This window comes from Solanum lycopersicum, chromosome 1 (genome assembly GCF_036512215.1).
Source record: "Solanum lycopersicum chromosome 1, SLM_r2.1".
NCBI lineage: Eukaryota > Viridiplantae > Streptophyta > Magnoliopsida > Solanales > Solanaceae > Solanum > Solanum lycopersicum.
Window position 1 is genome coordinate 19873890 of NC_090800.1, and position 72089 is coordinate 19945978.

Here is a 72089-nt window from a genome sequence, read left to right on the forward strand (position 1 = left end):
TCTCTCTCTTTCTCTTGTTCTTTCTATTTTCTTTATTCAAACCCTCTTTCTTTTACCCTAATTAGTGTATAATTAAGGATAAAAGATTGCAATAATGCCCCACTAATTAACTTAAGGTTACCTCTTTTAACCCCCAAGTAATTAGACTTATTAACATTAACCCACTAACTTTATAATTAAGGCAAGAATAGTAAAAAACGTCCCTTTAAACGTATCAAGAAATCCGACCCAGACTAGGATTTCGCAGTCTGTGACGGCTCGTCGCGCCTGCGACGGTCCGTCCTGCTTCCCGTCACAGAGTTCAGAGACTCAATTTCTCTGAAGAATCTGTGACGGTCCGTCACACCTGTGACGATCCGTCCTGCCATTCCGTTACGAAGTTCAGAGAGTCGATTTCAATACCCAATTTTCAGTTTTTCTAAGTGTTTTGAAACGAGACCCTGCGACGGTCCGTCGTGCCCATGACGGTCCGTCGTGCGGTCCGTCGCCTCAGCCTATTTTTCCAGAAATAAAATCTGCTGCTCAAAACGACTAAACAGGTTATTACATTAGATACCAATTTACCCATCGTTCGTCCCCGAACGATCACCAGAAGGAGAATAAGAGCGAAAAGGAGTACCTGAATCTGTGAACAGGTGTGGATATCTTTCTCGCATATCAACCTCCTTCTCCCAAGTGGCTTCTTCAACGGGTCGATTCTTCCATTGAACTTTGATGGATGCAATCTCCCTTGATCTCAACTTGCGAATTTCTCTATCTAGAATAGCAACAGGCTCCTCCTCATAGGACAAATTCCCATCAAGCAAAACCGAATCCCAACGGATAACATAGTCTCCATCCCCATGGTATCTTTTCAACATCGACACATGGAATACCGGATGTACTCCGGACAGCCCTGGAGGCAAGGCTAACTCATAAGCCACCTCCCCTACTCGCTTAAGTACTTCAAATGGACCAATATACCTTGGGCTAAGTTTACCTCGCTTACCAAATCGCATCACCCCTTTCATTGGCGAAACCTTCAACAAGACTTGTTCACCCTCCATGAACTCCAAGTCTCTAACCTTTCGATCTGCATACTCTTTCTGTCTACTTTGAGCCGCTAACAACTTTTCTTGAATAGATTTCACTTTATCTAACGATTCTCTCAGAAGGTCAGTACTCCAAGGTCTAACCTCAAATGCATCAAACCACCCAATGGGAGACCTACATCTCCTACCATACAATGCTTCAAATGGAGCCATATCAATGCTCGAGTGATAGCTATTATTGTATGAAAATTCCGCTAAGGGTAAGAAGCTATTCCAATGGCCACCAAATTCTATCACGCACGCACGAAGAATATCCTCCAACACTTGAATTGTTCGCTCAGACTGACCATCGGTCTGAGGATGGAACGCAGTACTAAGGTCCAACCTAGTACCCAATTCCGCATGCAATGTTTTCCAAAACTTAGAAGTAAATTGTGTACCTCTATCTGATATGATGGATATTGGAACCCCATGCAATCGAACGATTTTTGAGATATAGATCTTGGCTAATTTCTCGGCATTGTAAGTCACCTTAACCAGAATAAAATGAGCAAACTTAGTTAACCTATCAACAATCACCCAAATAGAGTCATACCTACCCATTATCTTTGGAAGACCAACCACGAAATCCATTACGATTCTCTCCCATTTCCATTCCAGAATGGGCATTCTCTGAAGTGTTCCTCCGGGCCTTTGGTGTTCATACTTTACTTGTTGTTAGTTTGGACATTTGGCAATAAAATCCAAAATATCACGCTTCATTCTACTCCACCAAAAGTGTTGCTTTAGGTCATGGTACATCTTCGTTGCACCAGGATGTATAGAATATCCAGAACTATGAGCCTCTGTAAGAATGGTGTGGATCAAATCATCAACACGGGGCACACATACCCTTCCCTTGATCCTCAAAACACCTTCCTCATCGATTTGTGCTTACTTAGCCTCTCCTCGCAATACCTTATCTTGGATTCTGTGCAGTTTCTCATCATCAAACTGTCTTCCCTTAATCTTGTCAAGAAAGGAAGATCTTGCCTCCACACAAGCTAAAAATCCTCCCTTCTCATTTACTTCTAATCTCATAAGGTCGTTGGCCAGAATCTGAACTTCTCTAGCCAATGGGCGTCTAGAATCTTGCAAGTGAGCTAGACTTCCCATGCTTCCCGCCTTTCTACTTAAAGCATCTGCTACACCATTCGCCTTCCCCGGATGATACAAAATAGTGATGTCGTAGTCCTTCAGTAGTTCCATCCATCTCCTCTGTCTCAAGTTCAAATCTTTCTGGGTAAAGACATATTGTAGGCTACGATAATCCGTGTATACTTCACACTTAACCCCATATAGATAGTGTCTCCATTGCTTTAAGGCAAACACTACCGCAGCCAATTCCAAATCATGAGTTGGATAGTTACGTTCATGCACTTTTAATTGTCTTGAAGCATAAGCAATCACATTCTTCTCTTGCATTAGTACTGCACCCAAACCCGAATAGGATGCATCACAATAGACAATGAAATTCTTACCTTCCACTGGCAAGGTGAGAATTGGTGCAGTAGTCAATAGAGTCTTGAGCTTCTGGAAGCTTTCCTCACACTCATCCGACCATACAAATGGAATATTTTGCTTAGTCAAGTTTGTCAGTTGGGAAGCAATAGAAGAGAATCCCTTGACAAATCGGCGGTAGTAGCTAGCTAACCCAACAAAGCTCCTTATTTCTGACACATTAGTAGGTCTTACCCAATTCTTCACTGTCTCAATCTTAGAAGGATCCACCATCACTCCATCCTTAGAAACCACGTGCCCCAAGAAGGACACTGCATCTAGCCAAAACTCACACTTAGAGAACTTGGCATAAAGCTTTTTCTCCCTCAACATTTCCAATATCATCCTCAAATGCTCCTCATGTTCCTCCTTACTTTTAGAGTATATCAGTATATCATCAATAAATATGATCACAAAGAGGTCCAAATATGGGTTAAAAATCCCGTTCATCAAGCTCATGAAAGCAGCAGGGGCATTCGTAAGACCAAAAGACATCACTACAAATTCGTAATGCCCATACCTAGTTCGAAAAGCAGTCTTTGGCACATCCGTTGCCCGTATCTTCAATTGATGGTAACCGGATCTCAAGTCAATCTTAGAGAAGACACAAGCACCTTGTAACTTATCAACGAATCATCAATGCGAGGAAGAGGATACTTGTTCTTTATGGTTACCTTGTTTAGTTGTCTGTAGTCTATACACATTCGAAAACTCACATCATTCTTCTTCACAAACAAAACCGGAGCACCCCAAGGAGATTCACTTGGTCTAATGAAGCCTTTGTTCAACAACTCTTGAAGTTGGGATTTTAACTCTCTTAACTCCGCGGGAGCCATTCTATAAGGGGGTATAGAAATGGGGCGAGTACCCGGTTCAAGATCAATATAGAAGTCAATATCCCTATCTGGTGGCATACCAGGAAGATCTGCAGGGAACACATCCAAAAACTCACGAACTATGGAGATCGACTCAATCGAAGGTACTTGGGTAATGTCATCCTTGAGATGTGCCAAGAAAGATAAACACCCTTTACTAACCATTTTCTTAGCACCAAGAAAGGAGATGATACGCACCGGATTGGAAGTGTAGTCACCCTCCCACACTAACGGATCTGCCCAGGCTTGGCTAACGTCACCGTTTTAGCATTACAATCCAAGATCGCAAAATTTGGAGAAAGCCAAGTCATACCCAGAATTACATCAAAATCAACCATTTCTAAGATAACCAAATATACATAAGTGTTGCTCTCCACAAAATTCATCAAACAAGACCTATATACTTTTTCAACTATCACAGACTCGCCCACCGGAGTAGAAACACGAATAGGTATATCAAGTAATTCGCAATGTAAATTTAGACCATTAGCAAATGCGGAAGATACATATGAAAATGTAGAGCCAGGGTCAAACAATACAAAGGCCATGCAATCACAAACCGAAAGATTACCTGTGATGACAGCATCGGATGTCTCCGCCTCCGATCTCCCAGGGAAAGCATAACAATGGGCTCTTTCGTTTGTTTGTCCGTGGCCCCTACCATGTTGTGATGTAGTGGCTCCAGTTTGCCCATCACCCCGGACATTTTGGTGACCACCATTACCTCGACCACCACGTCCTCCAGAATAACGGCCTCTACCATGACCACCTCTACCTCTAGCTATTGGGGGTCTATAACTCTGTTTGGGACAATTCCTCCTAATATGTACAGTCTCCCCACATCCATAACACTCTCTAGAGTCAAGCATGGGTCTCTCCGAGAAGTGTTGACCGGTCTGAGGTGGACCCCCAACTACAGTCTGTAGTGAAGACTGAATGGGTCAAACTGAGTAACCTCCGAAACCCTGTCCTCTCGAGTAAGAACCATTAAACTCACCTCCCTTTCGAAACCTCTTTGATGTTGATGCCATGGTGAATTCATCTGGCTTCACTCCTTCCACCTCTACTATGAAATCTACCACTTCTTGGAAGGATTTTGCCATAGCCACTACCTGTAAGGCTGAAATCCGCAACTCTGACCTCAACCCCTTCACGAAACGGCGAATCCGCTCTTGTGGACTGAAACATAGTTGGGTGGCATACCGGGATAAAGCACGAAACTTAGCCTCATATGCAGTAACTGACATCCTACCTTGCTCTAGGCTCAAAAATTCATCTCTTTTCCTATCCCTCAAAGTCCGGGGGATATACTTCTCCATAAACAAACTAGAGAATGAGGCCTAAGTCATAGGTGGTGCCTCTGTTAGTTGACACTCAACATGTAACCGCCACAACATTTTGGCGTTCCCTTGAAACTGATAACTCAAGAACTCAACACCAAACCGTTCTACTATACCCATCTTGTGTAGTAGCTCATGACAGTCAACCAGAAAATCGTAAGCATCCTCAAATTCTGCACCCTTAAAAACTGGAGGTTTCAATTTCAAGAACTTACTGAAAAGTTCATGTTGATCATTTGTCATTATAGGCCCAGTAGTCAGACGTGGAAACGTGCCTATGTCCAATGGAAGATCCATGCGGGGAGCCGCAGTAGCCGCATGTTGTACATCTGAAACCGGAGGTGTTGGTGCAGAAAACACTGGAGGTGCCTGACCTTGATCAGACAACCCACTGAGATAGGCGAGAACCTGATTGATCATCTCTGGGGTAGGTTGGGGTGGCAATCCCTCATTCTGCACTTGTTCATTTTCCCCATCCTCCCCTTCTCTTATTACTTCCTCAGTCGGTGGAGGAGTCACTGCCCTAGTATCAGATGGGCTAGGTGCTCGTCCTCTCCCCCTAGAGGACTTCCTCCCACGACCTCTACCACGGCTCCTTGCCGCTGTTCTCCCTCGAGCCATAGCCCCAGTGGCTGGCTCAGTTGTTTCTTGTCTGGCCGGTGTTGGTGTTGGCGTAGTCGTTGCTCTAGTTCTAACCATCTGCGAAGGAGAGTGAAGATGGTCAGATACCAATTCGTATCGCCTAGATACCAATTGGACTCAAGTAGTAGCACGAAAGAAAGAATGAAAGAGTGAAATTTTCCTAAAGTCTTATAGCCTCTCAAGGAAAAGTAAAGGCGTCCCCCTACCGTTCCTTAAGACTCTACTAGACCTGTTCTTGTGTGATGAGACCAACGAACCTAATGCTCTGATACCAAGTTTATCACGACCCAAACCGGGTTGCGACTGGCACCCACACTTACCCTCCTATGTGAGCGAACCAACCGATCTAACCTTAACATTTCAATATAATATCAACAGAAAGTAATGCGGAAGACTTAAACTCATTAAATAAAGACCAATTCATTAAATTCTAAAATTCAACATCTATTATTTCCCAAAATCTGGAAGTCATCATCACAAGAACATCTACGATCAAACGACTAAACTAAGAGTATTCTAAAAGCTAAAAATACATAAGAAGCTAGTCCATGCCGGAAGTTCAAGGCATCAAGACTTGAAGAAGAAGATCCAGTCCAAGCTAGAAGCATTAGCTCACCCTGAATTTCCGATGTAGTAAGACTGGCTTGAATTACTGTTGAGTTGAAGACGATGGCACGTTCGCTGCACTCCACAATTAAACAAGAAGAGAACATAAAAGTAGGGGTTAGTACAAAACACGGGTACTGAGTAGATATCATCGGCCAACTAAAAATAGAAATCAATATATACCAAGTAATATCATGAAATCAACTATGATACTCAACATGTAGCAACAAAAAAAATACTATATCATTAACAATTACCGTCAAGTTCACATATGAGGGCTCAAGCCTCAATACCATACTCATGTGGGAATCATGTTCATTAGATTGAGTATATTAACATCTTTCAAGATTCATTATCTTTATTTCTCTTGTGTCGATACGTGACACTCAGCTCCCTCAATATTCATTAATCCTCTTGTGTCGGTACGTGACACTCTGATCTCCTAAATCTATGTGTCGGTTCGTGACACTCGATCCCCTAATACTACGTGTCGGTTCGTGACACCCGATCCCCTAATACTATGTGTCGGTTCATGACACCCGATCCCCTAATACTACGTGTCGGTTCGTGACACCCGATCCCCTAATACTACGTGTCGGTTCGTGACACCCGATCCCCTAATTCTACGTGTCGGTTCGTGAGACCCGATCCCCTAATACTACGTGTCGGTTCGTGACACCCGATCCCCTAATTCTACGTGTCGGTTCGTGACACCCGATCCCCTAATCTCCTTCCATCAATTCATCAAGCCTTCTTTCTTACCAAGGCATCATCAATCTCATTACTTTAGTTCATCAAGCCTTCTCCCTTACCAAGGCATCATCATTAAAAAGAGATTAGGTTTTTATCAAGATTTGGGATTCAATAACTTCATCGTGCTTAATATAATCACAATTATATAATCACGTTCATACATGCATACAATTAAGCACACAGCAGGGTTTACAATACTATCAATACATATCATTCTCTATTAAGAGTTTACTATGAAAGCATGAAAACCATAACCTACCTCCACCGAAGATTAGAAATCAAGCAAGCAAATTCCCAAAGCTTTGTGTCCTCTTCGTTTCTCCTCTTTCTCGTTCAACTTTCTCTCTCTTTCTCTTGTTCTTTCTATTTTCTTTATTCAAACCCTCTTTCTTTTACCCTAATTAGTGTATAATTAAGGATAAAAGATGGCAATAATGCCCCACTAGTTAACTTAAGATTACCTCTTTTAACCCCCAAGTAATTAGACTTATTAACATTAACCCACTAACTTTATAATTAAGACAAGAATAGTCAAAAACGTCCGTTAAAACGTATCAAGAAATCCGACCCAGACTGGGATTTCGCAGTCTGTGACGGCCCGTCGCGCCTGCGACGGTCCGTCCTGCTGCCCGTCACAGAGTTCAGAGACTCAATTTCTCTGAAGAATCTGTGACGGTCCGTCACACCTGTGACGGTCCGTCACACCTGTGACGGTCCGTCACACCTGTGACGGTCCGTCCTGCCATTCCGTTACGAAGTTTAGAGAGTCGATTTCAGTACCCAATTTTCAGTTTTTCTAAGTGTTTTGAAACGAGACCCTGCGACGGTCCGTCGTGCCCATGACGGTCCGTCGTGGGGTCCGTCGCCTCAGCCTATTTTTCCAGAAATAAAATATGCTGCTCAAAACGACTAAACAGGTCGTTACAAAAAAAGTTGCAGGGCTGCAAAGTTATTGTTTTCTAAGATTATTAGGATGGTGGAGGGAAATAATTGGATGTCAATCATTGGGCAATCATATGCCAATGATTGGCAATGGTAGTGATATTTAAGAAAGTTGACATTTTGCAGAATGGTTTGAGAAAAAAAGAATGGCCACATTCCAGAGTTCTGTTCATGGTAGAAATTAGTTCTTATTTTATTCATTTATCAAATTAAGATATTAGTTTTTTTATATATTGAGATAGATAATTAATTATTAGGTGTATATTATATTACCTAATATTGAATTTTAGGGTATTTGGAGAGATTCTTGACTTGAAATTTAGCAAATATGATAATTTGGCATATAAATTATATCAAGAATGGGGTTTGTTTAGAAATATGAATGGGTTATAGGGCCTATGATTGACATATAATAATTTGAATGTCTACAATCTCTCTTACTTATGAATGTTGCATCATTGGTAGATTGGGAACATTCCAAAACTTTGTGTAAAGGGAAGGAACCATGTTGAGCATTCGTGGTAAGATTTCGGCATTTAAGTTATGTTAAGACTTTTTAGACTTGTTGAAGGACGTTTTCTTAATTAAAGATTAAAAAAATGAAAATACAAAGAGGTACGGGTGAAATATGGGGGTCTCGTATCAATGGTGTGACGGGCATTGGTACGAGTACCGGTGTTATAAAAGGAAAAGTTACTACTATAGAATGTGGATTGAAATTTTGAGAATGCCAAAGCATGTGGGCATTAGCTAATATATTATTGACTTGAAATCCTTGTGTGATTGTGTTTTCTTTATTACACCCGTATAGTTGTGATAATTGAGGTGGTTATGTATCACTACTAAAAGACGGTGAATACCGACCTGAAAATACCGACCTCCAGAGGTCAGTATTCCTGAAATACCGATCAAAAACCGATTTCCCAAATTAAGTCAGAAAAAGCTTGGTCGCTATTCAATTCCGACCTTTGGAGGTCGATATTTACTGACCTGCGGAGGTCATCTTTAATTTATGTCGGTAAAATTTTTATTTGATTTTCCGACTTCTGGAGGTCAGTTTAATATATTTATTTATCTTTTATTTTTATTATTTCCGTTTTTCGGAGGTCAGAATTTTTAGTTATCAAATTTTAGAATACCGACCTCCGTAAGTTGGTATTTTTATTTCCTATTTTTTAGATTCCGACCTCCGGAGGTCGGTATTTGTATTTCTTATTTTTGAGATTTCGACCTCCGGAGATTGGTATTTATATTTCTTATTATTTAGATTTCGACCTCCGTAGGTTTGTATTTTTATTTCTTATTTTTTAGATTCTGACCTCCGGATATCGATATTTCTATTTCTTATTTTTTAGATTCCGACCTCCGGAGGTCAGTATTTCTACTGCATATCTGACAGCATTGAGCTGCAATTTGAGTATCCCACTTGTATATTTATATCAAAACAACCCAAAGAATTTCAAATAAGCTATTTCAAAATAAATTTCATCCAACACAAAGAATTCCAAATGAGCTATTTTAAAATAAACTTCATCCAACCAAAACAACACAGTATTTTCAAAATATACATTAAACTATTTCAAAATAAACTTCATCCAACTTCAAATTAAACTAAAATACGATCAAAAAAATTCAAAAATATAGAAGTCTAAAATGTCAAACCAATACAACTACTTGTTATCACCATCGCTCTCCTTATCACCCTTATCATTCTCATCACCCTCCTGATCAGCTCCATCATCACTACTTGCGGGACATGGAGGAAGAATATTTTCTGATACAAAAATAAAAGTTAGTTGGGCCTGAAGCGTTGCATATCTCTTGTACTCTGCCTCCTTTGATGCCACAATCTCCACCTCTCTTTCTCTCTCTGTCGGCTACAACAGCAAGCTCGACATTGAGAAAAGCTATATTATCCTCCATTGCAGATATTGTCTCTTTATCCTCTCCATCGAAGCTAGAGGATGATGAACCACAATACTGACCTTGATTCTTTTGATATGTCATTTTGGATAGCCGTAGACTGAACCTTTAATCGGTTCACCTGCACTTTGTTTCCAAAGATTCTCAGTTTCTTCTTGTGTAAATGATTTGTCTCGGCTCTCAAAAGGTAGAGTACTACGGTATCCTGAGACATTCGTATAAAACTATCCTGTAATTTAAACAAAGAACTCTACAAATAAGAATGTAATATATACAAGAAAAAGAAAAAAGATTAACTTGAATAGAGTTCTTACATATGTCTCTTTTGTACGTGGCTCAATCCATCTTTTTTCTTCTTCGAGGTTCGTGCTCTTGTTGACATGAATAACCTTAAACATCTCTTCTACAACTACCATCCTACCCAACTCTTTTTCCTGCAAATAACACAAGTATAATTTAATCTCCAAAAACTACTTATCATAAAAGAAAAACAAATATTTTACAAAATTAATAAAGTATATCATTCTCTGTTGTATGATATCCCACATTTTCACAATTCACACACTGACACCTAATTAATCTTGAAGTTAAAAAATTATCAAGTGTCTTTGCATGATTTATAAATCTAGTGACACCGTCTGCAAATTCTAGTATCATATCCGCTCGACCAGGATTGTTTTTTTTATACATCAACCTACGATCAGGAACCATCTACACAAATAATAATAATAATTTTAATTTTAGTTTTAAACACTTTCTAAGGCTAATTAGTTAAGTTTTAACTTAATTAAAACATTATATTCATCAACTAAATCACATTAACTTATTTGAAAAACTTTAAGATTTTGCAAGTCTAATTAGTTAAGTTTTAATTTAATTCGAACACTATATTCACCAACTAAATCACATTAACTTATTTGATGAACTTAACAATTTTTTTAAGTCTAATTATTTAAGCTTTAACTTACTTCTACACACTATATTCACCAACGAAATCACATTAGGTATTTGGAAAACTTAAAGACTTTCTAAGTCTAATTAGTTAGGTTTTAACTTACTTCCCAAACACTATATTCACCAACTAAATCACATTAAGTATTTGGAGAATTTAAAGACTTTCTAAGGCTACTTAGATAAGTTTTAACTTAACTAAAATACTATATTCATCAACTAAATCACATTAACTTATTTAGAGAACTTAAAGACTTTCTAAGTCTAATTAGTTAAGTTTTAACTTACTTCCAAACACTATATTCACCAACGAAATCACATTACTTATTTGAAGAACTTAACAGTTTTTCTAAGTCTAATTAGTTAAGTTTAACTTACTTCTAACACTATATTCACTAACTAAATCATATTAAGTATTTGGAGAACTTAAAGACTTTCTAAGGCTAATTAGTTAAGTCTAAACATAACTAAAACACTATATTCATCTACTAAATCACATTTACTTATTTGAAAAGACTTTCTAAATCTAATCAGTTAAGTTTTAACTTAATTCAAACACTATATTTACCAGCTAAATCACATTAACTTATTTGAAGAACTTAGCAATTTTTTTAAGTCTAGTTAGTTAAGTTTTAACTTACTTCTAACACTATTCACCAACGAAATCACATTACTTGTTTGAAAAACTTAACAAATCTTTAAGTCTAATTAGTTAAGTTTTATCTTACTTCTAACACTATATTGGCCAACTAAATCATATTAAGTATTTAAATAACTTAAAGACTTTCTAAGGCTAATTAGTTTAGGTTTAACTTACTTCTAACACTATATTCACCAACTAAATCACATTAAATATTTGGAGTACTTAAAGACTTTCTAAGTCTAATTAGTTAAGTTTTAACTTACTTCCAAACACTATATTCACCAACGAAATCATATTTTTTATTTGAAATTTTTCACAACTTTTTAAGTCTAATTAGTTAAATTTTAACTTACTTCTAACACTATATTCACCAACTAAATCACATTAAGTATTTGGAGAACTTAAAGACTTTCTAAGTCTAATTAGTAAAGTTTTAACTTACTTCCAAACACTATATTAACCAATGAAATTACATTATTTATTTGGAAAACATAACAACTTTATAAGTCTAATTAGCTCAGTTTTAACTTACTTCTAATACTATATTCACCAACTAAATCATATTATGTATTTTAAGAACTTAAAGACTTTCTAAGGCTAATTAGTTTGGTTTTAACTTAAATAAAACACTATATTCATCAACTGAATCACATTGACTTATTTGGAGAACTTAAAGACTATCTAAGTCTGGTTAGTTAAGTTTTAACTTAATTCAAACACTATATTCACCAACTAATTTACATTAACTTATTTAAATAACTTAATAATTTTTCTAAGTCTAATTAGTTAAGTTTTAACTTACTTCTAACACTATTCACCAACAAAATCACATTACTTGTTTGGAAAACTTAACAACTTTCTAAGTGTAATTAGTTAAGTTTTAACTTAATTAAAACACTATATTTATCAACTAAATCACATTAACTTATTTGAAGAACATAAAGACTTTCTAAGTCTTATTAGTTAAGTTTTAACTTAACTCAAACACTATATTCACCAATTAAATCACATTAACTTATTTGAAGAACTTAACAATTTTTCTAAGTCTAACTAGTTAAGTTTTAACTTACTTTTAACACTATTCACCAACGAAATCACATTACTTGTTTGGAAAACTTAACAACTTTCTCTGTCAAAATTAGTTACGTTTGGACTTACTTCTAACACTATATTCACCAACTAAATCACATTAACTATTTGGTGAACTTAAAGACTTTCTAAGTCTAATTAGTTAAGTTTGAACTTACTTCTAACACTATTCACCAACGAAATCACATTACTTGTTTGTAAAACTTAACAACTTTCTAAGTCTAATGAGTTAAGTTTTAACTTACCTCTAACAATATATTCACCAACTAAATCACGTTAAGTATTTGGAGAAGTTAAAAACTTTCTAAGGCTAATTAGTTTAGGTTTAACTTACTCCTAGCACTATATTGATCAACTAAATCACATTAAGTATTTGGAGAACTTAAAGACTTTCTAAAACTAATTAGTTAAATTTTAACTTAACTAAAATACTATATTGACCAAGTAAATTACATTAACTTATTTGAAATACTTAACAACTTATAAGTCTAATTAGTTTAGTTTTAACTTACTTCTAATACTATATTCACCAATACTAGATGGACACAAATCGATCTTGCAAGAAAATCAATTTTGTCATCAACAGGGTCAAATAGTGTTGGTACTTATGCTTAACAAATATATTATATGTAAATTTAAAGCTAAGTGTCAATACTAGATGGACATAAATCTATCTTGCAAGAAAATCGATTTAGTCATCAATAGGATCAACTAGTGTTGATACTTATCGTTAACAAATATATTATTTCTAAATTTAAAGTTAAGTGTCATCACTAGATGGACACAAATCAATCTTGCAAGAAAATCAATTTTTTCATCAATAGGATCAACTAGTTTGGTATTTATGCTTAACAAATATATTATATCTAAATTTAAAGCTAAGTGTCAACACTAGATGGACACAAACCAATCTTGCAAGAAAATTGATTTAGTCATCAATAGGATCAACTAGTGTTGGTACTTATGTTTAACAAATATATTATATCTAAATCTAAAGCTAAGTGTCAACACTAGATGAAAACAAATCGATCTTGTAAGAAAATCAATTTAGTCATCAATAGGATTCAACTAGTATTGATACTTATCCTTAACAAATATTTATTTCTAAATTTAAAGTTAAGTGTCAACACAAGATGGACACAAATCAAGTAGGTGGATACAAACACATTATATAAAATAATTGTACTTAAACTTTAGAGATTTATACTCACCAAACCTTCTCTCCAACTTTGAAAAAAGAAGCAATATAATGTTGTATCAACTTTTTTATATGTTGAGCTTCCTGAGTTGCCTAGCAGAAAAGAGGTAAAAAATTTAACACTAGAAAAATTGAGTTTGAACTTACATGCAGATGTTACATACAAGTACATCAAGTAGGGCATTAAGTCATACTCTTAAGTTATTTGTATTTTTATTTCAAAATAGTTGGATTTGATTCACTAACATCAATAACTCAACTCTCAAGTATGGGTTCCCACCAACCTACTAATTTATCCCAAACACGAGGATGTAAGATTTTTTCTTTATGATAAAACCATTTATTAACAACAAAAATATTACAACTCTACCATAATAATAGTACTTCAAGCACTTCAATAAACAAAATTGGAAATATGTTTTCAACTAGAGATTCTAATTATGCTTCAAGCACTTCAATAAAAATCTTTTAAGGGAGATGTGCATACAAAAACGCAAGCAGAAACTAGCAACACCCAAAGACAGAAAACTAGTTCCTTTAGGTGGTTCTAAAGACTGATGAACATCAATACAAAAAATTATGAGGTAATAATAAAAAAGGGGTAACAAACAGTTTATAACTTATGAACATCATTAAGAAAATTATGAGGTAATAATAAAAAGAGAAAAAAAACCTGGACAGATCCATTTGGTGCGAAATCACAGGCATTTGAGCCGCAGCTTGAGAAGTTGGTGTTGTTGCTATCACCCTCTAGACGAGCTGCTGGCTTGCTGTCGTTGGTTGGAGCTGCTGACCGCCTGGGGTTCTGTTGGAGTTGTGGCTGCTGTTGCTGGTGCCAGATGCTTGCCGATGGGTGGATGTTGATCTTCTCCGGAGTTCGCTGTGAAGAAGAGACGGGAGGGGTATAGAGGAAGAAAGAAGAGAGGAGGGGAAAAGAGAGAGGGGTCAAGGGAAGAGGAGAAAAGGAAGACGAGAGGGAGAGAGAGGAGTCGTCGGGGCTGCTGCTTGCCGGTGAACCGTTCGCAGGAGTAGAGGAAAGCGGGGCGAGGGGAGAAGAGGAAAGCGGGGCGAGGGAGAAGAGATGAGGGAAAGAGAGAGAGGCGGGTGAAGGGGGTGGGTATGAGAGAGAGAGATACATTTGAGTTAGGGTTTTGATATTATCCTTTTTTTTAAGAGAAGTACTTAATTTACTGATCACGGGATGTCAGTATTTTTTAGAATAACTAATTTAATCGATCGCGAAATGTTGATATTTTTTAAAATAATTATCTATATTTAATAAATACCAACATCGTGAATTCAATATTATTTAAATAAAATAATATTTATACTCTAAATATAAATTATAGTTTTTTTTATTTATTCCATAGATTCTAACTTGTTATTTATAAAAGTATATAAAATTGTTACACTTTTTGAAGAATTAATTGTAAGTTTTAAATGAAATATTAATATTATCCTAAATAGCAAAAATTATGATTAATAAAAATATTTTAAACAAACCAATCTCTCTATGTCGCTTTTATTAAAAGTAATTTGATATAATAAAAAAAATATCGACCTCATAAGACCGGTATCACATTAAACTTTAAGAGAAATAGCAAGTGATCATGTTAATTTTATATATATATATATATATATATATATATATATATATATATATATATATATATATATATATATATATATATAGAGAGAGAGAGAGAGAGAGAGAGAGAGAGAGAGAAAAGTTTAATTTTATAATTTTAATTTATTCATCAAGTTGATTTTATAAATCTAAATTATACACCTCCTAATTATATAAATTTAATTTTATCGATCAAGGAAAGTTTATCAATATCAATTCTAATATATAAATCTCTTTAAATTGATCGTCCATATTTATTAAATTGATAATGTATTTTATATATAATTAATTAACGTTTTTCATACTCAGATGAAGTATCATTTACATATCATCATAATTAGAAAATGATAACTACACTTGACATACATTCAAGATCGAAAGTATATAATAATACTATCTCGCATTTCATACTCGATAAATTATATTTAGCTCTTCACCTCTACATCATAACATGAGAGATTAAGTTTACGATTAGACGACGGACTAATTAATTTTGTACATTACTCTAGAAATATAAGTATAATTATATCCTAATTTATATCAACGTCTTTCATACTCTAAATAAGGATTATATATTTTTTAAATTTTTTCACGAAGTCTAAATTTTTATTGATAAAGTATACAAAATTATTACACTTTTTGAACAATTAATTTTAAGTTTCAAATGAAATTTTAGTGTTATGCTAAATAACAATAATTATGATTAAAAGAAATATTTTAACAAATCAACCACCGGATGTCGCTTTTATTAAAATGAATTAGATAACAAAAAAAACTGATCTCATGAGATCGGTATTACATTAAATTTTAAGAAAAATAAAAGGAATCATATTAAATAAATAATATTGACATCGAGAGATCAGTATATTATATTAGTTTATTTTTTAACTTATATAAAACCGTCATCCAGAGTACGATTTATTTAAAGTTAATTGCACGATATGAATACATATATTAAAACTAATTAAATTGCATGGAATTTAATTTTACCGATTTTCGAAAGTCGATATTATAATATTTTTTATTTTTTAATTTACACAAAACCATACTCATGAGGTCTGTATTTAACTGAAAAAACTTCGCCGACCTCATGAGGTCGATATTTAGAAGAAGAAAAGATACCGACTTCATGAGGTCGGTATTTGGATGAAATAAAAATATTGACTTCATGATGTCAGTATTTGGATGAAATAAAAATACTGACCTCATGATGTCGATATTTGGATATGGATGAAATAAAATTCCGACCTCATTAGGTCGATATTAGATGAAAGATAAATATCGATCTCATGAAGTCAGTTTTTAGAAGAAGTAAAAATACTGACCACATAAGGTCGATATTTGGGTGAAGAAAAACTACCGATCTCATGAGGTCGATATTTAGAAGAAGAAAAGATACCGACTTCATGAGGTCGGTATTTGGATGAAATAAAAATATTGACTTCATGATGTCAGTATTTGGATGAAATAAAAATACCGACCTCATGATGTTGGTATTTGGATATAGATGAAATAAAAATACTGACCTCATTAGGTCGGTATTTAGATGAAATGTAAATACCGATCTCATGAAGTCAGTATTTAGATGAAGTAAAAATACCGACCTCATGAGGTCGATATTTGGATGAAGAAAAATTACTGACTTCACGAGATCGGTATTTGGGTGAAATAAAAATATTGATCTTCATGATGTCAGTATTTGGATGAAATTAAAATACCGACCTCATGATGTCAGTATTTATACCAACCTCATTAGGTCGGTATTTAGATGAAAGATAAATATCGATCTCATGAGGTCGGTACTTAGATGAAGTAAAAATACCGACCTCCTGAGGTCGATATTTGGATGAAGAAAAAATACCGATTTCATGAGGTCGGTATTTGGATGAAATAAAAATGCCGACTTCATGTATTTGGATGAAATAAAACTAACGACCTCATATGTCGGTATTTGAAAATGGATGAAATAAAAATACCGACCTTATTAGGTCGGTAATTAGATGAATGATAAATACCGATCTCATGAGGTTGGTATTTAGATGAAGTAAAAATATTGACCTCATTAGGTCGATATTTGGATGAAGAAAAAATACCGACTTCATGAGGTCGGTATTTGGGTGAAATTAATATACCGACTTCATGATGTCAGTATTTGGATGAAATACCGACTTCATGATGTTAGTATTTGGATGAAATAAAAATACTGATCTCATGATGTCGGTATTTGGATATTGATGAAATAAAGTACCGAAAATAAAATATGTTTACTCATTTATTTTATTTAATACCGACGTCAAGAAGTCGATTTTTATTGTAATTAATCTATTCCGCAAAAAATATCGACCGTTTGAGATCGGAATTTTTTTCCATCCTTGTTTTGCCTAAAAACCAACTAGTTTTATTATTTTTAACAATACTGACCTCCGAAGGTCAAAAATTACCGAAATCATTTGAGGTCGGTAATTTTTAGGTCGGTATTCACTGTCTTTTTAACAGTGTATTATGTTGATACTTGACTGATTGAGGTGCATCATCATCCTCTTATTTGAAATGATATTGTGTACATGCATTGACATGAGATTGAGTATAAGTTGGGTACGTGGAGATTGTCCGTGCTGGGGATGGTGTGATGTTAAGATTGTAATATGGGCACGTGGAGATCGTCCGTGCGGAAATTGTTTGATTTTATGAAAGTGCGTTGAGATCATCCGCACAGGCCTGTGAAGATCGTTCGTATCGGTATATAGACCTCGCGAATCCCCCATGAGTCATGAACTCTCGATGTATTTCCGAGGAATATCATGTATATACGGTTGAGTGAGTATTGGGTATTCTGAGACATTTCATTTCATGGTATCATATTGCATTGCATTTCATCACATCTTTCATTTTTTATGATTATGTGTTTATTTGGTGGTTGGAAAGTACTTGATGTTTGATTACCTTTATTTGATGAAACTTGACTAGTAAGTGTAATATATACTTGTATAATTTAAAATTTTATTTTTCTTATATAAACTCCCTACACTACTTCTTCATTGTCGGTCAATGAGACACACTGGGTACACGTGATTTCATACTCATACCACACTTGTTGCACTCTTTGTGGTGCAGATTCGATTCGAGTAGGAGCACGTCTTGTGGAGCAATTTGAGTCCGATTTTGGAGTGTCATGGAGTTGTGGTGAGCTGTTTGGTTGTTCTGTGGCCCACACCTCCCCCTATTTTTTATTCATTTTGTCATTTATTATTCAGATAGGGTATCACTTATGTTAGATTTGTCATTTTAGTTTCATACTTGCATCGTCTTTTAGAAGTACTAGTACCTATGACACCAATTCTTGAGTGGTATTTTTAGTTTTGCGCAGTTCGTACTTAGTGTTTATTTTTCTTTCACTATTTAGTTAAAATTGATAAAATATATTGCATTGACTTTCCTATTGATTTAGAACATAAATGTCATCACGACTTGTGAATTTGGATTCTGACACACACCCAACACTTCAAGCTCATTATTTAATTTTATTTTTGATGTCCAATTTGGTTGATTATAGTAGCAAAACGTTTTTTTATTTGTATACAATGCCACCCTTTGAAATGTTGAATAGCGGATGAAAATGATTGGAAAACTTATATCAAACAAAATTTTCACGCAACTTAAAAAGATAAACTTGAAATTTTTAAGCAAAATTTTTTTTAAAAAGAACATGATATTAATAACCCACAATTATACTAACAATTTAAAAGAAAAAAATAAAATATAGTAAATAAAGTTTTGCCATTGATATAAAAAAAATTAAAATATTATTAACATTACTATACAAAAATAATCTAAATAATAAAATGAAATGAAAAACAAAATTTATCATAATATATATAAAATAGGAGAAAATACATCAAATTTCTCTTGAACTTGCCGGCAAAACTTACTTTAGCACTTAAAATGCACGGATGATTAAATACCCCCTTAACATCTTTGAATTGAATTAAATACAACCCTGAGAGTTGAATACCTGTAACGACCTGTTTAGTCGTTTTTGAGCAGTAGAGTTTAGTTCTGGTAATAACTGTCTGGGTCGACGGATCCCACGACGGACCGTCATGGGCACGACGGGCCGTCGAGGGGGTCTCGTTTCAAAATACATAGACTCTGGAAATTTGGGTAATGAATTCGACTCTCTGAACTTTGCGACGGAAGAGCAGGACGGACCATCGTAGGCACGACGGACCGTCACAGACTCTTTAATGAATTTGAGTCTCTGAACTCTGTGACGGAAGCAGCAGGACGGACCGTCGCAGGCACGACGGGCCGTCACAGGCTGCGTAACCCTGACTGGGTCGGATTTCTGTTAAAAGTTTTAAGGGGCGTTTTGAACTATTCCTGCTTATGATTATAAAGTTAGTGGTTTAATGTTAATAATTCAATTACTTGGGGGTTAGAGGAGACAACCTTGGAATAAATAGTGGGTTACTTTTACCATCTTTTATACTTAATTATATGGTAATTAGTGTAAAAGAAAAAGAGTTGGAATAAGGAAAAATCAGAAAGAAGAAGAGGGAACGAGCGAGAGAAAGAGAAGAATGCAGCTTTGGGAAAGTAGATTGCTTGATCACAATTCTTCGGTGGAGGTAGGTTATGGTTTATGCCATTCCGTAGTAAACTCTAAATAGCAATTGATATGTATTGGGTAATTTTGTAAAGTCTTCTATATGCTTAATTGTGTGCTTGCATGATGTGATTATGTAATTGTGATGAATTAGCATGATGAGGCTATTGAATCTTAAACCTTAAAACCTCCTTGTTAATGATGATGCCTTGGTATAAAAGAAGGCTTGATGAACTGAAAGAATGAGATTAGGGGATCGGGTGTCACGAACCGACACGTAGAATTAGGGGATCGGAGTATCACGTTCCATCACCAGGATAGTATGGATCGGGTGTCACATTCCGGCACCAGGATAGTAAAGGATCGGAGTGTCACGTTCCGACACCAGGATAGTATGGATCGGGTGTCACGTTTCGGCACCAGGATAGTAAAGGATCAGAGTGTCACATTCCGGCACCAGGATAGTAAAGGATTGGAGTGTAACGTTCCGACACCAGGATAGTATGGATCGGGTGTCACGTTTCGACACCAGGATAGTAAAGGATCGGAGTGTCACGTTCTGACACATGGATAGTATGGATCGGGTGTCACATTCCGACAACAGGATAGTAAAGAGAATGAATCTTGAATTATGCTAATATACTCAGATTTAATGAACATGTTTCCCAAATGAGTATGGTGTGGAGGCTTGAGTCCTCATAGATGTGCTTGGGTTGTGTCCAATGGTTATGGTACTTGTTGTTGTCACGTGTTAAGTGTTATGGTTGATTTTATGTTATTATTTGATATATATTACTCTCTATTCTGAGTTGGCCGATGATACCTACTAAGTACTTGTGTTTTGTACTGACCCCTAATTGTATGTTTTCCCTTTGTTATTTGTGGAGTGCAGCAAACGTACCGTCGTCTTCAACTCAACCGCAACTCTAGCTAGTCTTCATCACCTCAGATTTCAGGGTGAGCTATTGTTCCTAGCTCGGACTGGATTCTCTCTCATTCATGTCTTGATTTCCTTGAAGTTCGGATATGGACCATCTGTTTTCTTATTTTAGCTTTCTAGACACTCTTAGATTTAGTAATTTGAGGATAGAATGTTCTTGTGGTGATGACTTCCAGATTTTGGGGATAGTAATTGATAAATTTTAGAAGTTATTAATTGATTTCGTTAATGAGTTTTAAGTCTTCCGCATTATTTTCTGTTTATTATGATTGAAATGTTGGGGTTTAGATTGGTTGGTTCGCTCACATAGGAGGTTAAGTGTGGGTGCCACTTGCGGCTCGATTTAGGTCGTGACAAACTTGGTATCAAAGCATTAGGTTCGTTGGTCTCATCACACAAGAACGAGTCTAGTAGAGTCTTGAGGAACGGTAGGGGGACGCCTTTACTTTTCTTTGAGAGGCTACAAGACTTTAGGAAAATTCCATTCTTTCTTTCTTTTGTGCTATTACTTGGATCCAATTGGTATCTGGGTGATACAAATTGGTATCTGAGCATCTTCACTCTATTTTGCAGATGGTTAGAACTAGAGCAACAACTGCGCCACCACCAACACCGGCAAGACAGGATGCGTCTGAGCCAGCCACTGGGGCTGTAGCTCAAAGAGGAGCAGTGGCAAGAGGCTGTGGTAGAGGTCGCGGGAGGACGTCCTCTAGAGGAAGAGGACAAGCACCTGGACCACCTAGTACTAGGGCGGTGACTCCTCCACCGACTAAGGAAGTATTAAGAGAGGGTGAGGAAAGGGAAAATGAACAAGTGCAGAATGAGGAATTACCACCCCAACCTACTCCAGTGTTTTCTGCACCAGCACCTCAGGTTCCGGAAGTACAACATGCAGCTGCTGTGGCTCCCCGCATGGATGCCTCATTGGAAATAGGCATGTTTCCTCGGTTGAGTACAGGGCCTATAATGACAAGTGACCAGCACGAAATTTTCAGTAAGTTCTTGAAGTTGAAACCTCCAGTTTTCAAGGGTGCTGAATCTGAGGATGCCTATGATTTTCTGGTTGATTGTCATGAGCTACTACACAAGATGGGCATAGTAGAACGATTTGGTGTCGAGTTTGTGACCTATCAATTTCAGGGGAACGCCAAAATGTGGTGGCGATCGTATGTTGAGTGTCAACCAGTACAAGCGCCACCTATGACATTGGCATCATTCTCTAGCTTGTTTATGGAGAAGTATATACCCCGGACTTTGAGGGATAGGAGAAGAGATGAGTTCCTTAGCCTAGAGCAAGGCAAGATAACGGTTATTGCGTACGAGGCTAAGTTTCGTGCATTATCCAGGTATGCCACCCAGCTTTGCTTCAGTCCACAAGAGAGGATTTGCCGTTTTGTGAAGGGATTGAGGTCAGATTTGCAGATTCTAGCCTTACAGGTATCTACTGCAGCAAAATCCTTTCAGGAAGTGGTAGACTTTGTGATAGAGGTGGAGGGAGTGAAGCCAGATGACTTCACCATGGCATCAGCAACTAAGAAGTTTCGTAAGGGAGGTGAGTTTAGTTGTTCTTACTCCAGAGGGCAGGGTTCAGGATGTTACCTAGCCCGACCTATTCAGTCTTCGCTGTAGGCTAAAGCTGGGGGTCCACCGCAGAGCGGTCAACATTTCTCTGAGTTTGGAGGTTATACCCAGACTTCATCGTTCTCACAAAGGCCTATGCTTGACTCCAGAGAGTGTTATGGATGTGGGGAGACTGGACATATTAAGAGGTATTGTCCAAAACAGAGTTACAGACCCCCAATAGTCAGAGGTAGAGGTGGTCATGGAAGAGGCCGCTATGTTGGAGGACGTGGTGGTCAAGGTAATGGTGGTCACCAAACCAACCGGGGTGGCGGGCAAACTGGAACTTCTGCAGCGCAACATGGTAGGGGCAATGGGCAGACAGGTGATACGGCCCATTGTTATGCTTTTCCTGGGAGATCTGAAGCGGAGACATCTGATGTTGTTATCACAGGTAATCTTTTGGTTTGTGATTGCATGGCTTCTGTATTGTTTGATCCTGGATCCAAATTTTCATATGTATCTTCCTCATTTGCTACTGGTTTTGATTTACATTGTGAATTGCTTGACATACCTATTCGTGTCTCTACTCCGGTGGGAGAGTCTGTGATAGTTGAAAAGGTGTATAGGTCTTGTCTTGTGACTTTTGTGGGGAGCAATACTCATGTAGACTTGGTTATCCTAGAAATGGTTGACTTCGATGTAATTCTGGGTATGACTTGGCTTTCTCCAAATTTTGCAATCTTAGATTGTAATGCTAAAACGGTAACGTTGGCCAAGCCTGGGACAGATCCGTTAGTGTGGGAGGGTGACTACACTCCCACTCCAGTTCGTATCATCACCTTTCTTCGTGCTAAGAGAATGGTTAGTAAAGGGTGTTTAGCTTTCTCAGCACACCTCAGGGATGATACTACCCAAGTACCTTCAATTGAGTCGGTTTTGATAGTCCGTGAGTTTCTGGATGTGTTTCTTGCAGACCTTCCTGGTATGCCACCAGATAGAGATATTGATTTCTGTATTGATCTGGAGCCGGGTACTCGCCCCATTTCAATACCCCCTTATAGGATGTCTCCCGCTGAGTTAAGAGAGCTAAAGGCCCAACTTCAAGAGTTGTTAGGGAAAGGCTTTATTAGACCAAGTGCATCCCCTTGGGGTGCTCCTGTTTTGTTTGTAAATAAGAAGGATGGAAGTTTTCGGATGTGCATTGACTACAGACAACTGAATAAGGTAACTCTTAAGAACAAGTATCCTCTTCCTCGCATCGATGATTTGTTCGATCAGTTACAAGGTGCATGTACCTTCTCAAAAATTGATTTGAGATCTGGTTATCATCAATTGAAAATACAGGCAACGGATGTGCCAAAGACTGCTTTTCGGACCAGGTATGGACATTATGAGTTCTTAGTAATGTCTTTTGGGCTTACTAATGCCCCTGCTACTTTCATGAGCTTGATGAACGGGATATTTAAGCCATATCTGGATCTCTTTGTCATTGTATTCATTGATGATATACTGGTATACTCAAAGAGCAAGAAAGAACATGAGGAGCACTTGAGAATTGTATTGGAAATGTTGAGGGGGAAAAAGCTTTATGCCAAATTTTCCAAGTGTGAGTTTTGGCTAGATTCAGTGTCCTTCTTGGGGCATGTGGTTTCTAAGGATGGAGTGATGGTGGATCCTTCTAAGATTGAAGCGGTGAAGAGTTGGGTAAGACCTACTAATGTTACAGAGGTAAGGAGCTTCGTCGGTTTAGCTAGCTATTACGGTCGTTTTGTCAAGGGATTTTCTTCTGTTGCTTCCCAATTGACAAACTTGACTAAGCAGAGTGTTCCATTTGTATGGACGGACGAGTGTGAAGAAAGCTTTCAGAAGCTCAAAACTTTGTTGACTACTGCACCAATTCTTACCCTGCCAGTGGAAGGTAAGAATTTCATTGTTTATTGTGATGCATCCTATTCCAGTTTGGGTGCAGTGGTAATGCAAGAGAATAAAGTAATTGCTTATGCCTCGAGGCAATTAAAGGTGCATGAACGTAATTATCCGACCCATGATTTGGAGTTGGCTGCCGAAGTGTTTGCATTAAAGCAATGGAGACATTATCTATATGGGGTTAAGTGTGAAGTCTATACAGATCATCGCAGTTTACAGTATGTCTTTACTCAGAAAGATTTGAACTTGAGACAGAGGAGATGGATGGAACTACTGAAGGACTATGATATCACTATCTTGAATCATCCGGGAAAAGCTAATGTTGTGGCAGATGCTTTAAGTAGAAAGACAGGAACCATGGGAAGTCTAGGTCACTTGCAGGTTTCTACACGCCCATTGGCTAGAGAGGTTCAGACTCTGGCTAATGACTTTATGAGGCTAGAAGTAAATGAGAAGGGAGGATTTTTGGCCTGTGTGGAGGCAAGATCTTCCTTTCTTGACAAGATTAAGGAAAAGCAGTTTATTGATGAGAAACTGATCCGGATTCGAGATAAGGTATTGTGAGGAGAGGCTAAAGAAGAAAAAATCGATGAGGAAGGCATTTTGAGAATTAAGGGAAGGGTATGTATACCCCGTGTCGATGATTTGATTCACATTATTCTTACAGAGGCTCATAGCTCAAGTTATTCTATACATCCTGGTACAACCAAGATGTATCGTGACCTAAAGCAACATTTTTGGTGGAGTAGAATGAAGCGGGACATTGTTGATTTTGTTGCTCAATGCCCGAATTATCAGCGGGTAAAGTATGAACACCAGAGACCTGGAGGGACACTTCAGAGAATGCCCATTCCTGAATCGAAGTGGGAGAGAATTGCAATGGACTTCGTGGTTGGTCTTCCCAAGACAATGGGTAAGTATGACTCTATTTGGGTGATTATTGACAGATTAAGTAAGTCTGCTCACTTCATTCCAGTTAAGGTGACTTACAATGCAGAGAAGTTAGCCAAACTCTACATCTCAGAAATTTTTCGATTGCATGGGGTTCCACTCTCCATCACATCAAATAGAGGTACGCAGTTTACTTCTATGTTTTGGAAAACATTGCATGCTGAATTGGGTACTAGGTTGGATCTTAGTACTGCATTTCACCCTCAGACCGATGGTTAGGCTGAGCGAACGATTCAGGTTTTGGAGGATATGCTTCGTGCATGTGTGATAGAGTTTGGTGGTCATTGGGATAACTTCTTGCCCTTAGCAGAGTTCTCATACAACAACAGCTATCACTCAAGTATTGATATGGCCCCATTTGAGGCACTGTATGGGAGGAGATGTAGGTCTCCCATTGGGTGGTTTGATGCATTTGAGGTTAGACCGTGGGGTACTGACCTTCTGCGAGAATCGTTAGATAAAGTGAAATGCATTCAAGAAAAGGTTTTAGCGGCTCAAAGTAGACAGAAAGAATATGCAGATCGAAAGGTTAGAGACTTGGAGTTTATGGAGGGTGAGCAATTTTTGCTGAAGGTTTCACCCATGAAAGGGGTGATGCGGTTTGGTAAGCGAGGTAAGCTTAGTCCGAGGTATATTGGTCCATTTGAAGTTCTAAAGTGCGTGGGGGAGGTAGATTATGAATTAGCCTTGCCCCCAGGGCTCTCATGAGTGCACCCGGTGTTTCATGTGTCTATGCTGAAAAGATATCATGGTGATGAAAACTACATCATTTGTTGGGATTCAGTTCTTCATGATGAAAATTTGTTTTATAAGGAGGATCATGTTGCCATTTTAGATAGAGAAGTCCGCAAGTTGAGATCAAGGAAGATTGCATCCATCAAGGTTCAATGGAAGAATCGGCCAGTTGAAGAGTCTACTTGGGAGAAGGAGGCTGATATGCAAGAAAGATATCCACACCTGTTCACAGATTCAGGTACTCTTTCTCGCCCTTATTTTTCTTCTTGTGATCGTTCGAGGACGAACGATGGGTAAATTGGTATCTATTGTAACGACTTGTTTAGTCGTTTTGAGCAGTAGAGTTTAGTTCTGGTAATAACTGTCTGGATCGACGGATCCCACGACGGACCGTCATGGGCACGAAGGGCAGTCGAGGGGGTCTCATTCTAAAACACTTAGACTCTGGAAATTTGGGTAATGAATTTGACTCTCTTAACTTTGCAACGGAAGAGCAGGACGGACCGTCACAGACTCTTTAATGAATTTGAGTCTCTGAACTCTGTGACGGAAGCAGCAGGACGGACCATCACAGGCACAACGGGCCGTCACAGGCTGCGTAACCTTGACTGGGTTGGATTTCTCTTAAAAGTTTTAAGGGGCGTTTTGGAATTTTCCTGCTTATGATTATAAAGTTAGTGGTTTAATGTTAATAATTCAATTACTTGGGGGTTAAAGGAGACAACCTTGGAATAAATAGTGGGTTACTTTTACCATCTTTTATACCTAATTATATGGTAATAGGGTAAAAAAAAGGAGTTGGAATAAGGAAAAATCAGAAAGAAGAAGAGGGAACGAGCGAGAGAAAGAGAAGAACGCAGCTTCGGGAAAGTAGATTGCTTGATCACGATTCTTCGGTGGAGGTAGGTTATGGTTTATGCCATTCCGTAGTAAACTCTAAATAGCGATTGATATGTATTGGGTAATTTTGTAAAGTCTTCTATATGTTTAATTGTGTGCTTGCATGATGTGATTATGTAATTGTGATGAATTACCATGATGAGGCTATTGAATCTTAAACCTTAAAACATCCTTGTTAATGATGATGCCTTGGTATAAAAGAAGGCTTGATGAACTGAAAGAATGAGATTAGAGGATCGGGTGTCATGAACCGACACGTAGAATTAGGGGATCGGAGTGTCACGTTTCGGCACCAGGATAGTATGGATCGGGTGTCACGTTGCGGCACCAGGATAGTAAAGGATCGGAGTGTCACGTTTCGACACCAGGATAGTATGGATCGGGTGTCACGTTCCGGCACCAGGATAGTAAAGGATCGGAGTGTCACGTTCCGATACCAGGATAGTAAAGGATCGAAGTATCACGTTCCGACACCAGGATAGTATGGATCGGGTGTCAAGTTCCGACACCAGGATAGCAAAGGATCGGAGTGTCACGTTCTGACACCAGGATAGTATGGATCGGGTGTCACGTTCCGACAACAGGATAGTAAAGAGAATGAATCTTGAATTATGCTAATATACTCAGATTTAATGAACCTGTTTCCTGATACGCTCAAACTTACTTCTCAATTGAGAAGTAAAGCGGTCGCGTCAAGTAAATAACCCAACTAGTGAGGTTGGGATCGTTCCCACGAGGAAAATATTCTAGACTTAACTTCAACTTGTTATTACTATTGTTCGGTTGATGACTTCCTTAGAAAGTAAAAGCATAAAAAGGGGGGTTTGTATTTCCTAATGAGTAAAAATAACTAACGAACTTGAAAGAGACATTTAACAGCTTTTAATGTTGGGGTTAAATCAATTAATCAAAGTAACTACGGTTTACGTGTTCCCCACAGGTTCATAATTTGTTAATTCTAACTATAACAATTCTTTCCTAGTATCTTGCATGCAAAGTGATAAGTTATGTATTTCTAAATCCTTGGTCCGGCATCTAAAAAATCTCACTCCGCACCTTGGTCTGGCTACGTGTGGTGCTTTCCTAACCCTTATCTTTACCTCATATTAAGCATCGTATTCGATATTTGACTAAGTTGTTACCTCGTACCAATCAATACTAGCCTATTAGATAGTATACGCTAAATCTATGTTAATAATTCTTTTCCTATTATCTACCTCCTTGGTCCGGCAAGTATCATTAAGGCGAGTTCTAACGTTGATCATCCGTTAAAAAGACTTCTAAGCGAAAGAATTATTAATACATGTAAGACTCTATTAAAGAATTGTTATTTTAGCTAGGGTTTATCTCTTTATTTGCCTATGGTTCCCACAACCCTAGTTATGGAGTTTAGTTCCTCATAGCCATAAACACAATATTCAAATATGTTAAACAAGAATTCATGTACTTACTTCAATGAGAAAGAATAAAGTCCGAAAATTTGCTTGATTAATCACCAAAAATCACTTGCAAGAATCTCCAAAAATCAAACACTAATACGCAAAGTCTAATAATATGATGTCTAATCTCCCAGAGTCTAACCTCAAAAATGAGGTTTTTCGAACTATTTATAAAAAAAATAAAAACCTAATTACACAAGGATTCTAATTACTGGAAATGTGCCAAAACACGACTGGGTCGACGGACCACGCGATGGACCGTCGTGGTCGCAACGGACCGTCGTGGACTCTGTCGTCCCATACTTGGTGCAATTTCTTCTGCTGCTTTCTTCATTCCCCTCGACGGCAAGTGTGAAAAACCGTCATAGGCACAACGGTCCATCGAGGGTCTTTGTTTCAAAATACTTTAACTCTTGGAATCTGGATACTGGATCACTTCTCTGATCTTCACGACGAACCTGCAGGACGGACCGTCATAGCCATGACGGACCGTCACAAGCTTCGTAATCCCACACTTGGTCAGACTTCCCCATCTTCCTTCAGCAGCTTCTCTACGCTGCCACCTACGGACCGTCACAGGCACGACGGACCGTCATAAGCTCCGTAGGTGGTTTCTTCTGCATTTTTTCTCTGAAAATCTCCGCTTTCAGCTCTTGACAGATTTCCTGCAAAACAAAGAGAAACTTATATCAAAATTAACACAAAAAGGCTTTCGGACACACTAAACTTAAGGAAGAAGTATTAATTATACCGTGAAACCACGGTATATCAACACCCTCAACTTAAATTCGTTGTTTGTCCTCAAGCGACGCACTATGACTCCCTACACAATCTTTGTACAATAGTATTCATGTTTTATCCTTTGCAATCATTTGGCTATCAATCCTTATTAATCTCATCAAATCTATGCATGTTATCACTATTAGGCTTGAATTTTGTGGGATTCGAACATGACACAGACTCACCATGCACTAACGACTATCCTCTTCAATTTCTCACCGAGGTGCTAACAATTCCGGTATTGCAACTAGTGTCCTCACTTTAGAACAAAATCCTCATTTTTCACACAATGATTTCAGTTTGAATATAAGGATTACATTTCAACACTCCCTCTCAAAATAAAGTCACACTCATTCATACCTATTGCCATAAGCTTGCCCTTATTTTCACTGCCTTAAGTTCGCTATACAACCCTTAGGATCACGATAGGACTTTTTTTAGCTTGTAACGTAGGCTCAGAGTTAGGTAGGGTATATTTAGGTATACTTTAGTGACTTTTTTGCCCTCCTTGACATATCGGCTAAACCTTCCACTTTCTCTCGCCCAGTTTCTCCCATTCTTTCACCTTGCTATTTCCCCTTCTTTCTTCATTTGTATAAGTGACTCTTTTCTTTTCTTGTTTGTAATTCTTGAATATTTCTCTTTTTCTTTCAACGAGTTCTTGAGTCACTTTACTTTTGTTCTTTCTCTCTCTTTGTTCTTTCAACCCCACTTTCCAGAGCATTCCTCAAAACAGCCACCCTCAACTCATGGCTTTGCCATGAGTCAAGGTACACAATACCCAAAGTCAGGTCAGGGCCATAACGAAGGTTGTTTATGCATTAGCCACCCTCAACTTATGCTTTTGGCATAAGCTGAGGTGCACATGTCCAAGGAGGGACCAGGGCCAACACATTGTTCCCAGAAAAGATCGGTTGGGGTGAAAAAGAAAGGTCTAATTTTAAGCTCAAATTATTTGGATCAAAGAAGGATAACTTTCATTTGGTTTCTTTTATTTAGGCTAGAAATGGGCTATCTTGAATAAGGGCCTATGATCCTTTCCTAATTGTCTATTACAGCTTACTTTTAGCAGGATTAACCAGGCAAGTTCTAGCTCAGTACCAGTAGTGGACTATTCAAATTTCCTCACACTCACTTGACATCTCATCACTATACCAGATTATCAGACACCTAGTTCGACTTGAAGATTTAGGGTAATGCAATGGTGTAACTCTATTTCATGTTTAGAGCCACACAATTATCAGTTACTACGCCTAGTCATGCAACATTTTCCACTTTTATCAAGATATCATTTTAGCCATCATGCTTCAGATTTAAACTATGTACAAAAGATATAACGTGCCGGTTCAAAATAAAAAGTAATCAGTCTTTTGGGGAAAAGGAACACAGGCAAGAAAACCCCAAAAGAGGATAGTGAGTTGGGCTACTCAGACTTCACCCTAACACTCACTTTCCATTTACCCCACCCCCAACAAAAAAGCATGCAATTGTCCTCAATGCATAAAAAAAATCTAAAGATTAGAGGGGTAGGTGAAGCAAACCTGTGGCGCATAGCGCCGTCGATCAGCAAGCTGGTGGGTCCGGTTTCCCGGAACCCACATCCTCTGCAATCTGGACACCCTCAGTGGTGTCCTCAGCAATCTGGACACCCTCAGTGATGTCCTCAGCAACAACCGCACCATCAGTAGTGCCTCCTACTATCTCTACAATGCGGGAGCTAGACGCCCCAGCCGCTATCTGCGATGCTCTGATTTGGTGTGCCTCCGCCTCAGCAAGTGAGGCTCTCCTCGCGGCCTCCATCTCTCAACGCTCCTTCTTCCTTGCTCGCGCCTCATCCTCTGATCGACCCCTACGCCTCTTGGCACTCTCTCGAGGGGAAGGTTGGGGAATTTCTGATGTAGCAAACAAGGCCGCCAATATAGTGTCCTCAACAGGCTCAACAGGCTCCGGCACTCTCGCCTCTACGAAGACTGTCGACTGCAGCCTGAAGAGTCGACACGTCTACCGGAGGGGCTGGGCAGGATAACACTCTCAACTCAAATGCATCTAGGCGCTGGTTAACCTCAGCAATCTTCCACTCGGTAAACTACTGCATCTTCCTCTCTAGACGCGCCTCAGACTCAGTAATCGACTTCTGCATCCACGGGTGGATATGATGCAGAAGGGTGGCCATTTGTGCCTCCAGTTTTTGGACCCTAGCAAGCGGGACCAGTGTCGGTAGAGGGGCTGTGCGAGAGGAGCTCGGGGCTGGGCTACTACCCGGGATAGACTCGACCGGGGTAGTGTCAGTGGACGCCTGTGTAGTGGTGCGGGCCTGGGCCACCGTATCCGCAAGATCATCAGCAAGTGGTAGCATCCCTGTACAGGGCCCTCGACGTAAGGCCAACTCATTGGCCTCGTCTCTGATGAGGCCGACGTCAACGGTGCCTTGTGGGGTCTTCAACTGATCTATGTGCCATATGGGCACACCTCGGTCCTGCAAAGGGCAAAAATCATACACGGGAAGGGGTAGGTAGTAGTGACCTTAATTCCCCCCTCGTGCATGACTGTCTGGAGAAGCCATGCAAAGTCGACCTCGAATCCGGCTATCATCGCCGCCATCGACACTGCTCGATCCCAGGTGACGATGTTATCAGCATCTGTGGGGGAAACGCAGTGACGGACGAGCAGCCACAAGAACTTCGCGACGAACGTGATCTTGGCCTTCTTGGTGGTCCCCTTCGGCTCAGTGACCCAATCTGCACCCTCTCCGTCGACTGATAGGTGTAGGGCCATCCACCTCTTGGTGGTCTCTCTCAGTGCCTGCTCGCGCAAGAACTGGCCATCCTTCACTATCTGCCAGCGGTAGTCAAACTCGGCAGTGTGGGGAGTCCGCGTAGCATCTGCACTCTCGCCGTATAGGAACAGGCGGATAGCTGGCAGGAAAATGTCAACCTGCACGCCCCGGACTCGAACCTGCTCTAGTGGGGCCTGTTTAGCTGGAGCAGCCCGCCTATCGATCTGTGATCAGAGAGTCACTACGTAGGATGCGTAGAACTCTCGGACCACTTCCTCGCTGTATCGTCCCAACGGACGGGCTGTCCACTCTAAGCGATACCTGGTGAATAGGTTGTGGATCTCCAACATCGATGGGAGACTCCCTGTAAGTACCCGCCGCTCCAGGGTGAGTATCCGAGTCATTACTCCTTTATCAATCAGGAATTTGGAGTCGGAGTAAACTTGAAACTGGCCGTCGACACACCACCGGTTTGGCTGGTCAGAGGCTGGGGTGGAGACCTGGGCTGGTGCACCGGATGTAGAGTCTGAACTATCAGCCTCATCAGACGAGGCCGACGCTGCAGCAGTGGTGGGTGCGGGAACCTCAAAAGAGCCTGAAGCTTACTCGGACCAGGATATTCCTAAGGAGCCAGACGTTCCTTCCTCATTTGTGGCTGACCCAAAGGGTGTGCCGGTCAGTGTGCGCTCCTCATCAGACTGGGAGGCAGTGACGACGCCGGACGCCACCGTCTTGGGTGTGGCTCTAGGGGCACGTGCAGCACGGGAAGGTGCGGAAGTGCCTGGGGGCACATATTCAGGGTCCCGCTCATCATCAGAGTCGATGATCAAGCGTGCAGACGGGGCAACAGACTTGGATCGCCCGCGTGCGTAGGTTCGGTCTTGCTTGGGTGCCACAGTAGATAGTACCTGCAAAGGATCACTCTTAGTACGAGTAGTGTCAAACAAGACAGGCAAGCCCATACGACATAAAATATTTAAAATAGTGTGTTAGTGATAGTGAAACTGTATCACACGACGGGCTAGATGACGGCTCGTCGTGGATATGACGGACCGTCATGAGGTCCGTCGTGATGTACTTAGTCTATGTATATATAAAGAACCCTGAAAGAGGGGTCTCTGACCACCATGACGGTCAAGCAGGACGGACCGTCGTTGGTACGACAGTCTATCGTAGGACACTTAGAAAATGTTGGGAGACCCTTATCCGAGGGGTCTCTGACCATCATGACGGTCGTGCAGGAAGAACCGTTGAGGGGACGACGGTCCGTCGTAAGTGTCCATCGTAGGACACTTGGAAAATGTTAGGAGACCCTTATCAGAGGGGTCTCTGACCATCATGACGGTCGTGCAGGATGGACCGTCGTGGGTATGACGGTCCGTCGTAGGACACTTAGAAAATTTTGAGAGACCCTTAGAAACAGGGTCTCTGACAACCAGAATGGTTGTGCAAGACGGATCGTCGTGAAGACAACGGTCCGTCACAGGCATCGTTGGAACAGGGTGTAGGGCTTTTGACACGGACCCTACAACGATCCGTCGTGTGTGCGACGGTCCGTCATCGGGGTCTCGTTCTGAGTAGCAGTGTTAGAACTAGGGGTACCCTATGCATCCCCGATGAACCCACATGGTCTTGTAGTGTTGTGAACCTATACGTGTCTATCCCAACTACCTAGGAAACTACCAATGCAAAATCACCTATGCCTAGGGTTATCAACATGGCACATTCGAACATTTTGAGCCTAGGTTTAGACATAAGCATATAAAGGAAACAGTATATGACTAAGAACTAAGCTAATACTAATTACAAAACCAAAATGCAAGATAAATGAGTATAAATTTAGAGACACATACCTTGGAAATGGAGAAAAACAAATGGAGAACGATTCAGTTGGCAAGGTAGACACCTACAGCAGCAGCACCGACTAGTGGATGATAAGCATAAGGCTTAGGAGGATTTTGGGAGCAATGATCAGTGAGGGGAACTGTGGAAGTTGAAAAGAGAGGGGAGATGAGGGGAATAAGGAAGTAATGGGGTGAAATATGGAGAGGTGGGGAGTATAAACGGTCAGATTTTGAAAAGGGTCCAGTCGGGTCGGGTCAGGTAGAATTCATTAATCACGCGACGGTTCCCCAACGACGGTCCGTTGCGCTTGCGATGATCCGTCGCAGGTTCCGTCGTTTGTGCCCTAATTTCAAAATGACAGAAAAACGTACCTGGTGTGATGGATGCATACGACGGTTCGTCGCATGTGCAACGGTCCGTTGATGTATCCGTCAGTGGCTGCTGCGGAGTAGTTTTCTGCATAATTTCCTGGTGATGTGCCTGCAAATTTAAAACCCATTAATAGAAAAAAATGCTACCATTATTAAAAAGATGATAAGTATTGGGTTGCCTCCCAACAAGCGTCTGATTTAATGTCGCGGCACGACTGGGGCCACTTGATTACTCAGACTTCATCAAGATGGTATGCCTCGATCACTTCATTCACCGATTCAGCATGCCCGAGATAGATTTTTATGCGTTGTCCATTCACCTTGAACCGCACACCCTCCTTAGTTTCCAACTCAACTGCTCCATGAGGGAATAGTTGGGTAACCGTGTAAGGACCAGTCCATTTGGACTTGAGTTTGCGTGGAAACAAGCGCAATCTGGAATTGAATAGAAGCACCAAATCCCCGACCATACACTCTCGTTTTTCAATTTTGTTGTCATGATAGTTCTTCATCTTTTCTTTATATAGGGCTGCGCTTTCATAGGCTTTCAAGCGAAATTCATCAAGTTCATTCAACCCATTTAACCGTTGCTCTGCAGCTTTGCTCCAATCCGTTTTTAACTTCTTCATAGCCCACATGGCTTTATGCTCTAACTCAATCGGAAGATGACAAGCTTTCCCATATACAAGTTGGTATAGAGACATACCTATGGGAGTCTTATAAGCTGTCCGGTAGGCCCAAAGAGCATCATCAAGCCTCCTTGACCAATCCGTTCTACTAGCATTCACTGTTTTGGACACTATCTGTTTGATCTCCCGATTTGATACTTCAACTTGCCCACTAGTTTGAGGGTGGTAAGGAGTGGCCACATTATGGCGAACACCGTATTTCTCCAATAACCCCTTGAACAATCTGTTGCAGAAGTGGGAGCCCCCATCACTAATAATGTCCCTTGGAGTGCCAAAATGGGAGAATATATTCTTTTTCAAGAATGCAATGACACTCTTCCCTTCATTGTTTGCGAGGGCTATGGCTTCGACCCATTTAGATACATAATCAACTGCTACAAGAATGTACTTCATCCCATGAGAACTCACGAAAGGGCCCATAAAGTCAATACCCCACACATCAAATAACTCAATCACAAGAATGGGGTTTAGAGGGAGCTCTTGCTTTCTTGAAATACCACCATATCGTTGACATTTGTCAAATGCTTTAGCAAACCCATGAGCATCTTGATGAAGAGTTGGCCAATAGTAACCACATTGCAATATCTTGTGAGCGGTTCAGATACCAGTGTGATGTCCGCCAACAGGTGAAGAATGGCATGCCTCCAACACACTCAACATTTCACATTCGGGCACACAACGCCGAATAAGCCCGTCGGCACAACTCCTATACAAGTATGGTTCATCCCAAAAGAACTTCTTCACATCGTACATGAACTTTTTCCTTTGATGAAAGGACAAGTCTGATGGAACAATATCACTAGCCAGATAGTTCGCAAAATCTGCGAACCATGGAATCAAGTCTTGTGAAGCAGCCAATACATGATCATTGGGGAAAGTATCATCAATGTCAGTCTTATCCCCTAACTCTCTCATAGCTTCATCCTCTAGACGAGACAAATGATCAGCAACTTGATTTTCAGTCCCTTTTCTATCCAGCACTTCAAAGTCAAATTCTTGCAGCAGTAATACCCAACGAATCAGCCTTGGTTTTGCATCCTTTTTCGCCATCAAATATCTCAATGCTGAATAGTCAGTATGCACTATAACTCTAGTACCTAGCAAATAGGAGCGAAATTTCTCAAAAGCAAAGACTACTGCGGGGAGTTCTTGCTCAGTCATTGTGTAGTTCTTCTGGGCTTCATTTAGGGCTTTACTAGCATAGTAAATTGGGTGAAGGATTTTTTTTCTTCTCTATCCCAATACTACACCAAGAGCCACCCCACTGGCATTGCACATTACCTCAAATGGACTGTTCCAATCTGGAGAAATAATGATAGGCGCAGACACTAACTTTTCTTTTAGCTCACCGAATGCTTTAAGACAGGATTCATCAAAACAAAATTTACATTCTTTCTCCAGCAATTTGCACAATGGGTGTGCAATCTTTGAAAAGTCTTTGATGAATCTCCGATAAAAACCTGCATGCCCAAGAAAGCTTCTCACACCTTTCACAGAGATCGGTGGGAGAAGTCTCTCTATTACCTCAACTTTAGCTCGATCAACCTCTTTGCCCTTTTCTGAAATGCGATGACCCAACACAATACCCTCTTTCACCATGAAATGACACTTTTCCCAGTTTAGTACCAAATTGTAGTCTTCACATCTCTTAAGAACCTCAGATAAATTGGTCAAGCACCGCTCGAATGAATCACCAACCACAGAGAAATCATCCATAAAAACCTCTATAGTATCCTCCACCATTTCAGAAAATATTGACATCATACATCTCTGAAAGGTTGCAGGTGCATTGCACAACCCAAACGGCATTCTTCTGAACGCAAAAGTCCCATATGGACAAGTGAAAGTGGTTTTCTCTTGATCTTCTGGTGCAATAGAAATCTGATTATACCCCGAATACCCATCAAGAAAATAATACCACCCTTTTCCGGCAAGTCTATCCAACATCTGATCCATGAAGGGCATAGGAAAATGGTCTTTTTCAGTCCATGAGTTCATTTTACAGTAATCCATACACACCCTCCATCCAGTAACCGGTCTCATTGGAACAAGTTCATTCTTTTCGTTGGGGACCACAGTCATTCCCCCTTTCTTAGGTACACACTGAACTGGGCATACCCAACTACTATCGGCGATTGGATAGATTACTCCAACATCAAACCACTTGATGATTTCCTTCTTCACAACCTCTTGCATAGGAGGATTAAAGCATCTCTGATGCTCAATACTCGGCTTATGATCAGGCATGAGTTGGATTTTATGAGAACAAATACCAGGAGGGATCCCAATAATGTCCGCAATGGTCCACCCAATAGCTCTTTTGAACCTTTTTAGTACCTTCACCAAACTCTGAACCTGTTGTTCATCTAGGTCTGATGCAATGATTACCGGCAAAGTGTCACCATTTCCTAAGAATTCATACCTAAGATGAGGTGGGAGAGCTTTTAATTCAACTTTTGGAGCTTCCTCTATAGATAGTTTAGCGGGTGGGGACTCGCGATTCTTCATATCAAGCTCAAATTTCTTCGGTTTAAACCGAACATCACCTCGGTCAAGAGCCGCGACTAATGACTCATACTCTTCAATGCAATCGCTATCAAAGTTCATTATCACTGCCGCTAATGCTTCGACACCTAGACGTTCTTCTATTTGTGTCTCAAATGTCTCACCCATGTTGTAGGATATAGCAGATGCCGATTGGAGCTCACCACTCTGCCTCATGGACCTACAAATATTAAAGGTCACTTCCTCACTGTTCAACCGAAATTTCATCTGCCCCTTTTCCGTGTCTACTAAGGCTCTTCCCGTAGCTAGGAATGGCCTCCCAAGGATAATAGGCACTTCAAAATCAACCTCACAATCAAGAATAACAAAATCGGCCGGAAAGATGAATGACTCCACTTTTACTAGCACATCATGAAGTATCCCTATGGGCCGTTTTACTGTTCGATCAGCCATCAGTAGCCGCATCGCAGTGGGATTTGGGTCACCCAAACCCAACTTCTTGTAAATCGAGAGGGGCATGAGATTTATGCTTGCCCCCAGATCACATAATGCTTTCGCAAAATGTAATAGCCCGATTGTACAAGGAATAGTGAACGCACCCGGATCTTCTTTCTTTTGGACCAGAGATCTTGTAGCAATAGCACTACAATGCTGCATTTTATCATCATCCTCAAAAGTAACCGATCTTTTCTTTGTGACCAAATCTTTCATAAACTTGGCGTAATCGGGCATTTGTTCTAAAGCTTCTACCAAAGGGACATTGATAGAAAGTTGCTTCAACATTGTTATAAAACGCCGATATTTGCCATCCTCAGTCTTTTTCACTAATCTTTGACGAAATGGGGGTGGTGGCCTAGGCATGGGAGTTACCTTTTTAGGCACTTCAACATCTTTTGCAATGTTATCCTCTAAATCAGCATCAACATTTACCACTTTATCAGTATCTTTTGTCACCTCATTCTCATTAGATGGCATAGGTGGGTCAATGGTTTGCTTGCCACCGCGAGTAGTAATTGCCATACAATGTCCATCATTTTTCAGATTTTGGACAGTGTTGCTAGGAAGAGTGCTTGGTTGCCGTGTATTCACAGTTGCAGATAATTGGGCCAATTGTAACTCAAGTTGCTTAATCGATATTGCATGTGTATCAACTTTTTGCCCAATACCCGCTAAATCATTCCTCAACTCTTTATTGTGCTCATCACTAGCATCGAACCTCCTCATCATTTTATGCAACATATCCTCAACTCGCGACATACTACCTCCACCATCCCTAGGAGTAACTTCGCGATTTTGAGGAGGAACATAGGGTCCATTCCTGTCGTTTCTATTACCATAGTTACCCCTGTTGAAGTTGTTGTCGCGATTGTAGTTTCCATCTCGGACATAATGACCCTCACGATTATAGTTACCATAGTTCCGACTTTGGTTCCCTTGACCTTGGCGCCAATTGTCCTGATTAGAGCCTTGGGCACTTGGTCAGAAACCCCCCATCTGTTCATTTACTGCATAGGAATCCTCCTCATAATAACACTCATCATTTGGAGGTGGTGGTTTAGCCAAGTAGTTGACTGCATTAATCTTTTCTGCACCCCCAATGACATGTTTTAGTACCAACCCAAGCTCAGTTCTCATCTGAGCCATTTCTTCACGAATATCATTTGTGGCTGGGTTGTGAGTGGACTGCACTGCGAAGGTGTTTTTCCGTGTATCGGACTTCCTAGTACTCCAAGCTTTGCTGTTACGGAAGATTTTCTCTAATTTCTCAACAATCTCAGCATAAGGTCATTCTCCATAAGATCCACCTGCTATAGTGTCCAACACCGCTTTATTGTTATCATCCTGTCCCCGATAGAAGTATTCCTTCAGTGACTCATCATCAATACGGTGATTTGGAACACTTCTCAAGAATGAGGTGAATCTATCCCAAGAACTACTAACTGACTCTCCTGGTAGTGCCACAGAGTTATTCACCCTGTCTTTGTGGTTTAATTTCTTGGAGACCGGATAGTAGCGTGCTAAGAAGACATCCCGTAGTTGGTTCCAAGTGAAAATGGAGTTGTATGGGAGCTCAGTAAACCACATAGCAGCCTCTCCCGTCAGTGAGAGAGGAAACACTCTGAGATCTATTACATCTAGATCCAAATCAGGCCTCCCCACACAACTTTTACACACTGCCCTTACCTTAGCTATATGCGCATGTGGATCCTCAGAAGGTAGCCCTTAAAACAAACCTCTGGCAGTGAGCATTTGCATCAGGCTACTAGTTACCACAAAAGTGTGGCCTGTGGGTAGAGGGGGCAAGACAAGTGGCCCATCCGAGTCTGCTATGTTATCATACCCTCTATAGTATGCTTGGGGTCGTGGAACGAGATTTTGTCCCCTCTGCTGATGTTCACCCGGAGCGTCGGGTAACATCTGACCATGAACATCCACTGGATCTGGGATGTTCTGGTTTGGATCCTCATCATTTATTCCCAAGTTTCGATTCATATTGCGCAGTGTACGCTCTAGCTCTTGATCATAGGGAAACAAGGGTTCTCTTCCTCTTCATGTATTTGGCATACAAGGAGGATAGTTCTAAAAGGAAATCAAAAACAATAAAACAAAGCAAAATCAAGAAAATATCAACAAAACTTTAATAATAAGTTCAAGTTAATCTAAAAGCTAATTTCCCCAGCAGCGGCGCCAAAATTTGATACGCTCAAACTTACTTCTCAAATGAGAAGTAAAGCGGTCGCGTCAAGTAAATAACCCAACTAGTGAGGTTGGGATCGTTCCCACGAGGAAAATAGTCTAGACTTAACTTCAACTTGTTATTACTATTGTTCGATTGATGACTTCCATAGAAAGTAAAAGCATAAAAAGGGGGGTTTGTATTTCCTAATGAGTAAAAATAACTAACGAACTTGAAAGAGACACTTAACAACTTTTAATGTTGGGTTTTAATAAATTAATCAAAGTAACTAGGGTTTACGTGTTACCCACAGGTTCATAACTTGATAATTCTAACTATAACAATTCTTTCCTAGTATCTTGCATGCAAAGTGATAAGTTATGTATTTCTAAATCCTTGGTCCGGCATCTAGAAAATCTCACTCCGCACCTTGGTCCGGCTACGTGTGTTGCTTTCCTAACCCTTATCTTTACCTCATATTAAGCATCGTATTCAATATTTGACTAAGTTGTTACCTCGTACCAATCAATACTAGCCAATTAGATAGTATACGCTAAATCTATGTTAATAACTCTTTTCCTATTATCTACCTCCTTGGCCCGGCAAGTAGCATTAAGGCGAGTTCTAACGTTGATCATCCGTTAAAAAGACTTCTAAGCGAAAGAATTATTAATAAATGCAAGACACTATTATAGAATTGTTATTTTAGCTAGGGTTTATCTCATTATTTGCCTATGGTTCCCACAACCCTAGTTATGGAGTTTAGTTTCTCATAGCCATAAACACAATATGCAAATATGTTAAACAAGAATTCATGTACTTACTTCAATGAGAAAGAATAAAGTCCAAAAATTTGCTTGATTAATCACCAAAAATCACTTGTAAGAATCTCCAAAAATCAAACACTAATACGCAAAGTCTAATAATATGATGTCTAATCTCCCAGAGTATAACCTCAAAAATGAGGTTTTTCGAACTATTTATAAAAAAATAAAAACCTAATTACACAAGGATTCTAATTACTGGAAATCTGCCAAAACACGGCTGGGTCGACGGACCACGCGACGGACCGTCGTGGTCGCAACGGACCGTCGTGGAATCCGTCGTCCCATACTTGGTGCAATTTCTTCTGCTGCTTTCTTCATTCCCCTCGACGGCAAGTGTGACGGACCGTCATAGGCACAATGGTCCGTCGAGGGTTTTCGTTTCAAAATACTTTTAACTCTTGGAATCTGGGTACTGGGATCACTTCTCTGTTCTTCACGACGAACCTGCAGGACGGACCGTCATAGCCATGACGGACCGTCACAAGCTTCGTAATCCCACACTTGGTCAGACTTCCCCATCTACCTTCAGCAGCTTCTCTACGCTTCCACCTACGGACTGTCACAGGCACGACGGACCGTCATAAGCTCCGTAGGTGGTCTCTTCTGCATTTTTTTGCTCAAAATCTCCGCTTTCAGCTCTGGACTGCAAAACAAAGAGAAACTTATATCAAAATTAACACAAAAAGTCTTTTGGACACACTAAACTTAAGGAAGAAGTATTAATTATACCGTGAAACCACGGTATATCATTTCCCAAATGAGTATGGTGTGGAGGCTTGAGTCCTCATAGATGTGCTTGGGTTGTGCCCAATGGTTATGGTAATTGTTGTTGTCACCTGTTAAGTGTTATGGTTGATTTTATATTATTATTTGATATATATTGCTCTCTATTATGAGTTGACCGATGATACCTACTCAGTACTTGTGTTTTGTACTGACCCCTACTTGTATGTTTTCGTTATTTGTGGAGTGCAGCAAACGTACCGTCGTCTTCAACTCAACCGCAACTCTAGCCAGTCTTCATCACCTCAGATTTCAGGGTGAGCTATTGTTCCTAGCTCGGACTGGATTCTCTCTCATTCATTTCTTGATGTCCTTGAAGTTCGGACATGGACCATCTGTTTTTTTATTTTAGCTTCGTAGACACTTTTAGACTTAGTAATTTGAGGATAGAATGTTCTTGTTGTCATGACTTCCAGATTTTGGGGATAGTAATTGATAAATTTTAGAAGTTATTAATTGATTTCGTTAATGAGTTTTAAGTCTTCCGCATTATTTTCTGTTTATTATGATTGAAATGTTGGGGTTTAGATTGGTTGGTTCGCTCACATAGGAGGTTAAGTGTGGGTGCCACTCGCGGCTCGTTTTGGGTCGTGACAATACCACTCTCACTTGCCACATTATATCCACATAAGCGCCACGTCACAGTCATAACAGCACCACGTCATTAATTTTTAATTATTTTTTTCTTATTTACCCTTCGTCATATTTTTTTTGTTAAATTCATTACACTAATCAATTAATTTGAAATGCATTTTAATATCACAATTGTCCCACCTTCTTTCACCCCTTCTCTTCTACTCCCCCCCCCCCCCCCCCCCGCTCTTCTTCTCTTTCTCCTTTTTTTGATTTTCATCATTTTTAGCCTTCATTGACTTTTTCTTTTTTCCCCGATCATTTTCGACTTTCAATTGTTGTTTTCTTCTTCAACATTCATTATTTTTAAAAAAAAAAAAAGAGGATAAGTACTTTTTCTTTTTCGAAACCTCTCCACCTCTCCTACAAATTGTCATCTGAGAATGATATTTTCTGAAAGTATTTTTTTCTTAACAACTCAAATGAAAAATGAAGATTGTATAAGAAAGTTGATAGAACCACATTTTTGCATATAAAATTTAAAATGGGTCACTAAAAATTGAAGAAATTTACATTCAATAATATTGAATTAGGTGTTGGACTTTGTGGATTGATGAATGATTAGTGAGGTAAGAGATGAACTTGAAGGGAAAATGACTAGAAAGGTATAAGAAGTGTTTTAATGGGGAAGAAAACATTTGAAGAAGACGACAAATTAAAAAGAACAAAGAAAAAATTTTAAAAATTGAACCCACAAATTTCATTTACTTTTAAACAAGAAATTTCACAATTTTTTTTAAATTTAACTTATAAAAAGTTAAAAATTATTAGTTATATATTGGTCAATAAAGAAATGTTATGTGTATGATATAATCATTTAATTTTTTTATTTTTTTATATTTCACATCAGCTCTTAAGATGATATTTAATTATTTTAAAATTGTTAAATAGGTATTTAAATATTCATATAATCAAAGTACTAATATAAATTTTGACGTCAAATTTAAAAGGAATATGACGTATTTTCTCATAAAATAATAATAAATAATAGTCATTAAAAAGACATCACTATTCATCCTAATATAGCAAAACACAATCAATATATCAATATATATATATATATATATATATATATATATAAGGACCATAGACAAGGTGATGTGGCACCTCTCTATGGCCTCCATTCCTTTTTTTTCTTTTTTCTCTCTTTTTTGACATTTTTTCTTCTTTCTTTTTATGAAATAATTTGTTTATTAATTAAAAAAATTCAAGTATATTTATTATTGTAATTATATATAATGAGTTACAAAAAAACCTCCATCTATTGATATTCTCACTTAAATTGCATGTCTTTTCAATTTCCTTCTAACTTATTTTATGGCTTATCCAATCTATAAATACCTATCATCTATAGAGATGTTGAATGTTCATTTTCATTTTTTCATTCTTTCTTTTTAGTAGTATAGGTTTTTAATTTTATTTTCTTCGTCTTTTTATTCATCAATCATGTATATAATAAAAAGAAGACATAAAAAAGATGATGTCACAATATGACCTTCACTTTGATGAAGATCATAGATATATTCTTCAAAGATTCATCACATTATTTGGTATAAGTTCAACAAAATGAAGAAAGAAGCATAATTATCTTGGAGATTCCGGAAGATAGAGTCAGTATTATAAAAGTTTGAATGATTTCTAAACATTTTGAAATTTCATTGTTGTATTATTTTGATCCCAATTAATATTATTCTATTCTCTTTTATTTTATTTCTTTGATTTGAACAAAAAAATGAATATTCTATTCATTGTTGTTGTCGTTGAAGATGAAAAAATGCACATTTTTTTTATTATTTATATATATGTCAATTTATAGCTAATTAATATTTTAAATTTTGCCATGATTGAATTAAAAGTATACTACCTATGACACATTTCTTTTTATATCTATTGGATATTGTTGTCCCTTAAAATATATGATGTGGTCTATCATATTAGTAATCAATAACAAAATAAATGAATAAATCTTATTTTTATTATTAAATTTTTCCATTTGTTTCTTCTTTCTTTTTGTCTTTTTTTTATTCTTTTCATAAAATATTTTTTTATTAATTATAAAATTCAATCATATTTAATATTGTAATCATATGAAATGAGTTACAAAAAACCCATCTATTGATACTCTACTTAAATAGAATGTCTTTTCGATTTCCTTTTAACCATTTTTATGACTTATTTTATCTATAAATACCAATCATCTATGGAGATGTTGCATGTTCATTTCCATTTTTTCATTCTATCTTCTTAGTAGTATAATTTTTTAATTTTATTTTCTTCATCATTTTCTTCATCAATCATGTAGTTAAGTAATCAAAAAAGAAGATATAGAAAAGATGATGTCACGATATGATCTTCACTTTGATGAAGATCATTGGTATATTCTTGAAAGATTCATCAGATTATTTGGTACAAGTTCAACAAAATGAAGAAAGAAACTTAATTATCTTGGAGATTCATGCATAGAGAGTTGTAGTAGTATAAAAGTTTAATTGATTTACTATTTTGATTTCAACTAATATTATTTTGTTCTCTTTTATTTTATTTCTTCATTTTGAACAAAAAAATGATTATTTTATTCATTGTTGTTGTTGTTGAAGATGAAAAAAATGATTATTCCATATATATATATATATATATATATATATATATATATATATATATATATATATATATATATATATATATATATATCTCCCTTATTTAGAAGAGGGAGTTGAAAGGACTAACACAACTTTAAAAAGATGTTCCCAAAGCTACTCAAATTGTACTTTAAATATATATTTAAATGGTACTTTAAATATGACTAACACAGCTTTAAGGACAAAAAATATTGTTTTAAAAAGTTGTTCCCAAAGCTACTCAAATTGTACTTTAAATATATAATATATATTTTATTTTATTTAACAGGGATAATTATGTAATTTTACCATTAAATTAGGAGATTTGTAGTTTGGCTGTACTTTTTACATCTGTACATTTATTTTCTATCTACTTTACTTCTTTCCCTGTTTACTTCTCCTCCACATTTGCTTCTACATTGATTTCTCCTCCACAATTCCTCTCCATTAATCTCCATTTTTTCTCAAATTTCTCTTCAATGTTGTTGTCCAGATAATACAAATTACAGGTTTTATCGCATAGTGGTCAGAAATTACAGAGAAGAAGAGCTGTAGAATACAACTGCGGTAACAATCTTTTTGAGCTTAAATTTCATCAAATTATTGTTTTGTTCTTGCATGCAGCATCAGATTTGATTCTTGTAGCCATGAGACTATTTTGATGTGTTTTGTTTCTGCTCTTGAAATTTGAATACTTCAACAAATATTGGTAGGGCGACAAGTAGTTGTGTTTATATATTTGGGATGAAGATTTGTTGTTTGAGATTTGAGAAAATCGCTTTGGCTTTCACTTCTTCAGCTGTAATTCATGGTTCTCTTTCTTCTTCATCTTCATATGAACAACAACAACCTAGAGGTTACCCATTACTCTTTTTCTCTCCATTTTTTCAGTTTTTGCTTTTAATTCTGTAAATGTGCTAGAGATTTTTCTCATCTGGGTTTCGTTTTTTTTCTTCTTTGGTTCTCAAATTTTCAAATTTTGCACTTAAAACTATTAATATGATAAAGATCAGAGAATTTTAACATCTGGGTTTGCTATTTCTTTGTTTGAGTTCCTAAATTTCAATTTTTACACTTAAAAGCGTTAATGTGATGAAAATCAGACAATTTTATACTCCCTCTTCTAAATAAGGGAGATATATATATATATATATATATATATTGTGATTTCATAGAACATTTGTCAGTAGTTTTAAGCCTTTCCCATGCATCCACATTGTTGTCACCGAAACTCCACCGACATCTTTCCTTCTCCGCCGGTAACCATGCAAGCTATCCAATCTTCATCTCTCCGGCCATCTCCGGTCGACCCATTTCTCAAAACCATACCCCAATTCACCAATGTAAAGCCATTGAGACCCAAAAGAACCCCTTTTATCTCAGCTTCATCCACTACAGTTTCAGCCCCAACAAGGGAAAAAGACCCCGAAAAGCGTGTTGTTATAACCGGGATGGGTCTTCTTTCTGTGTTTTGGAATGATGTTGATGCTTATTATGATAAATTATTGGCTGGTGAAAGTGGGATTACTCTAATTCATCGATTTTGTGATTGTACTGGCCATGTGTGTTTTCATTATATTATTTACTTGGTATGACATTGCTGTTGACAAAATATATTTATGTGAACAATTTAAAAGTAGCAGTAACTTCATTTTAGAGTTTTTTTTATACATTAAAAATTGATTTATTGTTTAAAATTTTTTTGTATCAACAACCTCAGTACATTTTGCACTGAACCCGAGGAGAGGATAAAGTAATGAACTCGCACTATGTCTTAACAACAAAGCCTGACATACTGTTCAACCATGAAGTTACTTTCATGATTCATCATCATCATTGCCAAATGACATTGAATGGGAAAATCTTTTTTATTGTCTTACTATTCCCTCGAATGATAGTTACATTTCATTTGAAATAACATTCGAAGCAAGATAAAAACAAAAGACCATATAGGATATGCATATGCTCTTGCAATATAATTTCATCTTTCTCATGGATCATAAAGTTCTCCACCCCTACAATTTTTTTGGTTTTTTTTAATTTATTCATTACTCATTCATTAGATTGCATACAGATTGTTTCTCTATAGAGGCTACATTTGTGCATGACACTTTTGGTTACATTTTAATATTGTTTACCTCGGAAAAGGCTCTTCGCCTCAACTCCTGTACATCACATCAAAAGCTGGCATTTAAACTTTGATATTTAGTTCATACAGAACAATTCACAAAAACTCTTATTTGAATAGCTCAACTTCTGCAAGTGTCTTATAAAAAATGACAAACTTCATCAAAATGGATGAAAAGTTAGAAAAATTATTCAGCCACAGATATAAGTCAATTTGTCGTAGTATTGAGTTTCTATTAAGCTTTCAGAAACAATTTCTTATTTTTTGATACTAACAAGTATTGTCATGGATAAGTTGAAAAAAGTTTGAGGGTAAACAGACTTTAGATCAGGATGTCCTAATAATATCTAGCACGGAAGGCACACTAAGGGGTTCGATATATTGAATTTAGAGGTTGGAGTGAAATGAGGTAAAACTCCCCAGGCGTCATCCACACACATTCATACAAAAGAAAAAAAAATATTCCTCCTGAAACACTACAACATATAACAATATGGTGAAGTGAAGCCCAGATTCTGTGATGACTATTGAACTCCATTTCACAACTAGATTGAAGGGAGCCATTTTCTGTAGATATTTCAAAACATTTAATGTTTGAAGCTAAAAGGCTCCATTATTTACTCATGTTTTCTGAATTATGAAGGCACTACTGAAAATAGGTATTCGTGGTGTCACTGTTTCGGATGTTCGTGGTTTTGGCGCCCAAGGTGGCTTGATTGAGAGGCAAGCTGGTATGGAAATATTCATCAATTTTAAGTGTTTATTTACATTGTCTTGAATATTTCTCGATTAAAAAGAGATTCTTTCCTGGGTTTTAAAGTTATCTGCTGCTTCCAGGCTCTGAATTCTCTGAAGACACGTTTGTTACAAAAGTTAAAATGGAAATTGTTGTCAGCAAAGACCAGGTTTTGAATTTAATAGGCCTTGACCAAGCTTTCTGTGAGCTATCATTTAAAATCATGTGTTAGAAGTATATGATTATAGAAGTATATGGTTAAAGTGTCATTTATTTATCCTATGTATATAGAAGTTTTATCTAAGTGGTGCTCCTTGCGATATGATTGTGCTTTTTCGATGTTAGTTCTGATATAACCTGTAATGATGTCTTATTAGGTTGAAGGAGTCCTTGCCAAGATAATTGAAGAGGCAAGAACTGGTGAAATAGGTTATGGAAAGATATTCTGTAAGTTTTTCTCTTCATGATCTTGGAGTGTTTGATGTAATATCTCTAACCAAGCTTGAAACCATTCAGTTAATGTTTCCTCAATGAGTATGCTGTATATTTTCATATGATGATTCATGACATATCTTCTGTACAGGGTAAGGTGTAACACATAAATCATAATCTATTAATCTTTAATTTACTGTGTTGTTTCCAAGCAAATATTTGCCTGAATAATCTAAGTGTGTTGCACATGAAGTGGGAAAACCAATGCCAGCAAGCCTTTTAATACGTGCTTGCAATGACAATCCATATATGTATACGAGAAGAAACAAATAGAGATACTATCCCAAAATTTTAAAATAAGATAAAAAGCTGTAGGAATTTCAAACTTCTGATCTTTTTACCTTTTATTTTATCAGACAAGGAAATCCATCAGTGACATTGTTCACAATAGTTTAATTGAAGCCCAAATTTGTTGAGCTCTCCTTTGCTTTGATGCTTATGTTCTTAAATATTTAAACGTCTTGTGAGAAAACATGATTCCAGTTTCTAGCTTATGAAGATACATACATTTATGATTTATCGACACACACACACTCTTCTATGTTTTCCTCTCAAGGCCTTTTATTTTGTGAGTATGTTTCTCTTTGATCTTAATTTCATTTATTCTACCAAAATGTCGAGCCAAGCCTGGAGTGGATCATCACACAGGTTGTCTGATGCTACAAGATCTTATTGTGTGCTCAAGTTAATGGCCATATTGTATTAGCAAGTGGTTTGTTAATGGACATATTTTTTTCTTTAGTATTAAAACTAAAAAAGATACAGGTATGTATTCAGAAGAAATTTATTGAAGAGCATAAAACACAGTTTACAGTGGTAATTAGTTCACATGTATGTATTTGGGAGGGATCCTTTACTTTTGGCCAAGCCTCTATTTTGCAAGGGATCTCTTGGGTAATATTGGTGCAATCACATTACATAGTTTTAATCTTGCTAAAGTTTAAGCATCACATGTTTTTCCTTGCAAAGAAAATCTTAAACGAGTGAAAGAGACCCTGAAGTTTCAAAGTGGTTGTTAAAGTTGGGCCATCTATTGGGATATCATTAGTTTTTCATATTCCAATTGAATATTCTCGGAACCTTGATGTGCTAGACATTATTTTCTTTATGAAAATATTACAAAATGTACTGAATTGTTGATGCTGTTTTTTTTTAAAAAACTTTGGCAGTGACTCCCATCTCCGATGTTATAAGAGTTCGCACTGGTAAGTAGAATGTTTTGCTTAATGATACTCCATTTGTATTTATAAGTTAGATAGTCTCCGTAGGTTGATTAATCATTTAAATTTCATATCCTTCATAGAGGTTTGAACTTGTCCCTTGTAATGATTCTATGGTACGCTGGAACAGGTGAACGGGGAGAAAAGGCAGAGAGGATGATGGGAGGGCATGCTGATATGTCCTCTGCATTATCAACTTCTTGAGCGGCAACGCCTCTATCTTGAAGTTGAAACGTTTAATCATCTTTAGTTGTGTGCAGTCAAGTAGGGAATAAAATAAATAAGTTGGAGACTTACCATGTACCTGTGGTTTCAATAGCCAATTTCCATAAAAATCGTAGCTTAACAGCTATTTCGTATATGCACACTTCAGCTCAATCGTGGTAACTTTGCCCCTCCCCCCGTTTTGGGTGAAGTTGTGTTGTAATATGTTGGTTGATCACTGTGAATATTGAATGATAAGTTATTCAAGCAATTTCCTAAATGAGCCGTTCATATATATCAAATCTGAAACTTTAGCCTTTTTAGATCCCCATGTGTGTACTCTCCTGTGCAATATATATTGAACCATTAATTCAGGCTGATGCCAAATTTCAGCAGCATTGGGCGCTGTGAGATAGTGCACTGCGCCCAGCTTCAGACATAGCTGCTGCAAGAATTCAAATTTCATCACCAACTTCTGTAAGTCATACTTCAAGCTGATAATTTAAGAGTTTACATATTTATTAAATAATAAAACAAATTTTATTTATTCATCAGTAACTCAACATGTATTATGTATATGATATTTCCCATCAGATGGGACTCTTCTATGTTGAAGCAGAAATGGTCATATCAGATGAATTGCAAGAGTTTTGTGTACTTGAATGCTCAGGATGCAAACAAAAGAAGCACAGAAAAGATAGAAAGGATTTTCATTGTCCAAAATGCAATCGGAAAACAACATTACTTCCTCGGTATTTCTCCTTCTCGTTCGTCTTTGTTCAATTGATATATCTACTTAAGAATACATATTATGTGCTATTGATAACCCGTATATATGGCAATGTTCACTGATGTGTATCATTTATAACGGAAAATAGTGACAAGTTTATACCAAATTGACTTTACATTAGTTGCTTAGTAGTTGTAAATAGTTTTACTTTAAGATATCTTCATTTAGTACAATTATATGTTTGAAAAAATAATATAATACCTATACATATACAGAAGCATTAAGTTATACTTTAACTATGTAAGTGCCAAAATCGAAAACGATTTTTGGTAGAAGGCTGTCCTTCAACCTCTAAAATTAATAGATCACACACATAACAACAAACATTATCGATATGTATTAAGAAAGAATCATAAATTGTCCCTATAATAATAAAAGAAAAAAACACATTAAATCAAATCTCAAATAGTCAGAAAAAGGAAAAGTAACAAACACTCATATTTTTAACTTATCATGATTTCAGGTGTATCTTTCAAACTGATCTTACTGACGGTACTGCTACAGTCACAGCATTTATCTCTGCGGAATTGAGAGAAAAACTACTCTCCATGACAGCGGAAGACATATTTGACATAACCTGTGCTAAGGTGATCTCTTATTCCAGCCAACACATCTATTATCACAAAGAGTTTCTTCTCACTCTTTACATTTACAGAAGCAATCCTTGCATATTAATCATTTCCATGAGATGTTGTCCAACAAACTATATCAAATTCAGCTAAGGAAGTCATCTTGGGGTACCTCAAACAACACACAAGCAACTTACTCCATTATTTCCTACATGGAAAAGCAACATACTCCAACAACCACTATTGACAGGAATTCCAAAAAGGTAAGACCTTTGGAGATAAGTGAGATGGAGGTGACAGAAACAACTACTGCAGCTGGTTCTTCAAATGCAACTCTGAAATTTGAACCACCTACACCAACAAAAAAACTGTAAAAGGTCAGTCTACATCTGATTATCACATTTATTATTAAAAATCAAACCATAAATCACAATGATTAACAGTTCAAAACATTTACAAGTATTTGAAACTTAATGAGGTTGAATCATTGTTGCATTTTAATCTTTCTCTGCTCCATTTTTCTGATGTATTTTAGACCATGGGTTGCTGATTTTGTATCGTATTGCTGCTGAATTTTAGACTAAACTATTTGTTACACTTCTGATCAAATTTCTGTCTATTGTTGCTATGTGTCGAGCAAAATCTTGCTACACTTTTGGCTATATTTGAGCTAATGGTTTGCCTATGTATTTGGCTAAACTTTGTTGCACTTTTAAGTTAGCCAACTGCTGCATTTTTTCCAAAAATCAGGTATACCATGCCTCTGTTTGCATCTTTGTTTTTGATATGCCTTCAGAATTCTGAATAATTATAGTTTAATCTTATGAAAAACAGACCACCCAACAATGTAAATCAAGTGATGATCTTCTGCAATAGCATAACATATATCTTCCCATCATTTATTGTGTTGAAAAATTGTACCATTTTCCAGTTTAATTTCTGCGAACTTTACATTATAACTTACATGAGCATCTTGGTATACTTTCACTGAACCTGCTTACTTCACTGGAAAATATGAATTTCTCACCCCTAAATACTGAGGATCTGAAGCAATCCTCTGTTTGTACAATGAGTTTTTCTCAAATTCTGCCAATTATCTCATGTGTTATTGCCTATTTAAATACAGGACAATAACAACATCCAACTGATATGAATTTAAATATTGTATTTTCACTTTTTAACATACCTTGATTTCTCTAATTACAGGAACTTCCTCACTTGATTTTGTGACTTTTGCTTAATGAAGTTTTTGGATTCTCAGTCGATTCAAATTTGGTCAATAGGGAGAATGAAATGAATCAGTTAACTTTTTGTCCAAGAAATGAATCAGTTAACTTTTTGTGAAGTCTTCGTAATTTAGCTTCGCTGGTAATATTATATTCCACATTTTTGTCATATATACTTTTTGAATGGTTTCACTTTTGTCATTAACAACTCAACTTTCTAAATTTACTAACACTAACAATTTTCTCAGGAACCCCTAACAACTCCCTATGCTATGGTTTTGGGAATGATGAAGAGGATTAGCAAGAGAAAATGAACAGCAGCATTCACATGTTGATCTCATATGTCAAAAAAATATTTTGATTTTATTACCTTAGTTACTATGGATCATCTTGATGTCCAATATCAGTTGTACATATATTTTGAACATCTCTAATACTATATAACATATCACATTCTCTTATCTTCTGTGACAACTATCATCAATGATTCTGATATTTTGATTATTGGGCCCGTGCTTGCCACGGGCCTTCCCCATCTAGTATATATATATACTTTAGATTTTTCCATGATTCAATTAAAGGTATATTATCTATGGTACACTTTTTATAATATCTACTGAATATTTTTGTCCCTAAAAATATATGATATGGTCTATTATATTAGTAATCAATCACAAAATAAATGAATAAATATTTTTTCAGTATTGAATATTTTTAATGATATATTCTAATTGAGCACACTCGGTATCACTTTGTAAGAATACACTACATTGTTGTTGTTTTAATTAAACATATAAAGTTTGTAATATTTAAGTTAGTACTGAAACCGTATAAGAATATATGTAAATTTGTGACTAATAAAATTAATTTCGATTAGAGAACTTTTTTTTATTGTAATTTGTTATTAATAACATTTTAAGTTTCTTACCTTTTCATTTTCTCCTATTAAATTGATAAGGGAGATATTAATCTTACAAACATAATTGGAACTTTGAATTTAGCATTCCCTAAAATTAATCTCATTAATTTTCCCTTCTTAAACTAAGAAATATGTATCGCTTTATCTTCATAACTTATACTTCTATAATCTCTAACTCCTCATAACTCTCAAATTTTAAATGTGTAAACTCATAATAATTTATTGTGTTTCTCAATGATATCTAAATAATTGTGTATTGTAAGACAATCCCTTTTTAAGCAAGTGTTATTGTATTCTAATTCATATTTGATGTACTCATGATAGAGGAAAATCTTATGAATTATGTATATTGATTTTTTCTTGCTTTTTAGTTAGTCATGTTCAAGAGATCAATTCTTGACCACAAAATCTGAATCTTAGGCTCTAAATTTTTTTCTTCGTAATCTTTATAACCCCTCATGGCTCTCAAATTTTAAATGTGCAAACTTATGATAATTTATTGTTTTTCTTAATAAATATCTATATAAATGTGTATTGTAAGACAACTCTTTTGAGACAAATATTAATGTATTTTAATTCACATTTGATGTACTCATGATGAGGAAAATATTATATATATATATATATATATATATATATATATATATATATATATGAACCTGTGATAGAAGATATTTAATTTATTTGCCAAAATAAAAAATAACAATTGAAAAAAAAATAGTATAATTTTATGAATCATGTTTTTGTTATTTTATTTATTATTTTTTAATCCCACTTTAGTTTATCTATTTTTTATTTCACGTTTTATTCAAAGTAATTAAAAAATAAAATCCAATAAATGAAAATATTGATATCATAATTGAAGATTTTGTAAATTTTTTAGTCAAAACTGTTCTCTTTTTGCTTTGGTTTACTTATATGTTAATATTTTGTAATATTAAATACTTGTATTTTATATATTATGAAAATCATATTTTGTAACTCTTTTGAAGTATAATTAAATATAGATCAAAATAAATAAAATAGCGAATATAAATATTTAATATACATTTTATGAAATTTAAAAATAGGACAAACATATATGCCAAAAAAATGTTAGGTAGTGGAGCCTGATTAATTTTAGGTTTTCCTATTTATTCTCTATTTTAGGCTTTCCTATTTATTCTATATTTTAGGTTTTCCTATTTATTCTCCGTAACCAAAAATACTATGATTTATTAATATAAATATACCTCACCGCCGTGGAAGTTTACTCACGGGGTGTTATCACGAAATATTGAGTTTCCTCTTTCTCTCTCTAGATCTCTCATCTCTTTCTCTTGAAAGTTCTTGTGTTCTTCATTAATCTAGTGTGTTTTCATGAATTAGATCCTAACAAGTGGTATCAGAGCTAAGGAGTTTCAACACGATCACAGAAGATGGATAGTTCGAAACTTGGAATCGAGAAGTTTGATGGAGCCGATTTCAGTTTCTAAAAGATGCAGATCGAAGATTATCTGTACCAAAAAGATCTTCACGAACCATTGACCGGGGTGAAGCCGGAATCCATGACTGAGGAGAAGTGGAAACTCAAGGATCGCCAGACTCTAGGGTTGATCCGGTTGACTTTGACAAGAAATGTGGCGTTCAACATCGTGAAGGAGAAGACTACGTCCGGTCTGTTGAAGGCCTGTCAAACATGTATGAAAAACCATCGGCTATGAACAAGATATATTTAATGCGTATATTGTTCAATTTACAGATGTCTGAGAATGGATCCTTTTCTGATCATATAAACGAGTTCAATATAATTGTGAGTCAACTCAATTCTGTGAATATTAATTTTGAGGATGAAATTAAGGCATTGATTTTGATGTCATCTCTGCCCGAGTCTTGGGATACTGTTGTTGCTGCGATTAGCAGTTCCCGTGGATCTGAGAAACTGAAGTTTGATGAAATACGTGATGTTGTTCTTAGCGAAATTATTCGCAAACGAGAAGTGGGAGATTCATCGGGAAGTGGTCTCAGCGTTGATCGAAGGGGGAGAAGTAAGACGAAAGGCCAAAATCAACATGGTCTATCAAAATCAAAGAATCGAGAAAAATTACTGAATAGATCAAACGTGACTTGTTGGAACTGTGGAGAAAAAGGGCACTTTTAGACGAACTGTACAAAGACAAAGAAGAAACAGAATCAGAAATTTGGAGATGAGAATGATTCTGTAAATTCAGCAGAGGACATTGGGGATGCTCTAATCCTTAGTGTGAACAGCCCGGTTGAATCATGGATTTTGGATTCTGGTGCATCTTTCCATTTGTCTCCAAGCAAATATATATATATATATATATATATATATATATATATATATATATATATATATATGAACCTGTGATAGAAGATATTTAATTTTATTTGCCAAAATAAAAAATAACAATTGAAAAAAAAATAGTATAATTTTATGAATCATGTTTTTGTTATTTTATTTATTATTTTTTAATCCCACTTTAGTTTATCTATTTTTTATTTCACGTTTTATTCAAAGTAATTGAAAAATAAAATCCAATAAATGAAAATATTGATATCATAATTGAAGATTTTGTAAATTTTTTAGTCAAAACTGTTCTCTTTTTGCTTTGGTTTACTTATATGTTAATATTTTGTAATATTAAATACTTGTATTTTATATATTATGAAAATCATATTTTGTAACTCTTTTGAAGTATAATTAAATATAGATCAAAATAAATAAAATAGCGAATATAAATATTTAATATACATTTTATGAAATTTAAAAATAGGACAAACATATATGCCAAAAAAATGTTAGGTAGTGGAGCCTGATTAATTTTAGGTTTTCCTATTTATTCTCTATTTTAGGCTTTCCTATTTATTCTATATTTTAGGTTTTCCTATTTATTCTCCGTAACCAAAAATACTATGATTTATTAATATAAATATACCTCACCGCCGTGGAAGTTTACTCACGGGGTGTTATCACGAAATATTGAGTTTCCTCTTTCTCTCTCTAGATCTCTCATCTCTTTCTCTTGAAAGTTCTTGTGTTCTTCATTCATCTAGTGTGTTTTCATGAATTAGATCCTAACAAGTGGTATCAGAGCTAAGGAGTTTCAACACGATCACAGAAGATGGATAGTTCGAAACTTGGAATCGAGAAGTTTGATGGAGCCGATTTCAATTACTGAAAGATGCAGATCGAAGATTATCTGTACCAAAAAGATCTTCACGAACCGTTGACCGGGGTGAAGCCGGAATCCATGACTGAGGAGAAGTGGAAACTCAAGGATCGCCAGACTCTAGGGTTGATCCGGTTGACTTTGACAAGAAATGTGGCGTTCAACATCGTGAAGGAGAAGACTACGTCCGGTCTGTTGAAGGCCTGTCAAACATGTATGAAAAACCATTGGCTATGAACAAGATATATTTGATGCGTAGATTGTTCAATTTACAGATGTCTGAGAATGGATCCTTTTCTGATCATATAAACGAGTTCAATATAATTGTGAGTCAACTCAATTCTGTGAATATTAATTTTGAGGATGAAATTAAGGCATTGATTTTGATGTCATCTCTGCCCGAGTCTTGGGATACTGTTGTTGCTGCGATTAGCAGTTCCCGTGGATCTGAGAAACTGAAGTTTGATGAAATACGTGATGTTGTTCTTAGCGAAATTATTCGCAAACGAGAAGTGGGAGATTCATCGGGAAGTGGTCTCAGCGTTGATCGAAGGGGGAGAAGTAAGACGAAAGGCCAAAATCAACATGGTCTATCAAAATCAAAGAATCGAGGAAAATCACTGAACAGATCAAACGTGACTTGTTGGAACTGTGGAGAAAAAAGGCACTTTCAGACGAACTGTACAAAGACAAAGAAGAAACAGAATCAGAAATTTGGAGATGACAATGATTCTGTAAATTCAGCAGAGGACATTGGGGATGCTCTAATCCTTAGTGTGAACAGCCCGGTTGAATCATGGATTTTGGATTCTGGTGCATCTTTCCATTCGTCTCCAAGCAAGGAGTTGTTCCAAAATTTCAAATCTGGAAATTTTGGAAAAGTATATCTTGCTGACAATAAAGCCTTAGAGATTGAAGGAAAGGGAGATGTTTTCATAAAGACCACCTCGGGAAACCAGTGGACATTGGAGGATGTCAGATATATTCCTGGGATTAAGAAAAATCTGATCTCTGTTGGTCAATTGGATAGCATGAGATATGCAGCAGAGTTTGGGAAAGGTTCGTGGAAGATCGTGAAAGATGCTATGGTAGTAGCTCGTGGCGCCAAATCTGGAACCTTGTACACCACTGCATGGTGTATAAACATGGTCGCTGTTGCTGAAGGTGCTTCTAGTTCATGTCTGTGGCACAACAGAATTGGACACATGAGTACTAAAGGAATGAAGATGTTGGTTGCAAAAGGAACATTAGAGGGTCTGAAGTCTGTTGATATGGCTCTTTGCGAGAGTCGTGTTATGGGCAAACAGAAAAGAGTAAGTTTCACAAAGAATCCTAGAGAGACAAAGAAAGTGCGGTTGGAAATGGTCCAAACAGATGTTTGGGGACCATCTCCAGTATCATCACTTGGAGGATCCAGATTCGATGTTACCTTCATTGATGATTTCAGCAGGAAGGTATGGGTTTACTTCTTGAAGCATAAGTCAGATGTGTTTGCAACTTTCAAGAAGTGGAAAGTTGAAGTTGAGAATCAGACGGTTTGAAAGTCAAATGTCTAAGGTCTGACAAAGGAGGAGAGTATGACAAATCAGAATTCAAGGTATTCTGTGCAGCTGAGGGAATCAGATTGATGAGAACAGTTCCTGATAAGGCAAGGCAGAATGGAATTGCTGAGAGGATGAACAGAACATTGAATGAGCGTGCAAGGAGTATGAGGTTACACCGTGGGCTGCCCAAAACATTTTGGGCGGAGGCTGTGAGCACAACTGCATACTTGATCAATAGGGGACCATCAGTTCCTTTAGGGTTCAAGATTCCAGAGGAGGTGTGGACAGGAAAAGAACTCAAGTACTCATACTTGAGGACTTTTGGTTGCACTGCTTATGTTCATGTTGATCCAGAAAAGAGAGACAAGTTTGATGCCAAGGCTGTGAAGTGTTACTTCATAGGCTATGGTTCTGATTTGTTTGGTTACAGGTTTTGGGATGACAAGAACAGAATGATCCTGAGACATTGTGACGTGACATTTGATGAGTCTGTCCTGTACAAGGACAGAGAGCAGAAGGTTCTAGAGATTACAAAGCAAGTGGGAGTTGAGGTTGAATTGGAGAAGAGTAACCCTAGAGATGTCGAAGCAGATACTCAACCAACTCCTACTGAAGAATCTGAAGTGGAGCAAGTTACACCTGAGCAGGTGTTAAGGAGACCATCCAGATCCATCAGGACACCAGATAGGTATTCACCTTCATTACACTATCTATTGCTGACTGATGAGGGGGAATCAGAGTCTTTTGATGAGGCCCTACAGGTGGAGGATTCGATCAAGTGGGAGCAAGCCATGGATGATGAGATGAGGTCACTTGAGAAGAATGACACATGGGTGTTGACTGAGCTACCTGCTGGGAAGAGAGCTTTGCTGAACAAGTGAGTGTTCAGAATCAAGACTGAACCAGATGGCAAAAGAAGGTTCAAGGATCGTTTAGTGGTTAAAGGATATTCACAAAGGAAAGGTATTGATTATGCTGAAATATTTTCTCCTGTTGTGAAGTTAACCTCTATTCGAATTCTGTTGAGTGTTGTTGCATCGGAGAATTTGCATCTAGAGCAAATGGATGTAAAAACAACATTTTTACATGGAGATCTGGACAAAGAGATCTATATACAGCAACCGGAACGATTTGTGGTTCCAGGCAAGGAACACATGGTGTGCAAGCTCACCAGGAGCTTGAATGGACTAAAGCAAGCACCAAGGCAGTGGTACAAGAAGTTTGACTCCTTCATGACCAAGAGTGGATTCTGCAAAGCTGAAAAGGATCCTTGTTGTAATTTCAAGAAATACACTAATTCATATGTCTTTCTACTCTTGTATGTGGATGATATGTTGATTGCAGGATCTAGTATGAGGGAGATTAACAATCTGAAGACAAGGTTGTCTGCAGCGTTTGAGATGAAAGATTTGGGTCCAGCAAAACAAATTTTGGGGATGAAGATTTCTCGGGATAGATCTGCTGGCACTTTAAATCTATCTCACGAGTTGTACATTGAGAAGGTGTTGTGCAGATTCAGGGTTAATGATGTTAAACCCAAGACTACTCCATTGGCAAATCACTTTAAATTGTCAAAGGAGCAGTCACCCAAGACTGCCGAGGAACGTGATCACATGGCACTTGTTCCATATGCTTCAGCAGTTGGTAGTTTGATGTATGCTATGGTCTGCACTAGATCTGATATAGCACATGCAGTGGGAGTTGTTAACAGGTACATGGCGAACCCTGGGAAAGAGCATTGGAAAGTTGTGAAGTGGCTTCTGAGATATCTGAGAGGTACATCCAGTACTTCACTTTGTTTTGGCAAAGTCAAGGTGACTCTACAGGGTTTTGTGGATGCTGATCTTGGTGGGGATGTTGACTCGAGCAAGAGTACATCCGGGTATATTTACACCATAAGTGGAACAGCAGTGAGTTGGATGTCCAGGCTTCAGAAGTGTGTTTCTCTTTCATATACTGAAGCTGAGTATGTGGCAATAGCTGAAGCTGGGAAAGAGATGATATGGCTGACAGATTATCTTGAGGAATTGGGAAAGAAGCAGAGCGAGAAGATTCTCTACTCAGATAGCCAAAGTGTCATACAGTTGGTGAAAAATCCAGTCTATCATTCGAAGACAAAGCACATCAGAAGGCGATACCATTTCACTCGCAGGGTAGTGGAGGATATTGATATGTGCTTGGAGAAGATAGAGGGTGCAAAGAACCTGACAGACATGTTGACGAAATGTGTTGATGTTGGGAAAGTGAGGTTATGTAAAACCTCGGTTGGTCTTCTGTAGTTGTTGCTACAGATGTTGAGGTGCGGTAAAGATGTTGATGATGAAGAGATTTTTTTTGAGAATGTATTTTTTGGATGACCAAGTCAGTCTCCAAGTGGGAGAATTGTTAGGTAGTGGAGCCTGATTAATTTTAGGTTTTCCTATTTATTCTCTATTTTAGGCTTTCTTATTTATTCTCTATTTTAGGTTTTCCTATTTATTCTCTGTAACCAAAAATACTCTGATTTATTAATATAAATATACCTCACCACCGTGGAAGTTTACTCACGGGGTGTTACCACGAAATATTGGGTTTTCTCTTTCTCTCTCTAGATCTCTCACCCCTTTCTCTTGAAAGTTCTTGTGTTCTTCATTCATCTAGTGTGTTTTCGTGAATTCGATCCTAACAAAAAACTTATTCACGCATTTGATAAATTAATTTATTTTTGTTAAATATGTATCTTTTGAAAATTTTAAATAAAAGATGAATACAAATGACTAAATAAGTTGATTTGATTTTTAATATATTTTTTAAAAATAAAACACAAAATTTTGTACATAAAAACTTTTCATATGAGTATGACTAAAAACACAAAATTATGATTAAAATTTTAAATTATTTTAATATACTAAGTAATGAGTATATATCTTAGGGTGTTCATGTATTAATTTTATATAAAAAGAGGTGCAATTATTGATTTGAGAATGCAAGAAGTATATTTGAAATGAAACATATTATCAGAGTATTCAATTTAATTAACTTTTGAATTTTGTTATTCTATACACATAATATGTGAAGATGTTTATTATCTATCAAATATTTTTACGTAGTTTATATGAATCTATTTATCTTTATATTTCACATAAAAGATAAAGATTAAAATGTAGTAAACGAGTTAATAATTTAAAAAAAAAAACATATTCTCATTCGAGGTTGGATATATTGAAACTTAATAATAACGTAACATTTTGAATAACATTCTTAAAAAACAAATTTGACAAATGATAACAATTATATTTGATATAGATGCAACTAAAGAATCTAAAATACCAATAGATGTGATTCATACAAAAATCATACAAATTTAAATTGTATATTTGAAAAAGGAACAAAAACGATTGAAAAACAAAATATTCAAAGGATTTTTATCATATCAATATGAAAAAGGATAATAAGACGTGTAGATGTATTTTATTAGTATTTTTCAGTTATTTATAATATAATTCTTATATACTCAAGAAAAAAAGTACATCGGATTATATGTTGTAATATAAAGATTCAAACTCATTGGTATTCCAATAAAATGTAGAAAGTGACATATTAACTACCCGTCCAAACAAAAAAATTACTAAGAAAATATATATTGACATTTGATATATTGACTAATAATGTACTATCCCTCATTATAGATGTTAAATTTAAGTTTCATTTTGATCGTCATCTCAAACGATCTTCATAATTAATATATAGTAAAAAAATAAAGTGATAATATTACGTTTGGAGATAAAGAGAACTATATAATTGATTGAAAAAAGTAATCCTTTAATTTTTATTTTGAAGACTACGCGAAGCCCGGCCAAATTCCCTAATTATGTAATAAATTATTACCAACTTGGAATCAATTGATGCTGAGATAAAATAAATGTGACATAGCAAACATATATATTTTATAAAGTAAATATTTATTTAGGATTTGTGATATGAATGAATATTGGCAAAAGAAGATTGCTCATATTTCACTTGAAATGGACATAATTATCGAATAATTAAATGGATTGAATTAATTCGGTTCTTCAATTTTGAATCTTCGATTTAGTAACAGTTTACGAACTTTGGTGTATCGAAAAATTGAACTTTATAATGTATACACTAATTTTTATGTATTAATACTATCTTGTTTGATATACTTTTTCATGCTATGTATAGCTAATGATTAGACTCTATTGCATATTAAAGTGTACTGTTAATGCATGAAAATTCATGATATATATTAGTAATACAAGGATTTAATGCATGCACTTGTATGGTAAAGATCTCATTGCCCCTCAAAATATTTTTTTATCTTTTTTTTTCCACCATAATTATGAATGACATCATTGTAAATAAATATATTACTCCCTCTGTTTCACAAAAAATGATCTAATTTGATGTAAGACAGAGTTTAAGATTATAAAGAAATCTTTGAATCTTGTGGTTCTAAACTAAAGTTAGGTCAAATGTACAAAATTGCCCTTTGATCATATGACCTTAAGCATGCCACATGGAAAGTTATTAAAAAAAAAGAGGTCATTCTTTTTTAAACAGACAAAAAAGGAAAGAAGGTCATTCTTTTTCTAAACAAAGTAAAAAGGAAAGGAGGTCATTTTTTTTAAACGGAGGAAATATTTATTTTTAGTATATCAAACCAAACAATGCGTTACAAATCATCTTGTATAATAAATACAAGTATTTCTAATTAATATATTTTATTTAATATTATTCTTATATACTCTACCAAATAACCCTCAATATTTTATGATGAGTCATCACTTAACATGACTTAAATTTGTCAGTGTTTTATAGTTTGATTCTGTCATTATTTTATGTTTTTCATTCACACTATAAAATTTATTTTATATATATCGAATCAAATGAAATCAAACAGAGTTAAAAAAACAAATCGAATTTGATATTTAATACACACTTTTTCATAAAATCAATTTAATCAAATCAAAATTTGATAAAATCGAACCGAATACCTAACGCCTACCCTAGATTCCACCAACTTAGAGATCAAGTTTAGCCACGTGGACATCCAACCCCATTTTACAACAAATTGAACTTCATTGTACTATTCTCAAAAATGAGGGACGCCTATGTAATTTACAAAATTCACAATGGCGGTATACGTAATTCAATCGAAAAAGTAAGGGCGGTTATTTTCTCAAAACCTAATCCTTGTCAAAAACCCGGTACAACACGTTTCACTTATCCATCATCCATTATCATTATAAATAAATCTCAGCCGTTAAATTTTTCCCATCCCCTATATAAACACCGACTCTCCTTCTCCCCCACCACTAGAATACATAAATTCAAAGATCACGAAAAAAATACCGATCGAAATTTAAAGAAGAAGAATCGAATAATCGAATAAAAGGAAGAAAAAATCATCAAAAGATTAAACTGAATTTAGGGTAAAAAACATCAGATTGTTGGAACTGTTTTTTTTCTTTGTTCGATTTCATCAAGTTCTAGAAAAATCTGTATATATCTTTGATTTTTGTGGAATCTTTTGTTTTTTTCTGTGTAATTTTTTGGCGATTAATCGTTGATTTGTAGGGTGACTGATTTGATTTGTGATTTTTGATTTTTTGGTTAGGGTTTTTGGTGGTTTTTGGAGAAATGAATGAGCAAGTAAAAATGATGAACCAACAACAGAGGATGAGTATGGGTCAAAACCAAATGATAAGTATGAGTCAACCTCAGATCTTGAATCCACAGCTTCAACAACAACCACAGCAGGTAGTAGAGAATGATAAATATAGCTTTAATTCGATGTATGATTTGAATATGAGTATGAGAATGAGTGTGCCTCCGTTGATGATGCAGCAGCAGCCTCAGATGATGAATCGGAGCTATAGGATGTGGCCGCAGCCGCCTATGCCACCGCCGTCTATGGTGGATCAACTCAAATTTCAAAACCCTAATAATCATAATTTGAAGCAATTTGTTCCTGGAAAGCATCCCAAACCCTTGGGTCCTAGAAACAATTGGAAGGGTAAAAAGGTAAATAAGAAGGATAAGAGAATGGATGGAGTTAGGAGGAACGAGATTGGAACTAGCGGTAGTGGTAGTAGTATTGCCGGAGGAATTGTTGGAAATCAAGGCGGGTATAAGCCACCTACGTTAAATGATTTACAACAACAAAATCGCTTAAAGGCCAGGAGGTTTTTCCCTAAGAAGAAATTTTATCATAATAATAATAACAACAACAACAATAACAGGACTGCACCGTATGCGCCTCGGAACACGTCTTCATATATTATTAGGGCTAAAAAGAGTGGTGGTATTGCTTCTTTGGTGTCTCCTTGTCCTGTGACTCCTGCTGTCTTGCCCACTCCGATGTTTTCTCCATCTAGGGAAGTGTTGATAGATATGGCGAAAGAGGAGTGGGGAGTGGATGGGTATGGATCGATGAATGGGTTGATTAGACTGAGGTCGCCAGGTCACGAGGCAGAAGGACCTGAGGATGAGGAAGAAGAGGAGGGAGGATCAAGTGAGAGTGATGTGGAAGAACATGTGGAGGTTGAAAGGCGGTTGGATCATGATTTGAGCAGGTTTGAGATGATTTACCCAAACTATAGCGGGACAGAGTATAACAATGTGTTGGGTAACCGTGTGGATGATCAGGATACCCATATTGCTCAATTGGAGGAAGAGAACTTGATTTTGAAGGATAGATTGTTCTTGATGGAGAGGGAGTTGGGTGATTTGAGGAGGAGGTTGCTGAGTCTTGAGAGGCAAGGCCGTGGCTATGATGAGATGAATGAGGAGGTTGTGGAGAATGAGACTGAGAGTGAGACTGAGAGTCATGGCGATGGCCATTCTTTGGAGGATAACAATGCTGAACTGATTGAAAGGCCCATGGAAGGAGTTGGGAATGTGAAGGGGAATGAAGAGAATAGGATTGAGGATGACACAGAGTTTGCAGAAAATGAAGAGAGAGTTGGAAAAGAAAGGGAACAGGTTGATGGAGATGATGTGACTGTTGAAAAGGAATCCAATGAAGTTGGAAAAGAAGATGAAGTTGATGGAGGAGATGGTATGTTCGGACTCCTTAAGAAGGAAATCATTGACAATCCTGAAAGCAAGAGTGAATTTAAAGATGATGGAGCCGTGAAAACTGGGGATGAGGTTGAGTTCAGTCAATTGAACAAGAACAATGAAAATGAGGTTGAGGCATCGGATAATGCAATTGATGAAGATGTTACCATGGAGGAGGCTTCTAGAGTGGATGTTGATGAAGATTCCCAAACAAAGAATGAGGATGAATTGACAGGAGATAAATGATGAAGAGCATTTTCGAAGGTGACTTGTCTAAGTTTCCCTCATCAATGTACGTCTCTTCTTTGAGAAGCTTCCATGTTGACTTGTGTGATTATTTGTCACCATTTTCGATATATCTGTACTGCAGTACATAATGTTTACCGTTCTTCTGACAGTGGCAAAGAGAATCAAATCTTCCTGTTGAGTTTCACCTAATAAAGTGCTAACATAGTTACTTCTTTAGGTGTTCTCAATCTTTTCCTTTTCCTTACTTTAATGTCTAGTTTTTTGGCAGCTGTTTGTAGAAGGGAAGTCTAGGTGTTATGAAAGGTTAGATACTGTGTTGCTTGATACAAAGATACAGCTATGTAATAATCTCTTTTTAATTGGATTTGGAAATTTTCATATTATTCATGTCATGTGCTTATTATCGGTTTAATGTTGTATTTAGCATGGTTGTCCCCCCGGTTTAATGTTGTATTTAGCATGGTTGTCCCCCCGGCATATGCATTGCATGTGTGGCAACCATGTAATTGGGTTGGTTTAGGTACATGCTTGCTTGTTTCCATGTAAGTTGTTGGCTATTGATAGCCTCTTATCTATAACACTGCCCTTTAAGTGGTTTATTTTTTTTTATAGCTTAGGGCAATTAACTTTACTTTGTTTCCATGAAGTTGTGATGCCTGACCACTTGGAGCATGCGTTCTGTTCAGCTTTGCAAGGGAGTAATCTGAGTTTTCTTGTGTTAGCAACCATATGGATGATTCACTCCAGGGCATAATTTCGTGTACAGCAGCTCGCTTAATTGTAAACTTACAACCACTAATATCATATAGTAGAGCATCGGAGCATACTTAAGTTGGAATAGTTGGTTATCAACTTTAGCCCGAGGTTGGCTGTGATATCTTTTTGGGATCCCAAAGCTATTATTTTCATTTGGTGGTATCACCCCTTTGAAGAATATATACATCTGCTTGCTAGCAATCAAGTTCTTTGCTGTTTATTTCATCTATATAATCGTAGTCAACTGACTTGTGCTTCTGAAAGAGGTGGCAGATTTGAGAACTTACTCTTTATGCATTCATCAAATTGCATGGTAATGGTTTATTCTTACTAGCCCACCAACAGTACCAACCATTCAGCGGATGTGGTACGTTTTGATATGTTCTGCTTTAATTAGTCCTCCTTGTCTCCTTGTGACTGTCATTAGTATTTGTTTGTGAATGTTATGACCTCTTTCCACTTCTTGGAATGATGTATCACCTTTCATATTTTGGGGGGCTTCCATAGGTATACCTGCTAGCTGCTGGATTATCGCGAGGGGATGTAGCTGAAAGGCTGGAATGTGGTGAGCAGGATGCCTGCTTATTGTTTTCCTCTTTGCTGGCCCGAATGCCTAGTCTTTTTATTGGGATCAACCTCTGGTTGAGATGCTTCTTGTTCTTTAGTTTCCACTTAAGCCCATTTTTTTGTTGATAGATAAAATCTCTGATCTATTATTTTTCATCTCATGGCATTAGAGGGGTATCTTATTGCTAGTGGCATTAAAAGAGATGTGATGGTGATATTACTTGTTCCTGTGCTGTATTTATTGAGTTAACTATAGCACATGCATGTTTCTTTAAGGGCTCATCTGGTTGAGGAACAAGTTACACTGGGATTAGTTATCCTGCGATTGTCTACCCACCCTTAGTGTGGGATAAAAATAACGTTACAATCCCAAGTTAAATTTATTTTCGGGATAAGTTATCTGGTGCGTTTATCCAACCAACCATGGGATAAATTCATTCGAAATTAATTCTGGAATTAGTCATGCCTTATCTGTCCCCCCTGAGTCATGTCTTAGGGTTTGCGTTTGCAACTGGACATATGTTGTTTGTTTCATGATTCATCTTCTCAGGTGCTTCACCTGCTTTAATCCATGTTATACTGAACTTTGACTACCTGCAGTTCTTTTGTTTTTGTGTCTGATTAAGAAGTACGGCATGCTGGCTGGTAAGTAGATACTATTCCAGACTATTTCAGTCTGCAGATAGTTATCAAGTCTGATGGCCTGCTAATTTTAGCTGTTATTATCCTGTATTTTGCAGTTCTTCACGGAGAGATATTTTATGCTTTGACCGGGATTGCTTCTTTGCTATTTGTATTTTGTCTCAGTTGTGCTTCTCTTGCATGTATGACAGTTTCAACTCCTGTCCTCTTGTTGACTTCTTATATTGCATGTTTGAGCTACCAACATTTTGCTGCCCAGGGTGATCAATCTTTTTTTTTCCGTATTGTAGAGAGTTTTAGATGAGTTTAGAATACGAACTTCTATCGGTTCGTGTGTCGAGTTCTGCTACATGCCATCTAATTACCGGGTTCAATATTATATTAATTGCCTGTATTTTGAGTTTTTTTTTTAAAAAAATATTCATGCATGACCCAAGTTTAGAGCTGTTGGATACAGATGAACGATGAACTCATTTATGGCTTACTCACCAAGTCTGCCTGTTTTTTTGGCAACTGAAATCATGCATCTGGAGTTGTAAATGAAATTATGTGGTGGGTGTAGAACTTGTTTGCTAGTCTATTTGTGTGATATAGATTTGTGACCGAAAATTTTTATTATGTATGATGCACGCTATGTCATACCTGTATTTGATATTGTTTGATTGGCAAACGGACATAAATGGAATCTATTTGTCAAGCTAGTAAAGGAACATTTTAAGTGTTTGTTTTCCTTTTGTTTTGTGTTCCTTTGCTCAGTAAATTGTTTTCTAATGTTTTTTAAATATGTTTTTCTTTTTTGAGATACTTCAATCATATTGTAAGAATTTATTTGTTGAATTTAATTGCTGATCTGATAAGTTTAACCTTTCCTTTTTTGATGTATCTTATTTAAATTTTACAATCATTATATAAGTTTTTAGTTTAATATTATTTTTTAATTTTATACTTTTATTCTATTATAATAAATATTTGTTTGAAATGTACTTTTTAGTTTATATTATCAAGGTATAATATGTTTTCTAATTCTAGCAATTATTTTATTAAAAAAAACTATAAATAAATTTTGTAAAATTGCGAAATTCTATATAGGAATATATTATTAAAATTATTATTTATATTTATAATTTTTTAAGAAATGTGTAAGTAAAGTTAATAAATAAAATATTAATTAAATTTTACTATTTTAAGAAATAAATAGTGTAAATTGATGGAAATAATATGTTTGTGGATGTATTTCGTTTTTGAATTTCATGATAATAGTAGCAGAACTTGTACTATTGTTTGTTAAGATCGTTGATGTTCTTTTTGTTATATTTACTTTTGAAGAGTATTTGTGAAGTGAATTGCTTTTCGATTATGAAATTGTTCGGAGAAAGATAAGTTGTTATCGTATTAAAAATATATTTTTTCTTTTACAAATTTCTTTAAGAAATCATAGATAGAATAATAGTTTTACTAATTTATACTCTTTTTTTTTTGGCTAGCTTTATAAATTTTATTTGCAACTTTAAAAATAATTAATTGTCATAATAAAATAGAAAATTATAATTAATTAAATCTTTGAAAATAAAGAAATATATAACTATTTTTAACAATGATAGATAATTAATACTGATATGAAAAAATAATATTAAAATGTTAAAAATAAAATGAATCAAGCAAAATCTTTTGAAATTCATATTCTTCATGAATAAAGTTTAAGTATGAAATCTGAAACATTTTTAGAAAAGAAACCAAAATCTGATACATTTTTAGAAAAGAAACCAAACGAAATAAAAGTTAAAATGTGAGGGGGGGCGGACGTAAAAAGGAAGAGAGAGAAAGAAGAGTTCGGTCAATTTTCTGAAATAGATTCAATTGGTAAAATATAAGTGGCCTCATACAAATATTGTGGTGTAACATTTATGATTTATGATAAAAATTTTAGTTGTTCATATTTTGTACTCTATTATTTATTTCGTAAGATATGGTTATCTTAACTTCTTTGAGCTATAAAATATTAGGGGGGGGGGGGGGGGAACGTGAAAAGGAAGAGAGAGAAAAAAGAGTTCGGTCAATTTTCTGAAACAGATTCAAATGGCAAAATATAAGTGGGCCTCATACAAATTTTGTTTGCCACAATATATTTATGTAACATTTATGATTTATGATAAAATTTTTAGTTGTTCATATTTATGTACACTATTATTTATTGCGAAAGATATGATTATCTTAACTTCTTTGAGCTATAAAATATTACTCCTTTCGTTTAGAAAAAAATGTCTCTATTTTCTTTTTAGTTTGTTTAAAAAAAATTATTCATTTTCTTTTTTTGGCAACACTTTAACTTTTTACGTGGTATGTGTATTCAATTTGTGTTATCAAAATCAGAAATTACTGATTCTAATAAATTGTTCAGAAACACGAAGTAACTGAAATTTATAAAACCAGTAAGAGAGATGAACAAATTTTTAACTAAAATCTGTAAGAACGTATCAGAATTTGAAAAAAAAAATTGGAAAAAGATGAAGTCCACTGAACTCACGGTGTCCCCTTAAGAAATTATTTCCCTCTAGTATTCGAGGTTTGATTTGGAATATAACCTCCCAGGGTAAAATGATCTTAATCAGCAGAGTGTAGATACCAAAAAACTCTACTGTCAATGAATCAATCCACAACAGGAAAACATATGAAGAAAAATGTGTGCAGAAGAAGAAGAAGATCAGAAAATTCATTAGAAAATATTCTGAAGAATGAGTGGTATTTATAGGCAAGAAGACTATGTTTTTGAAAGGTTGCAACCATATCAGAATTCACACGACCATTAATGAAAGTTCGCAACCATTCAAATGGTACTGACTGTTCCTTAAAGTTGCAACCTTTCCGAATAGTCATTGTGAGAAATTTAAATAAAATGAGAAAGTTCAAATAAAACGGGTCGCACGGGGATCCAAGTCGGGTCGGCTTACTCAACTAAAAAGTTGAAACATTGTCAAAGCCGAAGTCGAAGCCTAGACGAGCGAGCGACGACGAAGACGACGCGAGGGGGGTCCCTCTTTCCAACCCTTTTAACAATTAATAGGAGTGACTCTGTATTTAAACTCTCCTATTTTTTTTCCATCACTGACGAGAGACAAATGTCTTCTCATTAAAGCATAAGAGGAATTTTCACGTTCCCAACTTTTCAAGTTCTCAACTTTTCAGGCTCCTCTACTTCCCTCTATTTCCGTTCAATTCTTGTTACATACCCAACAATCCCCCACATTGATGGGAATGGTTATAACATAGGAATGGACGGACAATTGTGTACTTTACATGCAAGGATTAATTGCATCTGGATAAGTAGGTTTCCCCTTGGACTTTCCGTAGTGAACATATGTCAGATATACTCTGTCAGTCGGTAGATGTGATATCTTTGAACCATCGAGCTTTAGTGTATACCTAGACAACCATATGTCACACAATTAACCATTTACTATTTATGGTTCTTACAGTTGTGTTTGTTTCAGCCATGAACACCTCCTGGTTTCATTAGTGTAGAGAATATGCTTTTGACACAAAATTCTCTATGAAGCGGCTTTCTCTCACATAGGTGATTTCTAACCGTGTCATCTCGTAGATACACTATTTGGTCAAAACTACCAAACTTAGCAAATCATTAAAAACTTTAAGATTTATTACCTCATTAACAAGCCTTAAAGTCTTAACCTTGTTGTTGAACATTGTGTTCATCATGAGAATGAATTGAGTTAATTGACAATGTCGAACCGTCAGCCACAACTTTGTTTTTCTCCTTGAATCTAGCTCTTGGGATCTCCAATATGCTAGATAGAGTTACCGTCATGCTGACTTGTCCTAAGCCGTAAACACATTCCCTTAGATGATCTTTCAACTTCCCCTCTCACTAGGCCTTTCGTTAGTGGATCTGACACATTATTGCTTGACTTTACGTAGTCAATTGTGATAATTCCACTAGAGAGCAGTTGTCTTATGGTGTTATGTCTCCATCGTGTATGACGAGACTTTCCGTTGTACATAACACTCCCTGCCCTACCTATTGCTGCTTGACTATCGCAATTTATGCAAATTGGTCCAACAGGTTTGGGCCAGAATGGAATATCCTCTAGGAAATTTTAGAGTCATTCACCTTCTTCACCAGCCTTATCCAAAGCAATGAATTCAGATTTCATTGTAGAGCGAGCAATACATGTCTGTTTGAACGATTTTCAAGAGACTGCTCCTCCACTAAGTATGAACACATAACCATTCGTGGATTTTACATCATTTGACCTGATGATCCAATTTGCATCACTATATCCTTCAATAGCAGCAGGATATTTACAATGCAAAGCATAATGTTGTGTATATTTTAGATAACCCAACACACGTTTCATTGCCATTCAATGAGTTTGATTCGGATTACTAATGTACCGACTCAGTTTACTAATAGTACATGCTATATCTGGTCGCGTGCAGTTCATAGTATACATCAAACTTCCTAACACTCTGGCATATGCCAATGGAGAGTCACTTTGACCTTCATTCTTTTTAAATGTACAACTTAAAACAATTGGTGTTTTGACAACATTGAAATTCAAATACTTGAACTTATCCAATACTTTTTCAATATAATGAGATTGAGATAATGCTAGTCCCTGGGGAGTTTTGATAGTCCTGACCCCTAAGATCAAATCAGCAACTCTTAAGTCTTTCATATCGAACTTGCTGGACAACATGCGCTTAGTAGCATTTATATCGTTGATTTCTTTACTCATTATTAACATGTCATCAACATACAAACAAACAGTGACTTTATGATTCATAACATTTTTAATGTAAACACATTTATCACATTCGTTAATCTTGAATCCATTTGTCAACATTGTTTGGTCAAATTTAGCATGCCATTGTTTGGGTGCTTGCTTTAGTCCATAAAGTAACTTCACAAGTCTGCACACTTTCTTTTCTTTACCATGAACTATAAATCGTTCAGATTGTTCCATGTAAATTTCTTCCTAAACTCTCCATTTAAGAAGGTTGTCTTTACATCTATTTGGTGGATTTTAAGATCATGCACTGCTGCTAGTGCTATTAACATCCTAATTGA

At 36.7% G+C, this 72089-nt stretch overlaps 2 protein-coding genes across 6 annotated transcripts; both read left to right on the forward strand.

Moving 5' to 3' along the window:
* The first annotated feature begins 47473 nt into the window (after positions 1–47473).
* Positions 47474–52127, forward strand: LOC101251214 (nitrogen regulatory protein P-II homolog). 2 transcript variants are annotated; one of them, XM_010320090.4, is made up of 8 exons: positions 47474–47582; positions 47689–47756; positions 47965–48034; positions 49249–49284; positions 49430–50255; positions 50757–50880; positions 50949–51239; positions 52069–52127. In XM_010320090.4, exons 1-5 carry the CDS (start codon positions 47489–47491, stop codon positions 49501–49503), a joined length of 342 nt encoding a protein of 113 aa, XP_010318392.3. In that variant the 5' UTR covers positions 47474–47488; the 3' UTR covers positions 49504–50255; positions 50757–50880; positions 50949–51239; positions 52069–52127. The 2 variants fall into 2 exon arrangements, with proteins under 2 accessions (XP_010318392.3, XP_025884694.2); XM_026028909.2 differs by lacking the exons at positions 47474–47582; positions 47689–47756; positions 47965–48034; positions 49249–49284 and having other exon boundaries at positions 50013–50255.
* A 10839-nt stretch (positions 52128–62966) lies between these two features.
* LOC101260961 (uncharacterized) lies at positions 62967–67247 on the forward strand. 4 transcript variants are annotated; one of them, XM_010319954.4, is made up of 4 exons: positions 62967–63159; positions 63345–63487; positions 63575–65081; positions 65686–67247. In XM_010319954.4, exons 2-3 carry the CDS (start codon positions 63368–63370, stop codon positions 65033–65035), a joined length of 1581 nt encoding a protein of 526 aa, XP_010318256.1. In that variant the 5' UTR covers positions 62967–63159; positions 63345–63367; the 3' UTR covers positions 65036–65081; positions 65686–67247. The 4 variants fall into 4 exon arrangements, with proteins under 4 accessions (XP_010318256.1, XP_004228348.1, XP_069153261.1 ...); XM_069297160.1 differs by having other exon boundaries at positions 63011–63159; positions 63578–65081; XM_004228300.5 differs by lacking the exon at positions 65686–67247 and having other exon boundaries at positions 63575–65421.
* The last annotated feature ends 4842 nt before the right edge of the window (positions 67248–72089 follow it).

Excerpts from the sequence above, each read along its gene's own strand:
- LOC101260961 (XM_010319954.4), top strand. The coding sequence starts at position 63,368 with ATGAATGAGCAAGTAAAAATGATGAACCAACAACAGAGGATGAGTATG. Across the intron at positions 63,488-63,574 it reads TTCAACAACAACCACAGCAG|CAGCAGCCTCAGATGATGAA; the intron begins GTAGTAGAGAAT and ends TTGATGATGCAG.
- LOC101251214 (XM_026028909.2), top strand. The coding sequence starts at position 50,068 with ATGTATTATGTATATGATATTTCCCATCAGATGGGACTCTTCTATGTT. Across the intron at positions 50,256-50,756 it reads AAAACAACATTACTTCCTCG|GTGTATCTTTCAAACTGATC; the intron begins GTATTTCTCCTT and ends TCATGATTTCAG. Across the intron at positions 50,881-50,948 it reads TTGACATAACCTGTGCTAAG|AAGCAATCCTTGCATATTAA; the intron begins GTGATCTCTTAT and ends TTACATTTACAG.